This window comes from Rutilus rutilus, assembly GCF_951802725.1.
Source record: "Rutilus rutilus genome assembly, chromosome: 20".
NCBI classification, from domain to species: Eukaryota; Metazoa; Chordata; class Actinopteri; order Cypriniformes; family Leuciscidae; genus Rutilus; species Rutilus rutilus.
In genome coordinates, this window is record NC_140225.1 from 14,737,746 (window position 1) to 14,800,495 (window position 62,750).

A 62,750-nucleotide genomic window follows, 5' to 3' on the forward strand; every position below is an offset into this window, starting at 1 on the left:
ACAAAATATCAAGCCGCATATTAGAATGATTTCAGGATCATGTGACACTGACGACTGGTGTAATGGCTCTATTGTCTTTCATAAACATAAACAAAATTCTTACCAACCCCATGCCTTTATCTAGTCTATATTATATATTTTCAACAGCCATGTTGCTTTTGAAGGGTAAAGACCATTTAATTGTTGTGAAGGGAAAACAGCATCAACAACAACAACATAGCTGTATTTATAATTGATTTATAGTTCAACATTTATATTAAACCAATTCTGGGTCTGGCCCTCTCAATGAACCAAGTCATATTGTAAATCCCTTATAAGTCTGCTTTAAGGTGATCCATAAGCCAATAAAATTAAATAATATAAAAGAAAAGTAAATGGAGAATATGCCAAGTTTGTCTTCTCTTTTCAAATGGGACACCGCAGTTTTCCAGGCATAAACCTCATGCAAGGAGGTCTTTTAAAAGTAACCCACATTTAATGTCTATTTAGAGAGGAATTCTGCCACATAAATGTCCAAACTCTCTTTTTCTTTTTTTTTTCCTCTCAGTTTCCTAAAATCTCTTGATCTTTAATCTCTGTGCCAGTGCCTGTAATACAGATTATGGCAGCTAGCTACTGACAAGTCAGTTAAATCGTAGCTGGCTGACAACACTGGCAACAGAATTATTTGAATATAATTCTCAAAAGGGAAAATGTTTTAATAACAGGCAGCCAGCGTGAACGCAACCGCATTGGAGGGTCAGATTTGGCGGCCACTGACTCGCATTAAACTGAACAAACAAAGCCCAGAGTGTACAGAAATCCTCGCCCAAGTTGTGTGCATTTGAAGGGTGTATATTAACTGTCTGCGATGATAGTGCTGGTAGGGGTCGTGGATGTTTAATGACATGTGATCTGTTGTTCAAAGCCACATGACAGCTCCACAGAATGTACTAATATCTTCAAGTAATCTACATAATCTCAAATCAAATTGGCTGCAAAGAACCACATATTGTCTGCTAAGTCACCAGTTACCCACTATACCTGTCTTAAGCGTTGTAACAGTGCCCAAGTACCACTCCCAGCAGTCTCACTCGACTGGGCTGAGTTGAAGTCAAAGGAAGAGAGAACAGATACACAAAGAGTGAACACGCTGCACTCTCTGCCGCTCTACTGGCTGTTCAGACTGCTTTACGCACACTGCAGGCTGGCTAATTATCATGGGGTTCTATGCTATCCCCCTTGCCCCCCTGCAATCGAGCTCAGCACACCCCCACATCCCCTGCGGGCATGGGACGTACTGACAGTAATCTCCCTGTGACAGCACTTGGACGTGCCATCATTAAGCCGTCCGTGTTATTGAGATGATAGCCCTGAGAATGTGGCCATCGTGCCAAAAAGAGTGAGCGATGAGCAGCGCTTCCTCTCCGGGTTAAAGACAATAAAAAAGAAAGGGAGGACAGACAGTTTTCCTTTTTCCCAAAAGCCGCACCAGTTTAATCCGTGCTTTTAACATGCTCTTGCCAAGGAATATTTTACAGTCTGCATGTTGACTTAATTAAATATACAATTGACTTAAAAACATCTACTCTACAAGAAAAATGCAAAACAAATCTGATTTAGGTATATGCCGACAGGGCTCAAACACTGAGCAAAAGGTTACACAAGGAATAGTTTACACGTAACTTAACCTTAGGTTGTTCTAAACTAGAATGATCTCTCCCTCTCGCATTTCTCTCTCCCGGTAAATACAAAATTATATATTTTGTAGATTATCACGGCTGCTCTTTTTCATACAAATGGAAGTGAAATTGAAATTTTTGGGTGAAACAGGCAGGAATCATAGACAGAAACAGTGGTGTTTGCTTAGCAATTCTCCGGTGATGACACAGTTAACTGTTCATCACCTGAAATTGCCACCCTGAAAGGCATAAGTAGTCCAATTACCCAATAACTCAAAATTCATTATTGAAAATTTGTTGGTGTTCGGCTACATTTTGGTCCCTTTGTATGAGGGACAGACTGAATTTCAAGTTCATATTTATTTATTATAATGTTCCTCTCAAATCTCATTTGTGTGATTTAAATATGCGCATTTAAAAAATTGGAACATCACGATCAGTTGCGAGATACTTAGGAAGCAATGACATTTGGCATCATCTACATCTTGACGACATCTTGACACATCTTTATGTGCCCAATTTGAATATAATACGTGAATGAGATTTGAAAGCAGTTGCGAAGGGGAGTTTCGGCAGTAGTGAATATTTTCCTCAGACAAAGCTGTCATGTGGCATAAAATATTTTAATAATAATATAACACATGCACAGTATGGATTACTTTTAATATGCTTTTTTGTAATTTTTGGAGCCTGACTGGTCACCATTCACTCTCATTGCATTGAAAAGAGCAGCATGCACATTCAGTTTAACTTTCCTTTTGACGAGGATGAGTAAACAATCGCAAAAATTTTATATTTAGGTGAATTATCCATTTAGGATGTCAAACCATTTGATAAATTGCAAAGCTACATCATCTTAAAGAAAGAACAGAAAGATCAGATGAGTGAGTGAGTGAGTGAGTAGATTGAGGACAGTGAGGAGAGTGAATGAGTAGAGAGAGGGAGAGAGAGAGGAAAGAAGAAAACTTTCCTATCCCCCTCCTCTCTTCTCAGAGTCTCAGAGTGCCCTGACAGGGAAACAGATGGCAATTTAAGCAGAGAATTTATGAGCGCCACAATCTTAATGTTGCATAAAGAAAAGAAAAAGACTCGCATCAAGCCCACTGACAAATGTACTCGCTAATATTAATGCACTCCTCATTCATCCAATATGCTTCCTAATTGCTTTTCTGTACACAGTAATATGGCACCTGCTGCTCAGCCCTTGCTCCGGCGTTCAGGAACCAGGCAAGGCATGGGCCGCCACTGGCCCTCGCTCTGTGATGGATGCATGGCCGTGCATCATGCACTGAGCCTGTCAGGCAGCATAATTAAAATTTTAGACTTACAGCAGAGAGAGAGGGGGGGGGGGGGAGAGGGGGGGGGAGAGGGGGGGGGGGGGGGGGGGGGAAGAAGAGTGGTAAACAATCAGACAGAAAACACGGCCACTGCTCAAAGGCATCTTAACAGTCAGTTCACAGTCTGAACACCTTTAGAATAGTGACTGACACTATCACACACACACACGCACTCAACTCACTTACTCACACAGACAGAGAGAGAGAGAGAGAGAGAGAGAGAGAGTTCATACAAAACAAGATGCAACACATGAACAACCACAATAATCTATCTAGATATGAAATAGCATACAGACTAGTCAATTTGATGACCAAACAATACTATTAAAGGATGTCAGCTCAAATGCAATTTCAAGCATCAAAAGGGATATATTATTACTGTTGATAATCATCATCAGTTGTGAACTTCACGAAACCTGTCAAGAACATGTATTGGTCATACAACATTTCACCCTTAAATCAAAAGAAAGAAATTTAAAATAATATTTTGCAAAATAAATAAATCATAATGGTCCAAGAAGTAGGCCTGTGATATTCCAATGACAATTAAGTATATATTTTTGTTCATTAAATTGTATAATATATTGCACTAGCTTAAATTGTATATGATAGTATTTGTTGTGCTGCCTTTCATTTATGTTGATACAAATAAAAAAGAATTACAGCATTTACAATAAAAACTCTAATATTACAATAATGACAATGAAAGATCATCATTAAGATAAATGGGGGGAATCAAATCAATCAGTCTACCTTTTCTTGGGACAGGTATAATGTGACCTGGGCACATTTTTGTGAGATTATATCAGACCCTGTTAGCTGCTGTAGTAATTGTGTCCTACAGATGTTTTAAATGTTTTTTGAATCAAGTATATATCCATTCTTGGAATCAGTTTACATAAGTTAATTGTTATTCAAGTAAAGAAATCCATGATTTCTCCCTCACTCTCTATTTTAAAATGTACACTCACTTTAAACCTCATTCATGTGGTCCCTATATGCTGAATGAATGTCTGAGTGTGGAATTACACCTTGCACAGAGTCATTTGGGATAATGTAGATCCTCCCTATAGCTCTTGTCATTAACTCTATAACAGCTGCTGTTAAATGCACTAAATTGTACTATAATGAGCAAGTGAATTGCAAGCAATTACAGAGTTAAATTGAATAAATCCTTAGAGCAATAAATTGTCCTTTCTCTTTATTTCAGATTTAATTGATGCATATTCATATGGAGACCCACACATATAATTCTCAGGGAAACAATGCTGTCTTCCATTCAGACAGATTCAGTAACACTTTGAAGATCTAGTATTAACACCAAATAGATAAAGGTGTATTAAAACAAATATATACACAGCACTAACTAATTTGTCATTGATATTTGAAACAAATAGGGCTTCAACACACATTCTTAAAGTATGTAATAAAATGTGTTTATTGGATTTATTTATATAAAATTAAAATAGTTTAGAAGTTAATTCATTTTTATTTATAAAAACATTTTATTTTCATGTGACTATTTTACATATGACAAATGTGCTTTGTTTCTAACTAAACTGCTAGTGTGAAAGCCATCACAATTAAATTGGAGGTTTTTTTGGCGCTTACCTTATATGACTGTGCAGGCCAAGTTTCTCAACACCAAATGTCTGTTGTTGTCCAATACTTTCAGAATAAGTAGTTTTGGTGTACAACCAACAATTCTTGCGCATTTCAAACTCTTCTTCACAATTCATCACTCCAATATGTTTACCACTCTCACACATGCGCACACACAGGGCTCTAACTGTGTTCCCTGGCTCTGGTTCCGTGTCAGGGACTAACTCTGTTATGTGTGTAATGGGGAGTGTTGTGCACCTGAAGGCACTTGTCAACACAGGATCCCAGGAGCTGGCAGCAGCCGGGGGCCCCGGCGCCACACATCTGCTGTACCCACTTCCAGTGGGCGCACATATCAAACACACAATTCGTTCAGACACAAAACAAGTGCACAAATAACCTCTCGTTTTGCATGAAAGGTAACAAGAACTGCAGGTGAATTTACTCAACAAAAAAACTAATAATAATAATGGTAACACTTTAGAATACTGTTCCTTCATTAATGAATAACTACACAGGAACAAATGAGTAACGCACTATTAACATTCTAGTAACTACTATTAACTAACAAGAACTCTGATTAACAAATTAGTAAGTAATCGCGCGCAGTCGGATGTGGTAGTCTACTATTAGCTAATCAGTAACTAATATTTTTCATACATCACTGAAGACAACTAAATACTACTATATATAGGTTCTAATGGTAACCCATTAGTAATGAATCAAGTGTTAGTACATCCTTCTAAAGGAACTAATAATAATTTGGATCAGTATTCTAAAGTGAAAAGCTTGATAACTACCTAATATTGACTGAAGTCATTGTAAGCTTTTGAGGTTTTTGTAAGGTTTTGGAAAGTAATGACTCAAGTGTTACTACATCTTTCTAAAGGAACTACTCATTATTTGGATCGGTATTCTAAAGTGAAGATCATGGGAACACACTAGTAATGACTAAAGTGTTACCAAATCCATCGGAAGGAATTCAAAATCTTACAAAATCTATATTTTTGTAATAGTAGTTTCTGATTAGCTATTAGTGAACTACCACATTCGACTGAGCGTAATTTGTTAATCAGAGTTTCTTGTTAGGTAATAGTAGTTACTAGAATGTTGATAGTGCGTTACTCATTTGTTCTTGTGTATTTATTCATTAATGAAGGAACAGTATTCTAAAGTGTTTAGTGTATAATTACTACACTAAAATATATATTAATATCTAAAAAAAAAATTTTTTAACAAAACGAAAGGTCACAAAATGATGTACAAAAAAAAACACACACACACAAATATCACTTTATCCATAAAGTAGCAGGGTTGCTGAATAACGATTTGCATCTCATAAGGCTTTTTGTTTTTGTTTTCCTTGTTGAGTGTGTAACAAGGACGTAGCTCTTTCCTCAGTCCATATAAAACTACTCGTGTACAGACCACCGCACACGCAGCATTTAACACAGCATGGGCACGAGTTTGCACATCTCAACACCTTACATTACCGCTCTCATCTGCAGCTGCAAGTTCCAGCCCACTTCTGCTCGTGCACATCCCAGATAACTCTCTCTCCTTCAATGTCACCACAATTACACAACACAGGCGCGGGCCCAGGTCCGGTTTTTGCTGGCGTGAGGTAATAATTGGGTTGTATTTTATGGTTTGTGTATTTTAAGATTGTGAGAAATAGCTCCGCTGAATAAATCATTCATACATTTGGAGTGATTACCGGAGCGAGAAGAGGGGGGAAGCTGGATCGCCCAAGATAGATTACCCATAATGCATTTCAAGAAGGCAACTAATTAGCAGAAGAAAGGTCAAGTAAAACCAGAAAGTGATTAGAGAGAGGAGACAGAAAAAGAGAGAACGAGAGAGAGAGATGTTCGCATCTCACATACGTTTAGTCACTTTTGGAATGTGGCCAAATTTTTTTCCCCTCCGCCTCAATAACTGAAAGCAGTCGCTTCAATATTTAATGAAATGCTTATGTTGTGGCACCTGGACACATCCGCATCCACAGCGACCCGCTGCCTCCCAAGTGGGTCATTACTGTAGCCATTTGCAAAGGGCACGGGCCTCTCTCCGCTAGCAATGATGCCAGTCTTCGGGAATCTGCTGCAAAACAGCAGGGGACGTGGGGGGCGGTGCCGTACCCATCTACCGGGAGGACGGAGTACCGCTGCAGAGAAAAAAAAAAAAGCAACAACAACAGTCCAACGTTGCACCCAGAGCAAAGCTACTCCCACTGAGCCTTGCAACGCTACAGCCCGCAGCCAGGCTTCTGCTGCCTTCCACGCCCAGAGATTACAGCGCTCTGCCAGCGCAGACACGGCGCACGCATTTCTTCTGGTGCATCTCTCCTGTCAACAGCGAAAACATAGCTTTGCGCTGGTACCATCCGCTAAGCGCCCCCCCTCCCCCTTAATGATCCAATGCATCAATACCTTCAGCCATCAACGGGGAGCAGATGTCCTCCGTTACCGTATCCTTGGCCGGGATTGCGAGCGCTGCTTTAAAAAGCATTAGTCTCTGGGTCCAGGATGGCTGTCTCACCGTGGCCCGCCACCCGCTTCCAGTGGCAGGTGATCCCGGGGCCTAATGGAATTTAATTACTTCAGCCACATTAATCATGGCTACAGTGGAGCAGCCACTATTTCATCTACACTCTTAGGGGTTATTAGTACAAATACACTGTCAAACTGCATTGTGGAAGTGGCATTTTAGGTGTCATCGCCTGTACATTTATTAAAATCTATATCAATATCTTTCAGCGGACACTGCTCTCCCCCCCTCCCCCTCCCCGGTCGTCTCCAGTGCACATTAGGGTTTCAGACAAACTTTCTTGGCATGAAGTGACACCGGGTCTGAAAACTTTTCCTTCATTAATTCTTTCCTGCCACTCCTGCCCGTCGTTCGGCGATTGATTGGAAGTGGCTGGCAAGGACAGTGGAGCAGCACTTCAAGACAACACTCTGAAATAGAGACTTCATGGCTTGACTCAATGGAGGTGTTAAAAACATTACTCAATTCATTATATTATTAATGGTCCGATAGACAGAAGTGTTTCTTTTTTTCCTCACAGCAGTATGGTTAATGTTTTATAGATGACACCTGGTGATGTACTCGATACCTGGTTAAAAAGTTCATTTTTCATCTATGTTTTTAACATTTGAAATAGTATGTCTAAAAACAAAAGATTATATAAGTATGCATATATATATACATGTGTGTGTGTGTGTGTGTGTGTGTGTGTGTGTGTATATACACACATACATATATATACACATATACATACATACATATATATATATATATATATATATATACATACATACATATATATACATACATATATACATATACACACACATACATACATACATACAGACTTCAGATGCAAAAGCCTCTAAGTGCCATCTGAAATTTCCTTCTAGAACGATCATTTTTATCAAGCTTGTACGTTTATGTTCACTTATTTCACTGAATGGCAATGAAAATGACCTATTAATTGTCATTAAAGTGAAATTACTGAAATTAAATATACAAGCTTGATAAAAATACTCATTTTAGAAGAGAATTTCAGATGGCACTTAGAGGATTTTGCATCTGAAGTCTTCATATATATATATATATATATATATATATATATATATATATATATATATATATATATATATATATAAATGTTAGCCATTCCTAAAGAATCATCTACTTTTGATTTTTTGCTTCATTAAAGAATGAAACTCAATTAAATTCAGTGTTTTACTACAGCTCTAAATACTGCATAGTAGCATCAACTTTACCACCTTACCACTGGTTTCAATGTAACCAGCACATATTTCTTCACAACTAAAATAGCACTTTAAACATACATTTATTTCTAAAACCACTCAACCAAGGACCAGGTGCCGGTTTGTTCAGTCTTTAATTATTATTTCTAGCCTTGAAATAAAAATCAATAAGTAGATTCAGAGCCCTCATTACCCTGTTTCATGCATTTCATAGTAAAATAAAAAGCCACAATAGTAATATGTGCAATTTGAGCCCTGTTGCTCTGAGAGCTCGAAGGTCAGGGAAATTCATTTTACTGACTGTGGAGGTAAAAAAAAAAAAAAAAAAGAGTTGAAACCACAATAAAAACTCCTGCTATACAAAATGTTTCAACTGCAGGTAATTCAGCATTCGCTGTTCCATACGTTTCAACATCTTCCTAATGCAAGCCTCGCATGAGGATTCCAACACGCAGTGACAGCTGAATTCAATGAGAGACCCGCAATGAAAACTTCACTTCCTTAAAACAAAACGTGGAATTTGGTGGACAACGTTTTTTTTTTTTTTTTATGTTACAAACTCCTTTAAAGACATACCATCTCTACTCCTGAAGGATTTTAAACTGTCTATTTTGTAGACATGCTCCAAATAATAAATATATCAATAGATATCACAGCGAAAAGTCCACTCAAGAGGCAATTAAAATCAGGCTTGAATCAGGCAATGCATTAGTTCTAAACCATGCGCGCATTCAAAGCCAATGACGAGAAACTGCCTAAAGCTCTACTTTGATGAGGATGCACCTATCAATAAAAACATAATATGATCTGGATCAGAGCGCTTGTTAGCCCGCTCGCAACCAGTCTAGAAGCCTATAGCACTATAGCAAAAGAAAGGCTGTGCTTTTAACAAAGGCATTTGAACAGTGAGCTCTGGGCTATATAGATTACTATACGATTACTAGAGACTATGCATGCGCATGCGTTGTTGTGTTCATGAGGCTCAGGTAGCCAGAGAGGCAGCTGGGCCGCAACAGAGGATTCTGGGTGTGAGAATGCGAGCGGTGGAACCCTCTGGATCCCTGCCACTCATCTGGCCACCTTCCTAAGCAGGGCAGAAAATCAAACAAGTAGGAAAGAATTAAATAAAAGCAAGAAGAAAAATGATTTCTTATAAATAGCAGGCTTCGCCAGAAGGCATAGGAAATGAGAGCAGCGAGGCGCAGGAGAGGAGCTTGAGCTTGACACGGGTCTTAAAATTGAGAGGGGGCGGAATCAGGGACCTATAGCGCAAAATGGCTCCAACCAAAGCAAGGATTAGTGTTCCTGCCTCCACAGCCAAGATTCTCCAGAACAACTAATCACCTTCAAGTTCTCTTCTCTTTTTTTCCCTTTTCCTTCTCACTGTCTCTCGCTCTCCTTCTCGCTCCCTCTCTATCCTCTTTAAAGTATCATTTCACCCCTCACAGCCATTATGGCTAAAATTAAGCAGAGAGTGTTCTGCCAGCGCCGATTAGACACATCCCTGGATCCGTGCTGAGGAGAAGGTGTCATGTCAGTTACAGCGAAGAGAAGAAATGTGCTTCTCCGCGACGGTCTACACGGGTAGACTGAGAAAAGCCACGTACGTTTGTGGCACACAGCGAACGGGCTCGTGGCAAGAATAGCTTCGATTCAGTTCAGAGGGCTAAAATATCAGCCGGCAATTAGAAACGAGGAGGAAAGGCGTACAAAAAAGCTTGTGGAACGTTTTGTGCGAATGTGCTAATAGACTTCAGCGTGTTTTGAGTGTTATACAACTCAAAAATAAAGACAGATAATCTACTTTCAAGTGAGCTTAATTAAAGTTATCCTGCAAAGATAAAAAAAAAAAATGTGCATGTGTTTACAGTCGTATGAATATTCTAACAGCTAGATTTCACTTGAATTAATTTACTACAAAACAACGGTTTGCATATCAGTCAAAAGCATGCAGCGATCAATTAGCTTAATGCAAAGAGACAAACACGCACTTCTTTGTTGTTGCTTTAAAAATACTAAATGCCGACATCAGCAAATCTCACATTCACACTTTAACCCAGTTACAACCCCCCCCCCCCCCAAAAAACGAAGAAATAACTAAAGTTTCATAATTAGTTATCACAGGGATGCACGCAGGAACATGTGTTTACTCATTTTATAAGCAGACAGAGTGTTTGTAAACCTGTTTAATGTGACATTCTGCGAGAGATCTGCATCTCACAAGCACGGCTGCACCCGCAAAGGGCAGCGATGATATTGATAAAACAGTCGTTTCATAATCACAGTGATCTGGAGAACTGCACTGCCACAGGAAGTTTAAATGAGGCTCAGATAGGTCACCTTCAACTTTAAGAGTTTTGTCTGACCTTTAGTTCTTTAATGTCGAGCCGCTGGTTTCAGGTTTGAAGGGAAAAGGATAGCAGTATGATTTCTCTCCAGTCCTATTCAGAGACAGATGAAATGGGCCCTGCATACTTGCAAATGAGTGGGAAATATGCAAGTAATTTACCGTTAAATTCCATAACAGGAAAACCTAATTGTACAGCATGTCCAGCCTAATTGAATTGTTCTACAAGTGCATTACTGTTATGGAAATAATACTGACAGGAGCGATAAGAGATTGAACGCGAGACACTGAATGGAGAATAAAACTATTAGACTAAAATAGTTAAGAAAAACAAATGACACAAAGTGATTTTGTAAAATGTAAAAACATTTTTTAATGAATAAATTATTAGAAATTAATAATAGTAGTAGTAATAATGATAATAATAATAATCTTGATTATGCTTATGTATGCATTAAAAAAAATGTATAATAATAAATGCATCTAAATTAGAAGCATTAAATATTACAATACAACTCATCTTATCTGATGTATATTTTTTGTTTTAACTAATGTTTTTATAAGCTACATATATATATTTTTTAAATACTATGTTTTTAATGTAAATAAATTACATGCTCATTTGTCTAAAACCAAAAAATGGTTTCATACACCCACAAAAATGACCTCTTGCTTGCCCAGACTGGAAAGGCCGCCCTCTGCTGGTCAGAGACTGAAGTGCAATTGACCCTTCTACAGTTTCCCTGCAGTGGACTGTCAACTCACATAAGCAGCAGCCTGTGTTAAAACAGGCTGTCAATTTCTTGAAAACATTTTTTTATAATTATGTGTTTGCATATGAGATGCAGGTTGCTTTGAGCAACCACATATAAAGAAAATTTGCATACATGCACCAAACACATTCAGCCCATATACACATGCTGCAGTGTCTTTTTCACAAACAGAAAAGTACACACAGATACATGCATATGTGTACATGTGTGCATTTATACACTTACAATGCAAAAGTAAGTATTTGCTGTATTCTGTCAAAATACTCTTAGTTGGAAGCAAGAAGCAGAACAATCTTGCCATAATAATTCTGCCGTGAATATTAGCCTTCGTTTGATTGATGCAAAGCACATGTGCAGTTATATTGAAAAAGCTCATGAGTGATAATGGCGAATCTGGAATGTAATATCACCAGCGTTTCCAAGATCTGCTAAATCTACATTAATGTTACGCTGACTTAAAAAAAAAAAAAAAAAACTCATTAAATCGCATCACTCTTAAACACCGGAACAGCCTAAATATAATGGACCTGATGATCACAGGCTACACTATCTCTTGACAGCAGGTTGTTTCAGCAATGATAGGTTAATGTCATTTCTCTTTTGTTTTCATTCAGTCATCACAGAGGAGATGTCCTTCCGTGATGACACGCTGATGGTGAGCAACTTCATTTCAGCCCCGGAATATCTCACACATGTGACAACACCTTCCTTTGTCGCCAAGAGTGTTGAACTGCTTTGAACTGCCGACTGACAGAATAGGGAAGCCATTCCAAATGCAAATGTAAATTATTGTTACTTACACGTTTAACCCTCTAGACGCTGTTCTGTCCTAGTATGTGGAGGAATTCTGAAATCATGTTGCCCTCTTTTGGCTGGCATGTGCGACTGCAGATTCTTTCCTGACATAATTACAACTGCTTGTGAAGGATGAAGCTTCGATATCATGATACAACGCTGACAAATGTCAAATATCAATGTGAAATATTAGAAATTTCACTCAAATATGACAATGTTGCAAATATATAGGTTATGACCTTGCGTTTTCCCTGCGTAGTATAGTACAAATCATAACTGGATTTGAGTGGCAGATTAGATTCAAATGCAATGACCTGTAAAGAAACCCTGTGAATGAAAACCTGTAAAAATCAAGCAACCCTTCAAAAAAAGCATCATGGGTAAAATAGCGACCCAAGACACACTAGGCCAAACTTCCCTGTAAAGGTCTATTAATCAATATTTCCTTCTCATCCTAACTCTATTCCCAACACATTTCCTTCTGTGCTTTCATTGCCACCGTCTCATATCATACTCACTCGCTTTCTCCACCTTTTCTCTCCCTCACTCCTCCTCAGACCTGCGGGTCACTCCAGCAGGAACAGGAAGTATCCGTCCTCCTTTCCAAAGCTCACCCCTCCGTCAGTTTCCCCAGCGTTCTCCCAGCATTCCAGTCTTTGATTTCCCACTCGTCTGCAAAGATAAGAAACAAACCCCAGCAATGGGAACTTTCAGTGAATATATTTTTCAGCCTCCACACCTACTATCTGTTTTGCTTTCTTTTCTTTTTTTTTCCCTCCCTCGTTCATCGCTGAGCTCGGGGAAAGCGAAGAGGTGGGTAGTTTATTCAGTAATATTCAGAATGGTTGATCTAAATAAAGATGCTTTTCAAATTCTATTGTATGTCTAATGGTCTATAAAAGAGGGAGGATTACTGATCTGATTTAAACAGCTAAACAATGCTGAGTGGAAAGGAGGAGCGGCAAAAAGGACTTTTGTAGTGACAGATGCACTATCGAGAATTCCGGTGGCTCATATTTCAAGCTGGTGAAATAGACTCGTTTAAATGGCCTGTACTGCCCAATATATAGCGGTAAATAAACGATAAGAGCTTGCCGATAAGCAACCAGCCCCACGCTCCCTCCTCACAGCTGAATCGATACAGCCTGTGCAGCATATCATTCATCTCATAAGTATAATGAGTACTTGTGTTATTAATCTCATCTTTATACTGAGGTAATATGATAGTTAATTCAGCTCAGTTGAAATGAATGGAAATAAGATAATCACAAACGCATCGCTTAGTAAAATCAATCCGGGCGAGGTATTCTAATAACAATACGTATAGGCAACAAGCGCTAATTCCATCATGCGTAGAAACCAATATTTCACTCCGTTCATCTGACTAATGCATAAATGGAATATTTCACACTCTTTTCTTCAGTGAAAACAATATAGATTTTGATTTGCTTGCGAACAATTTTAATAAAAAGTTATTGATGGGATATTGATTGGTTAGCTCATGGCACAGCTCGTGGGCCCAGTGTGCAACAATCATTATGCGCCAAGCTTTTGGGTTCATTTCAACTCATATGGTCAATAAAGACTCCATATGCTCTCGGCCCTTTGAACATGTCGGGATGCTTTTTCTACAGCATCCTCTAAATCAGAATCAAATTTAGTTTCAACATCTGACTGACCATGAATCAAGAACAAAAACATGATTTGAAAAAATCATGATACTTTATATCAATCTAATATAATACAGGAACAAAAGAGTCATTATGTATTGGCGGTACACTATGATATCCACAATCACTGAAACTTTAGTAGTATACAAGTAAATAAAATATAAAACTGGCCAGTGTTAAGTCTTTTTTTTTAGCTTAAATTTTCCAGGAATCACTTTTATGCGGTAGTTTCACAATTTGTGGCATCCCTCAAGGCTCCCTGAGTGCTCCCTCCAGTCTGTACCTTCCTTTAAGAATGTGATCTCTGAACTCCAAGATCTTATTTATCCCCGTGTCACTTTGTAAAATCTTTATTCGTGTGAACATATCTTTTAAATGTGAGAGGCACTGGAGTAACGGCAATAAAAGGCTGGAGAGGGATCAATGCTGAACGCATTACGCCTCGGCGCAGAGACTTGGCTTTAATAATCAAAAAATTGATCCATTAAGCTCAACCTAATTCTTTGCCAAAACGGTAGAGGTGCTCAGTTTTTAACACATGGTTATGTGAAGAATTGCAATTTTTCACAGAGACTCTGGTCTAATGACACAATATTGAAGATGAAATGGGCTCATCACAAATATATATATATATATATATATATATTAGTTTCGTCAATCGATTAAAATAAATTGCAATCAATCGCACATTTTTCTAAAATTAATAATAATAATAAATAAATAAATATAATAGCCTATAATTAATCACACCTAACATACATATATATATATTAGTTTATCTTTAGTTATAAAGTTATTATTTCCTAACATGCAGATAAAATGCCCATATATAGGGGCTAGCATGCTGCTTAAAGGGGTCCTATTATGCCCTTTTACGATGTTTTCATGCTTGATTGTTCAAAAAACACATTATTTGTCACATATTTCACATTATTACAGCTCCTCTCTCCCCAGTCTGGTTTGAACACACAGCTTTCGATGAAGCCCTTCCTTCCGAAATACGAAATGTGCTGTGATTGGTTAGCTGGCCCAGTGTGTTGTGATTAGCAACACTTAGCGCATGTTTGGAAAATGTCCCGCCCCTCCATGACTGCGAGTTCTTCTCTAGTGTAAATATGAATAAGGATGACGTCAATTTCAAACCAATTCGAGACGAATTCAGACCCTGACAATGTTAACGAACAAGAGGATTGTGCAGAACGGATTTCAAGCACAGACTTTGGAAGCACGGATTTCACAGGACGTTTCAGAGTAGTATGTTTTTTTGTAATTTTCTCATACATTATAGATACAATGTTATCCAACATTTAATCACGATATTTGTCGGAAAACTAAGGTAATCGATCTCAAAACCATGGTTAATTTTGCGCTGAACAGCCTTACAAAAGCAATAGAAAACAAGCTGTTCTCCATAAAGTGTGCAGCGTACATAAACGTTGAGTTTATAATGTTCAGGAACAGTGTTTAAAAAAACGTTTTAACCACTCTAAGTTTGTCAGCCTTCAGAAGGTCAAACAAATGAGTTGTGGAAATGTTGTGGAAAAAACAGTGTCTCTTTGACAGTGACAACGCCGTCTTTTCTAATGCAGCTCAACCAGGCCTCGTCCCCTTTTTTGCGTATTCCGTGGGCAGGGATTATTTAAATGAGTACCATTGTGACTTCATAAGATCCGGAAAAAAGGCGAATCTCCAAACGAGCTGTTCGTTGTAGTTCTTGAAAAGGGGATTCTGTTAAATAAAATATCTCCCTTTGGAGTGAACTTTGAGCTTTGTAACCTTGCAGATCTTTTTTATGCTCAAACAGCAACATTACACACTAACTAAAGTGGAAAAAGTGGAAAAGCATAATAGGACCCCTTTAAATGTTTTAAACTTGCATAAAGGTCACAAATCCAGGGTATAAAATAACTAGCCTAAATAATAACAACAATTATGAAAATTGCTCCTTTAAAGGAAATTCATAATAACAAAAAAACTGACTAAAAACATCATACAGCTGATGGATAATGTAAATTAATTTTGTTTATTGACCTTGAAGGAGATATACTGTAAAGTTACAACTGAACTGCAACTACTGAGAGCCATCATTCATGTAAAGAGCAAAGATTGTTGTACTTGTAACTTTTTTTTTTTTCCTGAAGTGATCTAACATTTACAGAGCCCTTCTCGCATGTCTGTGATTGTTCTCCACACACACTTCAAAGGTTACCGGATGTGCCAGATTCAAAGCTGTAAGTGAGAGTTCCACTTTTGACACTAGGATTTACCAAGAGATGAAACATTATCCATGCCACTCTGATGAGCTGCAGCATGTGTGTCTTTTCCACTGCGTAGGAGCAAACAGCAAAGTTTAAGAGAGCAGAGGATGGGGGAAGAGAGAGTGGATGAAAAAGAGCACAAACAAGGTAAACAACCAAAACCCTCTGAAACAAGACCCGTGGCAAAAGTCGTTTGGACCTTGGTGGATGTGCAGGTCGAGCATCACAGCGCAGAGACTCTTCCTCTGCGCCGTGTCCATGGGCCGCTGCTGCAACTCAACACCAGTGATATCGATCGGCTTTCTAAGCCTCCGCCAACCTGGTCAAACCCGAGTCCTTTCTGATATTTACCCACCAAAGTATTCCCTTCTGCTAGCGCTGCCAACCCACAAGACATGGAGGGAGAAAAAAAGTCAATTATATACAACGTGCTTGGTTTCCCCTCAAGGATGGAATCCACCCTTTCTAATCCGATCAATTCATGTCAGACAGGAGACTGGATTCAGCGCTATCTCTGAAGTCCTGTAATCCAGGCTAAGTCTTCACACTGCCTGCCTCACCTCCACAAGAAAAGGGTTTGGTCCAGAGCGTGATACAGCAAATTAGTCATAGTGTAGGCTACATTCAGACACACTGCAGTGGATGGGTGCCTGTGTGCTAACAGCTAAGCGTTACTATATGCAATTCAACTCATTTCTATTATAGTTTGCACAAACAATACAGGGGGGACTAAGGCTACTTGTCACACCTTTTATGAATATTTTACTATTTGTTGTATTAAATCATTTTAGAAGCCTTTAAATCATTTTTGAAAGTATTTTTGAAAACCATTTTTTATATAGCAGGCATATTGAAATACATGAAAAATAAAAATATGCTGTTTCATATTTTCATAAAACAGTACCACATAATAAATATATACCAGAAATACAATCATTGGTTTAGCCACAAATACTGTAATTAATAAATTGTATAAACGTACAACTTGCCTCAATTTTCCCTTAAAAATGTTCCTTTACTATATACTTGACTCTTGTCTGAATGAGGTTTTTTTTTTTTTTTTGGTTAAGAGGCTTTTGAAATGTGCGACAACTAGCCCCTGTCTGCCCTTTTGTACAGTAGATATTCTGCGAGGTATAACCTTTAAAGAAAAAAAAAAAAAACTTTGACTTGTATCCACTGGTGAACTATATCCAAGCAGTATATAACTTTGAAGTATTTGGCTGATGGTGAGACATGGGAAGGTGTCCCATTACAGACATGCAAAGGCTAACGGCCAGTGCACACGGTAAATGAGCAGGAACGAGGAGAGAGTGCTGGGACACTTTAATTTCCACTGACATATTGTGCTTCATGTACAGTCTGAATGGCTCCATAAAGAAAGTGTAATGATGGTCCAGGACCCTGGCCAAATAGCTGACATGCACAGCTTCCCTGGTCAGCTCAGCTCCGGGTTTGATCCGTCTCATTACACCAGTCATTCAAATAATGGGCAGCTATGGGAGCTCTGGTAAAGCTGCAACTAATACACATGCCAAAGTCTACATCATAGTGGTTCACTCTCTCTGTCTGCTTAGTATGCACAGGTGTTCAAGGCTGAGAAAATAAACATATAAATCTTTTTTTTATAACATACTATGATAAAATAGATATTAAAACTATTTCTAAATTATAATATATATAATATATAATAATATTTATAATTTACTTCTTTTTTTTTTTTACTATTTTTCTCTAATATAGATTATCTAAAAAGTAAATTAATGTTATATATAATACTAATAAATACTACTACTATACTAACACCAACGAATAAAACAATTAATTATATCATATTCTAAATATAAAATTGTAAAAAAAATTACAAATGCTAAATAAAACAAATTCACAAACACATTAAGCATGTTCTAATATGTTTTAGATCATATATGAGATAAAGCGACACCTATAATAGGATCGCACAATCTACATTTGAAATGACAATATATTTTCAAACCGGTTCGTAAAAACGGCATTAAAGCTTGTCTACCGAGATCGGAACAGAACAATAGCTCCTTATTCTCTTTCAGATGAATGCATGGCAAGGAGAGAGAGGCGCGATAAATCGGCCACCCCTGCTCTTGTCTCGCTTCAAAAGAATCTGTTAGAGAGAGAGAGGGAGAGGGAGAAAAAAAGCAGGGAGCAAGACCCACACGATGTAGTTCCAGCCAATTGCATTCCAGAGAAGTGACCATGGCTGGAGATAAACAATGCACAATAGATCACGCTCCTCAAAAGGTATAAAAGAAAGGCAGATGCCGCAGCAATAAGGCAGTAGCAGGGGGAAAGAAATAATCCGCGTTTCTCCAGCAATTCCGAAAAGCATAATTGTTTAAATCCTTTTTTTCAGGATTGCTATTAACCCTGCGCAGTGTATGCTGTAACAATCTGCATGTGACGGGAAAGAGGAACACCTCTCTCTCTCTCCCTATGTGAGGTTGCCAGGCTCACCCTCTTCCAAACCACAGCCAGAGCCAAAATCGCTTTAAATTGTTCCTCACTGTCGCAAACAAAAAAAGCATTTAACACTCACCCATTGTGCGGGGACTGATCTCTCAACCACTCTAGCACCCCGTCAACACAAGCCCAGATATCCTTCCACAGATATGTAAACAGCCCACTAAGATTTCTTTGTTTGGATTTTGAAGCTGGGTAGGTTTGCCTTTGCTGCGCTTGCTTTTACAGCTTAGAAGCAGGTGGATGACAAAACATCAATCTCTCCAGGCACAATGTGTAGCACGTACGCTTGACACTCTACACAAGCAATATACAATCACACACTCCAATACAGGGCTCTCAGCTGTAATGATATGTGTTTGCTTAAAGGCAGCTTTACTGAATATTTGAGCATTTTTGGACAAAGAAAACACTGTGCATTATACTGAAAGGTTTAATGAAAGTGGAATCTGCATCCGCAATATCAGAGTATGGCAGAAAGTGACAAGGGCAGGGGAAAGTTATATTTCACATTCTATATATATATATTCGCACTATATTAATGAAAGGTATGTGCTATAGTCTGTTTGAGGGGGAAAAAATGTTTAGGAGGAATGAGTGTTACCACAAAGGAAACCTGTCAGAGAACAACTGAAATGCGGGGGATTGAGGCTAGGTGCCACACCATTTACTCCAGTGAATGTTTCTCAGAATCAGTTTCCGTATAACACCATAATCCTGGCTACAAGCTGGTGCTAAACTCTGCAGGACAGTGGCCCTCCAGGACCGAGTTTGGACACCCCTGCCTTAGGGTTTCACATGGATGACTTTAATGTAGTTAAATTAATGATCTAACATATCTGTTTTATATATATATATATATATATATATATATATATATATATATATATATATATATATATATATAAAAGATATATATGGAATGGACTCATTTTTCATTTTCAGGAGGAGTGTCTGAAAAATGATTAAATATATATCACTATAATCACAAAATGAATCGCGATTATTTTAATAAACAAACATTCGCAGTTTTTTTTTTTTTAGAAAGAAAGAAAGAAAACATGCATGCGTCATAATTACATAAGAAAGACATGAAATTTCTTGGGCCTGAATGAATGAGTCCATCAAATCAAAAAGGTTAAAAACCACTGCCTTAACCGCGGCGATATACTTTCTTGTAACAGCAAAATCAGTAATTCAGTAATCAGTAAATTAAGCAAGTAAATTAGCAAGTGTAAAAATGTGAAATACAAAACTATTCATGAATCAGCGAAATGTAAAAGGTAACATACAAAAACATTGAACGATTTGCACAAATATAGTAATTACTACAGTACTATATGATTTTATAGCATTTAAAAAATGTGACAACTTGCCCCTACCTGAAAATATCATTGTCCTGAATAAAAGCTATCAGTTAAAAAATGCCTTCATTAGTTCACTCTCGATTAATGTATGCCAATGGGGGTTAATTGTGTTCACTTGTTCATCCAACAGATGGGCTACAACAAAATAACGATACTGAAATTGTAGTTGAGAAAACAGAAGTCATAAAAACAAAGTGTTTTAATGCGACAAAATTGGGCAATGACGATGCGTCAGGCAAGTGTAGAAAAGAGGGGCGGTTTTGACCTAACTTACCTTGTTACGCTTTTAGTGAGTGTTCAAAACTATCTTCTTGCCTTAGCTCGACTCAAAACGGTAAGCTTTTTAATTCCAGTGGTACTGGTGGATTTCAGCGGGAAATTCGACCGTGTGTTTGCGTCATTACGTCACATCTGTACACAAGTAGAAGAATGTTCGACATCGGCTGCGGCTAGATGTAACCGATCGGCGAGAGTAGCTGTGTGCAGGCGGGGAGGAGCTGCAAATGGAGACGTGAAGTCGGACACTTTCTGGTTCCCGTAGTGAGCGCTCACGTGGTGTTTGCATACTTTACCACAGCTGAAGTAAAATAAATACAATATTTGCCAAATAATACACAGATGTTTCAGAGACATTTTTATTAAATACTTTATGTACTGCTTCATACAGCATCTGTTTGAACATGAATAAAGTTCAGCATAAGCTACTATCAATGAAGTGGTTTACGTTTTTTAATCAGTTTTAATTTGATAAAAATGTGACAACTTGCCCCTACCTGAAAATATCATTGTCCTGAATAAAAAATGCCTTCATTAGTTCACTCTCGATTAATGTATGCCAATGGGGGTTAATTGTGTTCACTTGTTCATCCAACAGATGGGCTACAACAAAATAACGATACTGGAATTGTAGTTGAGAAAACAGAAGTCATAAAAACAAAGTGTTTTAATGCGACAAAATTGGGCAATGACGATGCGTCAGGCAAGTGTACAAAAGAGGGGCGGTTTTGACCTAACTTACCTTGTTACGCTTTTAGTGAGTGTTCAAAAGTTGATAATTCCGCAAATAACTGCAATTGCAGATTTCGAACAGAGATGGCGACAAAGAGGAAAAACTATGGAATCCAGCTTTAAAGCCGCTCTTTTAATAGGCCTATTTCACAAAAATGGCCACCGAGACCGGAAGTAGGGTAAACTCTTTTCCGGTGAAAGCGCTAGCAGTAGCAGTCGGAGGACAAATGTGGAGACTAAAAGCGGCCAGTCCTGTCGCGTACCTTTTTATGTTTGCACTCATAGAAGCAGGGGCGTAATTTGTGGGGGGGTTGGGGGGGACATAACCCCCCCAATATTTAAATCTATGCATTACAACCCCCCCAATATTTATACCATGATCACATGAAAAGGAGGCATACCCAAACTTCAACCCCCCCAATGTTCAAACCAAATCTACGCCCTTGCATAGAAGAAACAACCCTATTTATAATTGCACAGCTTTCCTTGTGAAGATGTACAATTCTTAGTTTCATTCATGGTGGTAACATGAAAAATGAGCCATAATCTAGTCACTAGTCACTAGTGGAAGATTGCTGCAATCTCCGGGACAAACTAACACTTAATAACATGACATTTTAACAAAAGCCACTAGATTTCAAACATAGCCTACAATCAGACATCATTTCAATTTATTTATTAATTTTGTTTAGCTATAGTAAGTCATCAAGTGCCATGCCATTTAAATGAATGGAACTTTTTTTTTTTTTTATGAAAGCAAACGGCTCCCTGAAAACTATCAACAAAACGGACAACATCTGCTATTCTTACTTTTGTCAGATATATTAATGACAGAGAAAACAAGCTGTGCACAGTCCATTTTGAGAATGAATGGCAATCGTAGCGGGCGGCGGCGCGACCGAAAGTATCGCTGCCCTACTTCCGGTCTCGGTCGCCATTTTGTGAAATAGGCCTATCGAAGGAAGCTTATTTAAACATCCATTAAGTGATTAAAGCTGCAGTCCATAGCTTTTTTGGGGGTTACAAATTATTCAAAATAAATGTTTGAGCAAGTACATAACCAGCCAGTGTTCAAAACTATCTGCTTGCCTTAGCTCGATTCAAAATGGTAAGCTTGTAATAATGTTTTTATGGTAGTCAATGCCTGGCGAGAGACAACTTATCTTTTTATTCCATCTGAACTGTGCCCTGAATTACACATATGATGTGTGTCAATTTAAAAGATAATTATGAAAGTCAAGAAAGTCGCAGTTTGTCATAAAACAGAAGAGTAACATTTAGTTTTATGTGAAAATTGCTCAATGAACTACATCTCTCGTCTCGCACTATGTACGTCACAAGATCCGTTGCTCGTATGTGTGCAGTCTGGTACAAAACACTCAGGCATGACGGCGTAACGTTACGATTATAACGTAAGACTATAGAAACAGACAGAGGTTAGCTTCAGTAAAGTTAGCTTCATTCATTGAGAGAAAAGGTATGACGTCACACGTGCGCCTTTTGGTTATAGTAGTTACGTATTTTCACAGTCTTATACCTCAACAGTTTTACATCAAACTGCGACTTTCTTGACTTTAAAATGTATCTTTTAAATTGACAAACATCATATGTGTAATTCAGGGCACAATTCAAACGAGATCAAAATATTTTGTTGTCTTGTGCCATTGACTACCATAGCCTACAATATTTTTCCGAAGTAAGGTCAAAGAGTAAGGTCTCATGGTGGTCAACCGGAAGGGGAGGGACTTAGGCTCTCTATTGGACAATACAACTTTTACTTTGTAGATGTTGAGAGATTCTGTAACTTACGTGTACATAGCAGACAATGTAACACTGATTTGTTCATTCAAATCCTAACTGTTCAAACAAGCCTTATGGTTAAATTCGTTTGCAAATGTGTTCAAATAAAGTTTGGTCATTCAAACTTTTATGACGTCAGTGACGCTCGAGTCTTTTCGCGGGAAGTTACTTTCGCTTTGCCTGCAGTGCATAACAACAACAACAGTGGAAGAAGCTCCTGATAGCAGCGATTGACTGTTATCTGCACAAAAAGCTTCTGTCTGTGTTTATATGATTAAGTTTACTATCGAGACATCTAAGTGTTTACCTAGCGGTTTATAGTCATCCTGTGCTTTGACGTATTTATTATTCATCATGAGCTGTTTGCTGATGAAAGAAAGCCCTCTGATCATTGCGCTTAATAAGGAGAAGACAGTCTATGACGGGTTCATCACAGTGCTGGTAAGGAATGTTTCACATCTCAAAGCTTCACAGTCTTTAACTAGGTGTGAATATACGTGTACAGTGTGAATATGTTATGCCATGTGATGTGATGAGTCGCATAACAGTAGTTGAACCGATTGTCACAAGTGTCACATTTTTCTTATTATTTAATCTTTGACAGGAAAAAGACTTCAGGATAAGAATATCTTTACCCCCTGATCATCAGATGAAACAGGCAAAGTATGATTGTAATAATATGGTTTATTTGATGAGTGTATTATTTATTTATTAAAAAATCCATGAATACCAACACAATGTAATATAACAAATGTAAACATATAACAAATGTAAAGAACATTGGACCAGATACAAGACATGGTCATATGTTTTATGTAAAAAAAAAAATATATATATATATATAGTTTTTTCTCTTCAGTTTTACATTTTTAACAAGGGCTTTTTCACTCCATTTAAGTGTGTGTTATTTTGTGTATGTAATATTGAGCCAGTACAATTATTAAATGATATATAAACACTAACTTTGCATGAATTATTTTGTTAATATACATGATTTCAAAGGTTTAAGTATTATTATTATTATTATAATTTTCTTTGGCTTGTCTTTGGTTGTTTTGCAGATTACATTGTTGCTGGCAAATGAAACGGCTACTTCATGGTTATCAACATATTGTGAAGCAGGTACAATAAATCAAAGGCAAATAGTTTGCAGCTATTTCTCATCATTCAAGAAATACGTCTTAATTAACACATAATGTTTGTCGAGGGGAGAAAAAAAAATCATTTTCCATGTGCCTCAAGGGTGAAAAGATTAGATTTATGATTTGCCCTGCCTAGATTTATGCGATACCCTAACTAGTTAAAGTTCATTATTTTCTTATGAATTAAAAATTATTAAAAATTAACTCTAATGGTCACTCTCATTAGTCAAATGACAGGTGCTGGGTTTGCTATTCTGTATGTAGTAGTTTAATCAAAACATTTGAATTGGAATTTTTTTTTTTTTTTTTTTTTTACAGAGATTACAGCATTCAACTAATTTGATGGCTTTTATCCTGGAACTCAGAACAGTATTGGTAAGTATTGCTAAAATATTGCATGTTTTATCCCTGGAGTTGAACATTACCATATTCATGTTGACAAATGTTATACATGATGTAATGTTTAGCATCATATTACCATAATAAGCACATGAGTCCCGCAGATTGAATAAATGATTCTCATTATGAACTTGTCTATTATCAGGAAGTGGCGTTGAAGAGCCAACCAGGATGTCAGTCCTTCTCACCACCTCAGTATTATTCCCAGCTGATAACCGAGATGGAGATCTTAGGATGGGATAAGTATGATGTTTCTAGTGGCCTAGTGCTTTTCTCGACTTGCATTTCATTGTGTTCTCTGATAATTGCATATAGGATAAATCCTTTACATTACTGTAAGGACATAAATGGCACGTACTGTCGACAACTTTTCATGAAAACATCGTGTCACATTTCTCGCTTTGTAACAGAGGAGGCTAATGTGGTGTCTGTCAGCCATGTATCAAGCTGTGATTTCACTAGGCTTCTCATTTTCCACTTTCTATTAATGTCCAAAGATATAATTATGATATTAGCAAATGCAAATTGGTCTAATTGGAGACCCACTCTCAAGTTTAATGGAGAAATGTAGGCTGAAAAGTTAGGCTGGAAATAAGGTGCACATTTCAGACCTGAATTGCGGTCAGAAGTATTATACACAAGCGCTATCTGTAAATGCACTTGAGATTAATTAAGATCCTTAATTCGTGTCTCTGTTAATAGCCTCAAGTCCGGCACAGTTGCGGACCCTGATTGGTTTAGGAAGGGGGAAGTGCCGCAGAACCTGGTCATTTTAATGAGTTTTAGTTGCCTTGAAGAAGCCACATTTACTGTTAATTACTGTATAGATGGGGTCAGGTCTGTTCTCCCCTCTTATCCCCAGAATAGTTCAAAAGAGTCAGATATTTAGGAAATTACAAAACATCAGTCTCCGGCTGCTTTATAGTGCGTTCTAAGTGTGCTATTTGAAGTATCGCAGCAAAGCGTTAGGTCATAAGAAAATGAAAGTTGAATATTTTGAATTTGATCCCAGTTTGCTCCCATTTTTCTGTGAGATATTGCATTTGGTCTGACATCGTCATCTGAAACTGTTCAGATTTTTTTTAGACAATTGGTGCATAGGTGCCATGGTGAGAGGTTGTCACACGTTGCACATGTATGAGAGAGAAGCGCTGGGCTTCTCGCTGTGGTCTTTTAACACCCCGCCAAGATAATGACACCTGAGCAGGTTTCCTATTGGCTGGTCTTCTCACCGTCTCACGCCAGCCAGCAGTTATATCTTAAAACTCATGATCCCTGGTGGCACCTGTGAGAATGGAATAACTGTACTATTTTCAGCAGCTGGCTTTTTGCATATCTGGAAAGTTGTGATGAGAAGGCTTCGCAAAAAGTGGCCTTGGCGGTATTACAGTTTATGTTTTCCCCCTTACTATTCCGATTTCTTTGTTTTGTTGTTTTTGTACGGCTTTATGCTTTCATCTATGGCCTGTTTGTATGCAAACATGCCAAATGTTCCTTTCGCCATTTATGAGGGGAGCTGATTTTCTAGTTGCAAATGTAATGCTCTCATCAATCCTCCCAGCAAGACATCGAGCCGTCAAGCTGTTTCAATCAACTGAGGTGAACGCCAGCAAGGCCTGATACTGTGGCGGGAGATCCCTGTAGAATGCAGAGTGGCTGAATGAGGTTCCATCTCTGAAAAGAGATCTCAATTTCGAGGAAATGAATGATTGGTGTGATTTTGTGCCAAAAGCTCATGTAATTGAATGTGATGCAAAAGATTCGTCCCATTGCTTCATGGGTTGTGAAAGAAACAGACTGAGCATTAAGATCACTTTGAACAGTAGAACAGAGAAATCAAGCGCGTTTGCAGGTAGATCTGTAAGAACTGCATACAGTATTTACAAATGTAAAGGCATTTATTTACTTAATTTAAAAGTTGATAGATCATGCACATCACTACTTTTCACTTTAATTTCTAATTAAATTGGGGGGAAATCCCCCTCAGAATTTAATAAAAGTTGAGAAATAATTGTGGGCCGTGCACACATGTTTGAGTACATGAGTTAGTAAAAAATATGTTGTGTTAAAGGGTTAGTTTACCCAAAAGTGAAAATTCTGTCGTTAATTACTCACCCTCATGTCGTTCCAAACCCGTAAGACCTCTGTTCATCTTCGGGACACAAATTAAGATATTCGGATTTCATCAAAAATATCTTAATTCTTGTTCCGATGATGACTGAAGGTCTTACAGGTTTGGAACGACATGAGGGTGAGTAATTAACGACAGAATTTTCATTTAATGTACAGTGAGTATATTCTGCTGTAATAGCAGAAGAGAGTGTGAGCCAACGAAATGTTTCAAAGTTCTTCCAGAGTTTTTATGTGGATTTAAGTGCTAAGGGACAGAATGTGGATATGTGATCCTGCAGTTTCTGCTGATGGGAACACTCAAGAGTAAAGTGTGCATGTATAAACTAACCACGATATGCTGTGTTACACGACTCGTAAATAAGCTGCTGAAATACGAGTGTGTCGTGAAGTGCTGGGATTTTAGCAATAAATCTGTGGTCGCTGTAGTTGATTTTCAGCACTGTTTGCTGGGAGAGAGGATTGTATACACATCTGTGGAGCATGAATGACAAAAATATCCCTGTTATGTTTTTACTTGCAACAAATATTCACTGTTGATCTGTCTGATGTGTGTTGTATGTGGTCTTATGTGTGATGCTATTGATCTGTCTTGGCAGGCTGCTCTTCATCGATGCAGAGTTCCGCACACTCAAGATGAAGGCAGAGGACTCTGCAGGTCGTCAGCACGCTATTACAATCAAGCTCAAGTCTAAGGTGAAGCCAAGGGTCAAGCCCTGTTTTATTTCTTATTTTGGTAAATATTTATAAATGTTTATTTCACTGTGTCTTTGTTACACGTTACATGTACTCAGTGCTTGACATTAACACCCGCCAGTATGAGTGGATTTCAGCAATAGTGTGTAATGCAGTCATTCCTACTAGCCACTTTAGCGGGTTGAATTTTTTATATATATATATACACAATTTTCAATTGTAGTCTTTTAAAAAGGCATCTGAAATAATAAAGTGAAATGTAGTGTTGTCAGAAATATACATAGAAAAGATACATATCGATAGGCCTACTAAAATATCAGAAAATCTTCCAGTACTCATTTTCCACAGAATAGAGACACAATACCAGCTGTACTTTCTCGCTCTCTCATCTCTCCGACAGAGAGTTGACAAACAAACCTGCCTCCCCTCACTCACTCATTTCATTTGCTCCGGATGAATATTGTTGGTGTTACAGGCTTGAATTCCGGCATGGGATTGCATGCATTGCGTCTAATTTTACTCATTCCCGCAGATTTTGTTTGCTCACACCCAAAGTTCGCACACATAAGCCGCCTCTCAGTACTAAATCGAGTTGTTTTTCGCTGCTTATTGCACTTAAACAGTCGAATACACACAAAATAATGTCAAAATGCCGGTTTTGGCGAGTATAGAGGCCTCAGGTTTTATTTTACTATGCAAAAAAAAAAAAAAAATTATAGAAAAACAAAAAGCTCACAGGAAAAATCAGTTATTAATATTGTATTGACTCTCTCTTGATTCTCTCTGGTGTTCATAATTTCTTTGTATGACAGCCTGGCCAAAAATGATGTCTGCACAATTTGGCATGTTTCATTGCATTATCACAAATAAAACAACTGACTCCAAGGACAACTACAAAATATGCTTACAAAGTCTTTAACAAATGTTTAATAATATTTGGATAAAGGATATTTGGAAAATATATTATTACAATTTAAACTGTTAAAATCAAACTGTTATAATACATTTTAAACTGTAATTTATTTGAGGGCAAAGCTGAATTTTCAGCAGCCATTACTCCAGTCTTCAGTGTCACATGATCCTTCAGCATTTTAAAATGCTGAATTGCTGCTCAAGAATAATTTCTTATTATTTTGAAAACAGTTGTGCTGCTTAATATTTTTTGTGAAAACCAATACGTTTTTCATTCATTTGATGAATAGACATTTCAAAGGAAAAACATTTATTTGAAATGAATATCTGACCCCAAACTTTTGAACTGTAGTTGCAAAATCCTTGTCCTTGTGAAGAAATGTTTTGGTCCCCATGAAGAAATCAGCTTATATATACCAAGTGATTTTTTAAAATAAAGATGCAGAAAGTTTTTTTGTTTGGGGTAGGTTAGGGGTTAGAATATGCAGTTTGTACAGTATAAAAATAATTATGTCTATGGAAACTCAATGTGCGTGTCTGTGTGCGACTGTGCGCATGTGTGTTTGTGTTTGTAAATATGACGTAACTGAGACACATTTTTTATTTAAAAAAAGTTCCCCCTTTTTATTAAATGAGTTCGACATTAAGGTCTACAAAAAAGATAAAATAATTTTGTCATTTTGCAGATCTATCATTTTTGTGGGTCATAGATGCAAATGTACCAGGATAAGTTCACACAGCTTTCGGTATCTAGATCCTCAGTCTCTGCTGGACTGCAAAAGGAGCAGAACTTTGGTTTTAGTATCTAACTTTAAGCAGGTGGCACTAATGTGCTGTGACTATAAGATTATGTTGAGAGATGGAGCCGTGAGATTGTGGCAGGGCCTGAAGGAGAGGCGAGAGAGTGTGCAGGGATGCGGTGGCATAGATAAGACCATGAGTGATCCTTATAAGGTGATTACAGGGGCCACAGAAGAAGCAGAAAATTGTGGCGTGTGAGTAGTTTAGTCTGAGGGTCGGGCTGTGTGAGTGAGCTCTGTTTGGCATTGGAAGTGGAGACGTGGTATAGATGCCAGTGGCTCCTTGCGGACACTGCACGGGGTCCTGATGAGATTCAGCAGGGCGTGAGAAGCCCCCTGTGCCCACCTGCCCACCATCCTGCTGGGTGCTAAAAATAGCTGTGATCTACCCACCTCACATCTGCTCATCCTCCCAGAGCCGGGCACCTCTCACAAGGCCCTGCGTCACCCGGCACCGGCTTACTCAACAGGAGCCAGCAAAGGCATCTCTGCTGCTGGTGTAAATGTGGGTTGTGGGGTCATACTCATAGTTGTTTTATTGGTTGTAGTGTGGAAATATATGTAAGAGAATTTTAAGCTTAAAGAGGATGAATAAGTAAGGCCTTCAGGAGTGGAAAGCTCACCTAGTCTTTCAGCATGGAGAGTGGATATGGTGTGTTGAAATATAAAATAAGTATATTAATTTAAAAATGTATAAATGATTAATAATTAAAATAATTGCATATCAGTTATTCATATTATTTTAATTACAATTTGATTAATTTATTATATAATTTTATATTAATAGTGTATATAATCTACTCTATTGTTTTGGTTTTTTTTAATTATATTTTTTTGTTTTTGTTGAAAGAAGTATTTTATGCTCACCAAGGCTGCATTTATTTGATTAAAATAAAGGTTTATATATATATATATATATATATATATATATATATATATATATATATATATATATATATATATATATATATATTAAAATGTGTTTTACTCCTGTGATGGCGAAGCTGAATTTTCAGCAGCCATTACCAGTCTTCAGTCATATTAGTCTTCATTCTAATATGCTGATTTAGTGCTCAAGAAACATTTCTTATTATCAATGTTAAAAACAGTTGTGCTGCAGCTGAAATTTTTTGTGGAAGCTGTGATATATATATATATTTTTAAGTCTTTGACGAATAGAAAGATCGAAAGAACAGCATTTATTTGAAATACATAATCTAAGCATGTTTTCTATACTGTATTTCACTGAATAAGCACAATGAAGGATATTTAATAATTATATATAAATTTAACACAAAACAGTAATATATAAATATAAAACCATTAATGCATACCTAAATCTTAACTTTTATACTTAAATATTTAAAAAAATACCATACCAGACTTCCATTAACATTTTGAGTGTTACTCTTTTCAGTATCCAGCTGAGGCCCCGGAGTTTTCTGCCGATCTTCCTGTTCCATTGGTCATCACATGGACCTCTCAGGTACATAGACCAAAGTTACTTAAAAACTTTTTGAACAGAAATATTGTTACTGAAAAGTTGATTTGGCTTTTTATCACATTACCAAAATTGGCCTTTTTTAAATAGCAATTAAAGTACAATGTTTTTAATTAACCAAGTTTTTTGGCATTTAAAGGTGTGTTTTTGTTGATGAAAGGTGTTCCGTTCCGCTGCCGCTTTGATGTTGCTTCCATAAAAAACAATAACTCCTCTCACAAAGGCTCAAACAGAGCCAAATAAACCGACAGGACAGCGATCTGGAAAGCTACATATGTTAGCGGCCTCTAATGAGCCTCGACGAGTTTCCTCTTACGTATAACAATTAAAAGCGAGAACGGAGACCCATTTTTCACTGTCGTTTTCTTTTTATCATCGTCCTCTGTTTTCGCCTCCTCCCCTGAAAAACAGGCTCCTCTTCAGTCATACGTTTGCTCCAATTACTTTGAGGTGGATGAAAGCAAGTTGGCATATTGCACAGCAGTGGTGTGAGTTAGGGAGGGTTGTGCGTTGTGCTGGGTGAGGGATGGCAGTGGAACATGGCTCTCTGACAGAGAAGACCAGCTCAGCACACAGCAGCCTTCTGTCGGCCGAAGCCCTGCTGCGCTGCTGATGTCTTGATGCATCTCCTCTGTTCAGGGAAGAGAAAGGCCTGTCTGCCTGCCTCTCACGTACATATGAATGAGTGATGATTACCTGCGCTGAACTGACTGTGTGTGTTTGTGGGAGAGTCGGTGAGTTTGTGAGTAATGTATAATATGGATTAGGAGATTTGGCGGGGTGTTCTCTTTGTTCTGTGGCGTACACAACGGTGCAAGTGTGTCTCAGTGGGATTTCCACTCAACCAGCCGCCCGGACCCTACTCCTGGAGTGCACAAAGAGAAACAATGCTCTCTTCATGAATTTTAACCCCTCAACCTATTTCAAAAAAGTAAATACAATGTCGTTCAAAAGTTTGGGGTCGGTAAAGTCTTCTAATGCTTTTGGAAAAGCCTTATATGCTTTGCATTTATCTAATCAAAAATAAATTATGTATAAAATGTAATAGTGAAATATTCTTTTATTTTAATTGCATTTACAGTCACTTTTGATATTACACTGCATGCACTTTTTATTTTATCAAGCTATTTATAAGATATTGTATTCATAAGAGCTAACAATATTGACATTCTGCTCATTTAATAAGTAATATTATTATAATTATTAGTTTTTTACTACAAAATGCTGGAAATTAAAAATGTAAATTATTGCCATTTAATTACTGAATGTATTGATAGTGCTAGTTTTATTTTATCGCTAAAGACATTTATCAGCTATACTGAGATACCAGAAGCAATCATGTACAGTTATGTTTATATTGTATTCCAAGGTACTGTACCTTACCGAATGTTAGTACTCACACTGTCCCACTAATGTATTATGTAAATAGTTTAGCCCAGCATTGCTTCTTTATGTAGTGGTTCCTTAACAATCACAATTATAGACCACGGGCATTAATGAATACATACTTCTTTGTGTGCAATTATTGATTTATTTACTTAACACTTGTTCACTAAATGACTGAAAATGCTCCATTGAACATTATGAGGATGGACCTAATTGGGAGAGTTAACAGAACAGTAAGCATGCTGTCACCTCACTGGGGAGGAATCCATTGTGCCATTCCACATTTCGGGCACATTTCCAAGAGAAATTCAATTATGAGGACATCTCGCCTGCACCATATATTTAAATAAAAGCATAACTATAATCACACAACCGGCATTAATTGGGAAATAATTGCTGCGTCTTTGCACCTGTGCAATGCTAAATTGTTCGTGCTGTATTGGCACATCGACCCATCATATTTGTTTCATGCTCTCTCTCCTATATCAGAGCATCCGGTCCTGTGTGGCATCAGGGAAAGCTCATTCACATTAACATGTTCTTGCCTTAAAAAAGATATTCCCTTAACCAACCCAGATTACTATGCTGTTTTTCTGATTTGGCTGTCTGCACATCCCCTGCCCTAGTGCTACTGTCTAAAAACAGAAGTAATTTGATTTGTTTTGTTATGTTCAATTACCAGCTCTGGGTGTTTTATTCAGCTCTGCCTCTGTGCTCTCCAATTTAACATGTATGGAAATGTATCGGAGAATCAGGCACATAATCAACGTCAGCACACACACAAATTATGTGACAAAAGAAAAACATGTGAGATCTTATCCTCTAAAATGCCGCCAGTCCTGTCCCTCTTAAATCAGCTGAGATTGGCTGTATTATGTGGTTGAGGTATTACAATGGTTCAAAATTATTGTTGACAAATGCGATTTAACATCTCACAATCTAAAATCAATCCAGTTTTCTCTCGGATCACCACAAAAGTACACAGATGACTAATAATACACTGTCTGTTTACATATAGAATTGCTGTTTTTTTTTTTTGTAGATCTAATCTTTATTTTTCGGGGTGGAACAGGTTAATCAGCTTTTTTTGAATGTTTACATTATCTATATATTACGCTGCAGCTTTTTTGACTGATAACAGTAAGAGTTTTCAAACTTTCTGATGCCTATAACCCCCAAATATGATGAAGCCGTCTTTGTGAGGGACCCCCATCTGGAAATCTAAAAGATGAGAAAAAATACTTTGTTTAAATCAAATAAAATATATATATACAGTAAAGCAAAACATATATATATATATATATCCCAAGTGGCATCATTTGGGATGTTTGAAAGTTTTGATGACACAAATTTCAATTCACCTGCTGTCATCTCTTTCACACTAAATAAGCCTATTCATCTTAAACAGCAGTAAAAAATAATAAAGCACTGGTCGTGGCTTTGAGCAGAGAGGATCTGGTGTCCAGACTAAAGCTTTCTGAGATTAAAGACCTTGAGATGGCAGCTCGGTGGAAACCGAGGAGTGTGGGTCTGAGGTCAGAGCGGCGTGGGCGACCTGTACACCCTCACTCTGACAGCGTGGAGTGAAACGGGGCCAAACTCCATCAGCTGTCAATCATTAGCTGTGATTTATGAGCGGCCATACTTAAACCATTAGCTCTGCCTCACCACTGGACAGCTCCAAAGGAAACAGAGGCCTACTGTGTTTGTATATGTTAGAATTAGAGGAAGCCGTTATGCTGAATCGTAGATGGGTCGTCTGTGGTTCTCAGTGATCAAACGCTATCGCTGATTTTCTCTTGTTTGCTGATGTATGAGTTTTGGTCTTTTCCTGTTCAGTCACTTTTTATATTTGATTTGTTCTTGGTTGGTGCTTTAATCAATGGTTTGTTGACAGGTCGTTGATGAAGACTTGGCAAGACTTCAGTGGGAATGTTTCTTTTTTTCCTTTTCCTCCCCGAGTGTTGATGGCAGAGGGCTGAGGAGTTTGTATAAAGCAGTGATATGAAACCAGACATGTGGACAGTATCAACATCTTCCATATGCAGAAGTGTTCAGGAGTTATTAAAGACAGCTCAGCCAATGTCAGGGAAAAAAAAGCAATGTTGTTCCTGCATATCAAGAGTTGCATGAGAATTTAAAAGGATACTATTTCTAGCATCTAGGCACTTCTGAGAGTACAACCGCTGACTGAGAGGCACCATTTCCATTCAAACATGTTTGTGGATTTTAGTGGATTTTACTGTAAATACAACATGCACATGTCTAAATTTGGCCAATACAATCGGTTTACACCTACTTTAGATCATTTGCTTTAAGTTGGCATGACATTCATTATATATTGTCTAAATGCATGTTCTATCATCTATTTTCTAAATTCATGATATTGATCTTATTGTTAACAAATAATCCATGCCTGTTTATTTTTTTTTTATTCTATTTTCTAATCAAAACTCCATGAAATGACAGACTTCACTCTGGTGAAGTATGCTGGAGTTCTCCAATCATTTAGTCTGCTAAAACATTGATTGCAAGCTCACATTCAGATCCAACCAACAACCAATGGATAGAACTAAGTCCCTGGCCTACTTCTTTTTTTCTTCTTCTATAAGACGTTACACTTGGATGGATTTCGCAATACTAAAGAAAAGATGTCACTACCTCCGTTTCATTGCAACTTTAAACTGGAAATTCTGTTATCTACCCACCCTTATGTCGTTCTTTTTTCCCCCTGTTGAGCAAAACATCAGACCTGTTTTTTCCATACAATGAAAATGCATCATTGCCCGTCAAGTTCGGTTGCAATTTTGGTTTACACTGGTTAACAATTTGGTTAAGTCCGCCTAGGACCTCAGTGCCTGATCAAACAAAAACATTTAATAAGTATGAAAAGTGTAACGACGAATCACTTGAACATATCCATTTGGTACAGATTTAGCTAGCAGATTAATTGACTAAAGGTGTGGTCAAATTTACCATTGTTTGGCGAATTTTCGCAGCCGAACTTAAGTCATTTCAATTGAAAAATCCACATGATCTGGAGTTTCGCATGAAGGCGAAAGATTTCCATATTCTGCAACGGGTTCAAGTTGGTCACTCAAATTTACACGTTGACCAACGGAAAGCTGCTTGGTTTGAAAGTGATTTTTGTGCGAGCAACACTATTGACAATTTTGAATTTTCGCCAACATGCTAATGGGACCACAACTTAACGGTATCCTTGCAAAGCCTTTTCTAACTAAAAAAACAACTAATTTTTCAGTTTTGTTTGAACTGTCCCTTTAAATGAAGTCAAAAACCAACTCTCAAGCAGGAAAAATACATTTGAGACTAATTTATTGCCCTTTCTTCTACACCCAGAGCACCTTGGCCGTTGTCCACAGTCAGTTCCTGATAAACATTGAGGCTCTGTCCGAGTTCTGGTCGGTTCTGGATGAGATAGATGAGCAGACTTGGGTGTTGGAACCAGAAAAACCCACAAAAGTAGACTCCATGAGAAGGATCGCCATCGGTAACATTACATTCATATTACTACATTTGAATCTCATTATTTGCAGATCACCACATTTTCCTGCCATCCATCCAACTATGCCCATCAACAGTGATTTCCCGTGATATTAAGCTGCCATGTCGCTGTTCTTCCCCAGGAAACAATGTCTCAATAAAGGTACAAATTGACCCCAGACACCCCAAAATGCTGCCGGAGTGCTGTTTGCTCGGGGCTGAGCACGGTAGGCATTTTTCATATCTGCAAATCTCTCTGTTTATCTCCATACAGCTTTTATTACGGTTTCCTGCATGTGAGAGGCAGCTCGTGTGTGAGGAACTCGTGCCTCCCTCTCATGCTCTTGTTTTTCAATTACCTCCGTACATAAGTGCACATGCTGTAAATGCTTTACTGCATTTAGACAGGACCGCTACAGCTGGAGCGGCCGAGCTGACAGCCCGCAATATGTTTGCGGCGCAATGTGCTTTTAGATTTCGAGTGAGATGGTGCTGGAATGGAGGTCAGTTTGCACTATTTAAGCCGCCGTGATTGTTTCTTTAAATCCAAGGTCATGCTTGGCTGACAATGGCACACAGAACACATTGTCGGTTGCCTAGCAATGTTATTCATTGATATTAAATCCACACTTCAATAGTCAAGACGGTGGCAGTCGCGGACCCTCCGAGCGTGGGGTCAGACAGAAATATTGCTTTTTGCATTTACAAATGACAAACAGAGAGTGCGGCTATCACGTCCCTCCCAGATTGATCTCTCGGGTGGAACAGCCATGATGAGCGCGTTTTATTTGAATTATTTGAATATTTCCCTTTCTGTCAGACTGTTTGTCACAGTAGGAAATGTCCTGTTCTTTCGCCCGCGCTGCTGTGGCATTTCTACGAGAGAATAGAGATTAGAGGTAAGAAATGACGCGGCCGTGCATTGTCTGTCAGCGCTCTGCGATCAGGTGAGGAACGCTGAATGAGAGATGAGGTAGAGTTAATTGAAACTGCTCGGCTACATTAGGGGGGGTGAGCGCAGTTCTTGCCTTCATATACAACTCTCCCTCGGGCTTGTTTTTGCCATGCAGATTGATTGATATGATTTATGTTGATGGCATTTTTGTCCCCCAGTGCTTCGCAAACATTATGAAGTCCAGTGTGTATTGCTATTACAAAAACATAAATAAGTGTGTAGGTTTTGATAATGAATAATTGAAGATGTGACAGAACAGATAACAGCTTACAGTAGGGTCATCAACATACCAATACTGTAAAAAAAGAAATAAGTATAAGTATCAACTTTTATTTTACAGTATTAGTTTTTTTTACAGTATTTTTCTTTTCAGCGTTTCATACTTTCATTTAGCAAGGATCATTAAATTGATCAAAAGTTAGTAAAGACATTTATAGCGTGTAAAAAAAAAATCCTGTTCTTTTGAACTTTCTATTCAAAGAATCCTGAAAAAAAATGTATGATGGTTCTGAAGGATCGTGTGACACTGAAGATAAAATAAATGCAGTCTTTGTGAGCATAACATTTTAAAAGATCTAACCGACCCCAAACATTTGAACCGTTGTGCATATTTGTGGGAACTAATTTTTTTTTAAATCAACTTAATACTAAAGCACCTACACTTTTGGCATTTGTCACCACAAATCTGCTAATAATTTTAACTCTTGCTTGTGTCTTTCAGTTGTCACTCCTTTACGGAATAAATTGAATGCCAATATGCATTTATGGTGAGCAAACTTCTTTTCCAATTCATTTTTTTCCCAAGGAGGTTGAAAATGATTAATGAGAAATCAAAGTGGATGTTGCATATTTCAATGCAAATTTGCCATTTCATGTGCACGCCGCAGACAGTTTTCAGTTGATGTATGTATTACAGCACAAAATGAATCTGAAACACTGTGGTGAGAATGTTTTTGGGCAGTAATCACCGAACTGTATTCATTATACCATCATGACTTGACTGTATGTGTTTAATTAGTGCATGAAGGTCTGATTTCCTCCTCTCCTCATAGGAACCCTGACTGCAGTGTCCTACAGAATATGAAGGATGTGTTGGAGATAGAATTTCCATCGCCTACCACCCACGAAAAATCTGTACGTTGCATATTTTCATCTCATACACTGCCACTTACAATTAGTTCCACAGCACCATCACATTTGAAGCTTGCAGTGTTTTTTTCACCTCCTTTTCTCTTTGTTTTTATCATCGGGAGAGGTGGGTACGGATTTCCTTTAATTGGGTTGTTTACAGATAAGATCATTACAATAACAAAGGTGGCAGAATATTCGGCACTATCAAGAGCTGTTTAATCATAGCTCCGCCATTTATCTTTTTTCCTATGTGCTTTTTTTAAGCTTTCTCTCTTTCAGCTCGCAGGTTGAAAGGCCGCAGTGTTTATTCACAGTCTGTACCGCAGATTAATGCTTGACCATCATTAACATTCTGAAGCGAGAAAAGTTTACTTGACCAGATGTTGAAATTTTTATCTTCCGTCCTTTTAATGGATTGCTCAGAAAAAAAAGGGGGAAAAAAACAACTAATTATCTGAACAGCAATATGCAAACACGGACAGTGGAGGAGAAGAGAGCAGAAGCACAGTTATCGGGGGTGGGGGGGGCGTGTAAAGATTCTCTAGCCTGGCTGAGGTGTCTGAGGATTGTGTGAAGTGGGGGTCAAGCACATATAGGGTTGATGAGTCCACCCTGTGGGAACAAATATGAGCTGGCGTGCACCAGCAGGCAGAGTAAATCTCAAATACAGAATTTTAGATCAGACTCAGGGATACAAAATATGAGAAGTGGTGCTTTTCATTTGTTTTTTATAATTCCATAAGAGTCTTTCCTTTAATCATTAACTGAAAAAACCTGTATGACTTTCTGAGTTACTTCAGTGGAGCACAGCTGGAGACATTTTGATAAATGTACAGTGCTGGTCAGAGTGCTGGAATGGACAACAATTTTATTAATTAAATAATAAAAGAGTGGGTTCGTGCAATATGTTTTCTGAAGTCGGTAGCTTCATTATTTAGTGAAAGTTGGCACATTTATGAGAAAAGGCACATTTTTTATGAAAAAAAATATGTATTTGTTTTGGTTGATCCAATTCACAAAAATCATAAATCATAAATTCACAAGATCAGCTCAATGACTCTGTGAACCAGTCACAGTATCACGAGTCAGTGAGTTGACATGGGATGGATTTCATTTTTCAATCTAATGCTTCTTATTTATTTCTGCTTTACTTAAATTACCTACCTTTATTTAAATGTAGCTAACAAACACTGCTTACTGGAGGGGAAAGCATCTATCCTCATTCATTGCAATTGCATATAAGAATAACCAGTAGATTTGTAGCCTAGAAATCTCTTCTTTTTGTGCTCCAAGGAAAAATAAAAAAAATCCTTCAGGTTTAAAACAACACAAATGTGAGTAAATGATGGCAAAAATGTCTTTGCTGGGAGAACTAAGACTTCATTTTTTTTACTTAACTGACAGCTTGAGTTGTACTACATGTGAAAGCTCATCTAATTTTGTGGTTGTGTACTCAAGAGTTTCAGTGTTGAATGTGGCATCTGCTACTCTTATCGACTTGAGTCAGATATTCCAGATCAGGTCTGCAATGACCCGCGCTGTGGCCAGCCTTTCCATCAAGCGTGTCTTTATGAGGTAAGCGCTTTTAGATTTAGCAAACCAGTTTAACAGTATTTCAGACAGAACAATCACAAAACAATTTCCTAAAAATGTGTCATTTGTTAGTGTTTGTATGGTATTTAAATCTTTTATTGATTTTATTTGTCTTCACAGTGGCTGAGAGGTCTGCCCACCAGTCGCCAAAGTTTCAATATTGTGTTTGGAGAATGTCCTTACTGCAGCAAGGTAATATTCAACTCTATCACACAAATATAGCAAAGAAAATAACTTTATTTAAATCCACAATTCAATTTCAATTAAAATATTATTACATTTCTAGTGAATTTATTTATAAATTGATTTATAAATCCATACATATTCTTTCAGCCCATCACTGTGAAAATGGTCACAGGAAATGCTTAACAACAGTCTGTTCATTCAGAGTAGTGGTCATATGGCATTACGGCTCCAGTGAGAATAATACCAACAACCAACAACAGTCAATATCGTAACAAGAAGGAAGATCAACATTCTTTTTGACTTTCCAAAGCCATCTCTGTAATGGTACCGAGTCCATTCATCTTCCATTCCACAGACATCACTTCCCCAGTGGTCTCCATCATCATCATCAGTGTCCTCCCATTGGTTTTGATTCCGGCTGTGTTTCTTGGTGTTGTTCCTCCAGTAGTTGACTTCATTGCTGGGTACTGCATAGTCGTCGTTTAGTTTTCGAGTATGTTCTTGCTGGTTCTTATAGTTCTTTTGTTTCCCCCTCATGGTCAACCACGTCTTTCCCTTGTAAACATCCGCATTCTTCTTTTCCTGTGTTGTTGGAGCAAATTTGATCTTTTCACATTATAAGAACTATAAAGGAGAGGGCTGATATTAGATCTGTTAATACACGTTTGTATCAAACAATAAATATTGCAAAGAATTTTTGTATTTCCTATGACTTTTTGATGCTTTTAAACTTTGATCAATTTGAATCAGTGAATGATTGACTGTGGTCTATTTGTCATTTGGCCTGTGCTCTGCTGTTGGTTTTACTTGTTCGTGTTCCTGTCTGTGTCGTGCTCCTGCTCTTGTTCTAGGATGAACTCGTGGAGGGACGGGCTCATCTTCATCACTGAAGTCCTCATCACTTTCATTAGGCATAGACCTTTGCCTAGTACTTCTTTTAGCAGCCATGTCACCTTTGTTTGGTCTCTGTAAAGATGACACCAACAAATAATTTCAATGAGAGTGTATTAAACCACTGTCTGATAACACTATAAACCAAGGACTTCCAAATAAGATGATACCTTTGTGAGAGACCCTCTTCCTAATATATGGCAACTATACTATTGTTCAAAAGTTTGGGGTCAGTAAAAGTGACAGTAATGACACAAATTATTTTGAACTTTCTATTCATCAAAGAATAATGAAAAAAAGTATGCTGGTGTTTTAAAAATATTTTACAAAAAAATCTGTCATTTTCACACAATCTTCTAACAATGTATAAACAGAAAAATCTTCCAATTTGATTTCTTATGTTATTTTTGTAGTTTGATATTTTAGGTGTTTTAATTTATGTGATGTAGCTTTTAGACAGTAAAGTTGTCGTTTTTGTTTTTTTGTCAGAAATAATATTTAAAAGTAAAATACAATTTATAGTAAAAGAATATATTTTTCAGTGAAACAAAATTGACCAAACCTTTAAAAAATGCACCCCACATCATCTAGCCAACCAGAACCAATATTCCGTTGTTGTTTTTTGAATTATACCTGCTTGTGTGTCTCTCGTTTGGTCTTGCTCCAGACTTTGTTTGGTGTGGACCCACCCAACTCTTCCTCATCATCTTCCTCAACTGACACCACAGGCTTTGATCTGGCTGTTTTTTTGTCAGTAGTCATGGGTTGGCTTGCAGCCTGTGGGAGGTTAAGTTAAATTAGATGACAGGAATTTACTTGCTTTCGTCTCTGAGCATTCACGAGAGAGTGAAAGAGCAATAATGCTCCCTCCCTGACCTGGATCCTGAGAGAAGCGGACCTGCCCTGATTAATGACATCTACTTCTCTCCCTAAGGTGGCAACTGTCCAAACTAAATTTGGCCACAGATCACCAGCGAGGTCAGCTGTAGGCAAAATAAACTCCAGGAGTGTTGGAGTGACACGAGGAGCTACTGGCCTCACGCTGCCTGACGTGGTTTCAGGAGAGCTGAGACACGAGGGGGACATTGATGGTGTTGTTTTAGCTTTTATTCAAAGGAACTGAAGCTACATCGACTAGGAGATGAACAGAACCACAGAGAACAATCCAACTACAAAGAAAAGGGGATTCAAATCTTAATGCCCTTGCTGTTGACACTGATGCTTTCCATGTGTGCTAAAGGCAGGGTGGTCAAGGTCAGAGGAAAAAGACTCTGCACACTGCTTTGTAAGAACTCTCCATACATGTAAAACAGTAAAATACATTTATAGAGCAGCCATTTCCTGCGCATCAAAAAGGAACACTAATGTGCTCACTGAAGGAACGATCAATTCCTCTACACTTTGAACTGGCAGCCTCAATCTGGTTTTAGCAACATCAACACACATTGTCCTGTAGTCTTCCTCAACAGAACCATGACCTAATCCATCTCAGGGAAACACATTCTTAGTTAAACACTAGTCAAGTGCACCAGGGAAGCTCTTACATCCGAGTCAGGAAGTCACATATTCAAGTCGGAAACAAATAAATAGTCAAAAATGAATGACAAGATGTTGTGCAACACTAAAACTTTAATTGGAGAATTTTTTTTATTTAAGGAAACATGGTTAAGATAAATTGATAATCATAATTTCTATAATTGCAAAAAGCATAACTTTTTAGTAGAGATAAACAAAAGACTTTAAATGATGGTTTGACAAAAGATGAAAAAAAAATATCTTAAAAGTCTTAAATTGTGAAGGTTTTATGGGCCTTGAAAAAAAAGATATATCCTATTACATTTATATATTTCACTATAATTGGTTAGCTTTCATTTTATGGACGAGGGTGGAACAACACTCAATTTCCCACAATGTCACTATTTGCCATTATTACTTGTACACAAGTAAAGGTGCGTTCACATTTACCATTGTTCGCCAAATTTTCATGGGCAAAATCCAATGATTTCAATAGGAATGCAGGTGATCCGGAAAAGGCAATTTTCCCTTGATCAAAGGAAAGCCGCTTGGTTTGAAAGTAACTTCTGTCTGCGCTGTACTTCAAACATTTTTACACTATTGGCTATGGACAACTACTGACTGAAATTTTATTGCAGTTCATTAATGTGCACATATCTTACATTATTTAAATCATAATTTCTATGATTCATGCTTTATTTATAAAACACTTGAAAATGCTAAGGTCAATCTAAACCTGTAGAACTGAGATGTTTTCTGCAGGGGATCCACTGTATGCAGAGTGGTTTCAATATCAGGGACACAAGGAGAGTAACTGACACCCTAAGCACTGAGGGTATTTACCAACCCTTCTCCGAATCACACTGAGCCTTCTCTATTGAACCACAGATCAAATTGCTGGACAGCTCCACATAAAAATGAGAGGCAATTCTAACTGCCGATCTTTTGGCCTCTGTAAAATGTGTGTATTCAACAGCCCCAAATTGGGTTGCTCTGGTGTTCGTAAAGTTCAGCGGTTCAAGTTGGCAGTGATCAACTGTGAAGTGATTCCAGAGGAATTAAGGTCTCTCCACTCCAGACCTCTTGAGAACCAATAAGCCTTTTGGCAAGGTCACCAAAGGTTAACCTACGACACCACGGTCAAGATTCACCAGCTCATTCCATTTAAAGAGGAAAAGTGCCCTTCTTGTCTCTCGCCAGCGTAATAGAGTGCAGGAATTCAGTGTGGTGTATTTTACGCAGTTTGATTCTGAATGTGCATATAGACGTTAAAATATAAGTGTCCATGTGATTGCAATAAATAAGAGCGCTTTAATTAAATAGCTCTCTTGTATGGTTTTGACACTGCATTGAGCTGTGGCCCCAGGCTAAGAACCTTCGGTAACTCTGAGTCTGTCACCACTGAGTAAATCTCTTTTTTTTTCTCGTCCACATCACTTTGGTCCAACTCCAACGCCGCCAATAGGCCAGTCAGGCGGCTCTGAGCAGGAGTGGGAGTCAGTGTAGCTGGGAAAGGGTCAGAAGAGGGTTCCCAAACCTGAGCATCTCCTTCTCTCTCCCAGACAGATAAATCTGCCGCAGCCCACAGGCTGCTCTGAATGCTCCAGCCCCAGCTCATATGGTCTCTATTAAGACTACCGGGCTGCTGTGCCAAAGCATCTCACACTCACCCTTTGTGTGGTTGGCCTGGCCATCTCTAACGCTCTTGGCCTGGAGAGGTCCAATGGGCCCAGCGGGCCGGCCGCTGACAGAATCATTCTGAAGGCCTGGTAGTCTGGCTTTTCATTGTAGCCAAGGTTTTTCACGCTGGACAGGAACCTGGCTATTTCTGCAAGGGGTCAGAAAGAAAGACATCTGAATATGCTAAACTTAAAAGGAATAGTTCACCGAAAAAAACTGAAATTCTGAAGAACATTTCAGTTGTCATTGTTCAAACAGTGAAAGTTAATGGGGTCCAAAACTTTCAAGTATCATGAAATTAATCCATACAACTCATTTGGTATACTGTAATTCTTCCAATGCAACACGAACACTTTGTATGATGATACCGATCACAATTTAAGCCTTTATTCACTTTCAAATCATATCAAAACATTGATACACAAACACAAACATCAAATAAAGTCAAACCTCATTGATTCTCGTACGTCACGTGACCAAACGTCATGACGATTGACTTGGACAATACCATTTGTATGAATTAATTCCACACCATCTTAATGTTTTTGACTTTCACAATATGGACAAAACCAGCTGAAACATTCTTCAAAATATCCTCTTTTGTATTCCACAGAAGAAAGAAACATGTACATTACAAGTTTGGAACGACATAAGGGTGAGGAAATGATGACAGAATGTTCATTCTTGGGTGGACTATCCCTTTGATACACAGAAACAATTCTGAAAATCAGATGTTAAGCAGGAATCTTTTTTCGAAACCCCTCATCATGAGGATGTGTTGATTATTAATGTTTTTATTGATATTAATTTATTGATGCACTAACTGTCTGGCACTTTTAAATTTCGTTGTACAGGTTACAATGACAATAAAGGACTATACTATACTATCATGTAGAGCAGAGGTCCTCACTGTCTGTTCCATGAGACATAATTACAACAGTGGCACCATTTAACTGTTTCTACAGTTTAAAGTGAGCAACGCGTCAAAACAACACAGCGGTACACACCGCAAGCGCTCAAGGTCATTTATCGTAAGGGTCTTTGGGCACTATCTTTAACATTTGTATCTAGAACCAAACGCCGTTCCGTGCGCATTGCTTCCCTCCCTGCTGAGGACTCTAATTCGCCACATTTAGAGCTGCAGATGACTTGGTTAGTACAACACAGTAGCAAAAACAGTGAACAGCAAAATAGATTCATTCTTTAGCTAAAACACTGCAGAAAATGAGAATGCAGGAAAAACTATTATTTTTATCTGTCATACATATTTGACTCTGACCATTCAAATAAAAAAGTTTTTTGACAAGCTGGGTTTTTTTTTCCTCCATCTATATTTAGCATTATTTATTAGCATATTAAGAGCATTTCATAATAAACAATGTTTATACTGTAATTGGGAAAATAATTTGTAGATGGCAAGGAAAGACAACAAAAACTTATTTTTGTTTTCTGCTAGTGATGACAGGGCGTTTTGTTTGTTTGTTTGTTTTTAGTAGATACTTATTTTAAGCAAAATGTAAAAATTGTGCAGACTTCAAGAGGAAAACCCTGAACCCCCATACAGTATATTTTCTGCCACATGGCCATACATGGGTATATAAATGTAAAAAAGAATAATAGCCTGAAAGAAAATCTGATCATCATATCCATTTGGGCTCAACTGATGAATTTGTTTTTCTGTGAAAAATTCTCAGACACCACTGTTATGGCTCTGAGGTCCCAATATACTCATCTTTGATGACTATTTAGGATTTTTTGATGTTTTATAAAGTACTTCTGCCGCCCAGATGGAAATTTATAACCATTCCAAATAAATATTGTCCGGTGGGAAGGAAATCTAGAGACCGGACCTCTTGGAACTTTAATTGAATACCCTTGATGTAGAGCATCCCAAATGTGTCCTTTTTTGGAAACTACACAAGTGAGGGCTACAGTGGAGTTTGACCGTGGTTGAGTATTTGCATAATTTGCAGATAAACACCAACTGAGCTGGTCTGCATGTTTTATGTTGATGCATCCTGCTGTTGACCTAGATGCTTACTGAACACACTCGCAAATGTCCGGCCAAGTGACAACCTGCGTCTGCAGACTTCATTTTCATTCCTAAGGAAACAAAAACCACATCTTCCTAACAAATGGACAGTGGCAGGAGCACAATGTAGAGGGGCCTCTCAGTTCATACGAGAACACAAATGTGTGTCTAATATGGGCACCTTCCATTCTTCACTGTAATAAATATGCTGGATGCAGTGCTACGCCAGTGCGCGTTCTCTTTGTGGCAGCCTGGCTGAATGTATACCACATGCGCAGCCTTGATGCATGTTAGAGGTCTTATCTTTCTGGTCCAGCTGTAGCCAGCCTCTCAAGGTTGGGAGAATAAGGCCTCATCATAATCATAGATCACAAAGCCCCCTTTCAGAAGACGCACGTGCCCTCGCTCCCTGTGGAGGGGGAAAAGATACTGCAGGGACACTAGAATCCGTTGATGAAGGAGAGGCAAGGAGATTGTGCTTGTGGGGATGGCGAGGAATCTAAGTCCCTGCCCCATACCTTGTTGATCAAAGCAAATGGTCTGCACACTCACGTGCACCTACCCGTGCTGGAGCCGGACATGGACATGTTCAGGACAGAATCTGGCAGGTTGGACATCAGCCTGTGGTCCAGAGATGATAAAGGTGAAGGTTAAACAGACGTCCTGTTGCAAAAATGCATCTGAAAACACCTCTTTGCTTTCGACTCATGGAATCACACAACATACGTTTAAAATTTCACTATAAAGAACTTGTCGTTCTCTCTTCTAATGATCCACAGATCCTTTTAAAGCTGTGTACTCCACTGCTTAAATTTCCAGACAAGAAAGAAAATATGTGTCCTTTTACACCTTTTTAGTTTTAATAAAACAGTTGAGTGAATAATTCAGGCTGAATAAGCACAGAAAGCCTCTGATCAGCAGCCACTGTACACAATTAGACCTATGGTGAAAAGGGGAACGTACTTGGCCTTGGCCTCCTGGACCTCAGCTGGGTTCCTAAGAGATGAGAGCCAGGGAAGAGTTCCACACTGCCAGTGAAGCAAGCAGTAGCCCAACACCTCCAAGTCTCCTCGTCTGGATGCGGCTGTTGGAGAAAGCGAAGATAAGGAAAAGAAGTTAAGTGTTGGTTGAGAAGAGAGGTAAAACTCTTTTGATTGAATGACCCGTCCATTGGCTGCTGAAATATGCCCCTATAAAAAAGGCGAAGAAGGAGGGGGGGGGGTGATGGAGAGGAGTATTTTGTTTTCTCAGCTGGTGCCCTGGCCTGCCTCACAGGCTAACGGGGCTTTTCTTAGAGGGGCTGAGAGTTGAAAGAGTAGGTCAGTTTCCTCCCACCAGCGCTCCTCACATCTCTCTCACACTCCCTCCTCCTTCGTCTGGTCTGGCGACTCGTCCAGGAACCTGATCCTGACGGCCTCTGACATGATCCAGACAGCCTGTGGCCCAGCCCGACACTCTCTCCGACGGAGAGCCAAGCAGTAAAACAAAGAAATAAATGTCTGGGCCCAAATAGTTTCCACATGTTTCTGGATTCCGTGGGGTCTCTGCTGGCCTTAAGAGAAGAGCCTGAGAGTGTTTGTATGTGCTCCTTAGACCGCCTCCATCTCCACCTCGGCCGTAACACATTACACAACTGCCATCTAGTGTAAATGTCTTTTGCATACTAAAAACTTCTTACAAGGCCACTTCGTCTTTTATTATTCTTACATTTGTTTAATATACCAATAAAGACTCTATCTCTACCTTGGGCTAGGAAACGATACAATTTCCCAAATCAGTTTGATTCTGTTTCACAAGCTCTTTATTTGAATCAAATTTTTGATTTGATTAAATTCGATTCCAATATTAAAAAGTGCAGTTCTAATGTTATTTTTTTGTAAATATTCATACATATCTAATTCTGTACATTATACTGGGCATTGTTCAAATCAGTAACTCATCTTCTTGAAGAACTATCCATTACAAGAACCGGACTCAAAACACCAACAATGGAAATTGTAGCTTTCAAAGGGATAGCGGGCTACACTACACTAAACCGGTTAAGAGTCAATCGCTTCAGAAATCATACTTCATTTCAGAAATTGGGCTGCATAATGTGTTCTGTATCTTTTTGATTCACTAAAAAGAACGGGCTCATAAGAGTCACTGGTTGCAGGAATCAGGCTACACTTGTCACGCTGTATGTTTTTGATTCACTAAAATGAAGCAGCTCACAAAAGTCAGATTACACTGGTCACACTGCATGTTTGTTTTGCGTGCAGCCCATGAGAACAAAACAATAAAAGATGTTTAAAAAAAATATTAAAAAACTCTATGCAACTGTTTTTAACCTTGGAAGCAGAAGAGATTAATACTTTTGGAATAAGTACAAGGGGTTTCAGTCTTCAAATAAGCCCAAGAGAGTTCTTTCACACTTCCATAAGCTCAATGGGAATATATCCCAGTCTAGTTTTTACAACACCACATCTGCTTATGAGCCCTGAGTGTGAAACGGCCTCACTTCAACCAACTGATTAGTCTTATGCCAACCAGACAGACAGCAGTCACATTTAGTCATGAAATATTAGTTTTGGATCCCAGCTATTAAACCAATTACGAGTTGACTTTAAACTAAGGACCCTCAATGAATTACGTTTGCCTACATTTAAATCTGAATGGGATGGTTTTGTCAGTTTTACTCGTATACGGGAGTTAACCTCCTGTTAAGCCTGTCCATTCATGAAAAGCTCCAACTTCATCAATAAGGGTAAATTAAGGCACATCATTTGTTCGTGCCTAGAGAGTGTATTAACTCAATACTGTAACTGCAGTCCATCTCCTGAGAAATTACTTATTGACTGCATTCATCAAAAGGGAAAATCTCTGCCTAAATCCATGACCATCATTGATCCTGCCATGCCTATTACAGAGTCAGCCTCCCAGCCCGCTAGCCAGCAACACCATTAGGCCACGTATATAGGTTTTCTTTATTTTTCTTCAACCTTGACCAAAGTAATTTAGCAAACACAATTTAATAGAAAGGATTTTAACATCCCTCACAGGTGACCTTGGAAAAATGCCTCTTAAGTGCCATGTAAAAAGGGTACTATGATTAAGGACCAAAGTGCACAAAATAAGACCATCTCTGTAAACATTTAGTACGACTCTGTAATATGGAGCCGAAAGGGGTGGGCTGCCTGGCCTAGTCCTGACACCGATTCACTTATAAAAAGGCCGATCCACAAGAACGATGCATTCTAGGCTGAGCACAACACCTTCCATCAGATAGAAGCTGTTGTTCATAATGATGGCCTATTGTTATTGTGATTATCCAAAGCGCCATGTCAAACTCTTGAACCTCTCCTCCTGAATTTCAGCCAGCTCAATTCAACCCTACAGGTGATAATTAGGCCTTTAGCAAAGGCTTCAGTGGGACACGAAGTGCCGTCTCTGCACTCCTCACCATGGTTACAAATCAACATCTACACGGGGTGCCAGGGGCCAAAAGAAAAGAAACACTCTGTAATCTGCATTCATCTACAGGGCAGTCAGTGCTAATGACCTACACAACAGCTGTCAGTGTCCTCCGTCAAGACGTCTAGTGCGGTGATGTCGGCTCGGCTGCGGATTGTTTAATAGAGGCGCAAACAAGGTTTGTCAAATTTACGGCCTCGCTGCTTTGAGTTTAGCTTTGGGAGTGGATCGGGACATTGAACTCCCAAGTTGGTGCGTCAGTGGTTAGGTGTTTTTATAAACTCTCAAGTGTTATATCACTTGCCATATGCAGTGTGATTTACAAAGTACAACTGGCCATACATTTACAGAGCAGAAAGACGGAATCAGGAACATATGTAGAATCCTGTACATGAAATGTTAACAAATTGTTTCAGGTAAGAACATGGTCTAAAAGCAGCCAGACCTTGGTCTGAACCTGAGCATGATTTACTTTCTGATGTATCAGACAATATGTTTTACTGGGTCCACGTTATGAGCTACAGAGATTCATGCACTTTTTTCCCCTTTTATATCTAAATAGGAATACACACATGCATTCCCACATATTCATCCTCCACATATAAAACCCATCCTAATGACATGAAAACACCATACTGTTAAAGAAAAATATGGGGGGAGAAGGTTTCAATCCACATACAGTAAAAACCTCTGGTTTGTCATGCCAGGAGTTTTCAAACTTTTTTATGCCATAGACCCCCAAATATGAGAATCCCCTTAAAAGTCATTAAAAAAAAAAAAAAAAAGATAAATGCAGCTTTATATTTTGATGTATGCAGCCCTATTTATATAAAGTGAGAAAAATAGGTATGATTGTTATAAAAAAACATGTTATTTCCAAACCTAAAATATAATATTTATCAAGTATATATTTTCTGAAAATAAGGTTGCTAGATCTAAATTTTAGATACCAGTGAAACAGCAGAATACTAACTAATGTAAGTTAAAAAAGGTCCTCAAAATTATTGAAAATAAGTAAACAGTCAGTAATGCATTAAAAACAAAAAAAAGCTAATTACAAACTATAGGCCAAAGACAATATAAAAAATATACAAATTATTAAAGCTACAAATGTCATTCAGTTTAGAACAGTTAGTGATTTTTCTCTTTGTCTTTTGTTCTCTGATTAACATTAATGACACAGACAGCAGCAGATTTATTAGGCCGCTGTCACTTTAAGACCTAATGCACGGATCCAATATACTGATAAACATTTTATTTTTCACAACTAAGACATAACAAACTGGGTTTTAGGCGAATACTCGCCAAGCCTGGGATTTTGACATACTTTTGCATGTATTTGACTGTTTAGGTGCACACCCAAAGCTCTAAGTTCACTTTGTTTGTCCGTGTTCCGCTCAGTTTCAGAACGTTCGCACAGAAAGCCACCTGAGGGACAGCGGGAGTTCGCTTTCGTGCTTTTAGTAACTCTTTTTAATATCAAGCATGTCCCATTTTACGAAAGTCAAGTTCCATGATTTTACTGAAAGGAACAGAATGAGGCACAATAATCGCTTTATCTCGATGATCTTATTTTCATAATTGTTGGAAGCCAAATGAAAGTCGAAACTCGATTTCAATTAATCGCATAGCCCTAACTCAAACTCTAATAGCATACAATTAAATAAATGTATACATTTAAAATATAATCGTGTTAAACATATTTAAAAAATAAATAAACATTAAACTTGCAAAATAAACTTTATAATTTATTTTTCTGCTGACTGGGCATCTTGTCTTTTCTCCATGTGCTTTCAAAATTAACAGCAACAGAAACATGGCTATTAGCAAGCTTTACCACCGTGTATTCAGTATTGAACTCCTGTAATATCCTATGGCCAACACAGGCAGAGATATTGGCTTTGAGTCCCAGTTCAACAAAACATCAAAGCTTTAATTAATAGTAAATGCATACAAAATGCAGGTTATGACTTTGACTAATTATGGATTTCTTGAATTAAGTCTGCCCAAGTAAGCATGGATAGAACAATCAATATCCAATAAAAAGGACTGTACACAATTTACGAGTTAATGTGTTTCCAATAGTGTGACCCAAAGTTAAGGACATGATACAGACAAGTCCCAGCCACATAAACAGACCCCATTATAAGGTGAGTAATCTGGATAGTGAATTCATACTTTTTGGTGAACCTCTTGTTTTAACGTTAACATGAAATGAAAACTATCCCTATTCACTTCCTTAATGAATGTTCCTGGTCTAATTGCGGCTAATACATTGATTCATGTTATTCCAAAGAAAAATAAAGGGTTGTCTCTGAATTCTTCAATCAAAACTCCGATATCACATTTCTTTTCCCTTTTTCAATTCCCTACTTATTTTTCTCACTGAATATTCAGTTTCACTTGCAAATACTTCAAATTATGAAAGTAAAATGGGTTGCAAATGGCAATTTATGCTGACTTTAACTGGGAAACAGAGGACATTTATGCATAATGGAATATGTTTCTATCTCGGTGATACCTCAGCGTGGTTTAAAAGGATAAGATAAATGACAGATTTCACATTACCTACTCCTTTGTGAGCGTCAATGCTTGTATACTCAATGGTGCCATTGTGTCCTTTCTTGGGGTTCTCTTTGTACTCTTTATGCTCTCCATTAGGACAGTATCTGTATGACAGTCCATAGTCAGCCAAGTACACCTGCAAAAGATAAAGTCAGCATAAATCATCCCAAAGACATTTTCTTTCAAACTGAATCTTTCCTACTGTATATGGTATTTTAGTGCAAACCACAAGGAAATGGGGTCAAGTAATGACAGCAGACTGAGACTTTAATTGATTATACTCCATTATACTTAAGTTCTAAATGTCATCAATGCTGGCTGGCCGTCTTAGTAGACGATCAATGAAAATAATACAAACATTCTTATTCAAGCATGTGCCACGTTTGAGTACACAAAATGAAGTCCCACTTTATATTAGGTGTCTTTAACTACTATGTACTAACAATCATTTGATACAATGCACATATTGCGTACATACTAGGGCTATATAATGCAGATAAATGACTGAAGAACGTGAAATTGCGCCATTAACGTCATGCAGTTACATGATCTTAGAAGTCCAGGCTTATTGCATCAGAGATGTCAGAGAGAACAGTCTGTTCTCAGTCTGTCTGTTTAGCTTTAAAACACAAGCTCTGTCATATTCTGTGATTGTTTCTGAAGAGTGCGAGCCCTCACACATCGCACTGTGTGAAATACAGACTGAACAGAACGTCAAAACATACCACCGTTGTATGGCTAGATGATACACAAACTACGTTTCTCGGCTGGATAAAGCTAATCAGCTTCTCGCTAGTAAAGTTTCGATGGATGAGGATTGTAATCAAGGTAAAGACAATTGCAGTGATGTACAGGAGTCGTACAGTAGCACGTGCGAGTCCGTTATACTGATGCGGAAACAAACCGTGTATGCGTACGCTCGATACACTCATCTCCCATTGTATTAATGCATAGACACATTTCAGTACATTCAAGTTGTTTCCACACACATTCAGGATGTTTTTATCTGTCATGCGTTTGTTTCTGTGTTTAGTAATTCAGAATATATCCATGTACAGAAGTAGGCATATAATGCAGTCAGGTCAAGGCAGTTGGTTTAGGTTTTTTTTATTTTTGGCATCTCCATGTGGTCCTGTTCAGTATTGCAACTTGACATCTAAAACTAAACAAGCTCTAAAAAGTTTTAAACAAGCTCTTTGATGTTGCACGGTACACATGTACACTGAATTCTGAAAAGTTTTGTTCCGTAATGGCTTTTTTTCATGGGTGCTTTGGTGTGAATAATTTTATGAATTATATGGACTCCTTATATCATGTGGTTATTTGGTGTCCTGTTGAATTCTCCAAGTGTCCTTTTTTGGAAAGACACCTATATTTACCTTGAAAAAAAGTGATTGATAGCATTTTTAAATCTCTTGACAGCCCTAGTACAAACGTTTTTACGTTGTACTTGTATTTAAAAAAAGTAATTACAACTGAAATTAATTTCTGTAGTTACATCTGTAGTAGTACCCGTATAGTATACTATAATAATTACACTGTTTACCCTTCCTTTACCCCTTAACCCAACTTTAAACCTGTCCATACCACCAAACCTGTCCCTAACCTTGCCCGTATCCCACCTTAATAGCAGCAAAAGTGTTTTGCTATACATCATGAACACAGTTAGTACATTAACTACTATGTACTTAAATAAAAAAATTATAAAAGACACCTAATATAAAGTGTGACCCAAAAAGATGTCACATCATTTAAGATGTCCCTTATTGTTTGTGGTAATACGCATAGAAACTCACCTTGCTTGGATCTCTGTGTCCCAATAAGAGATTGGCAGCCTTAATGTCAGCATGGACGTACTCATTGTCATGAATATATTCCAGCACATCCAGCTGTTAAGGGCAAAGTGACAGAGGGGAAGGTTAACATGAATAATTTAGTAACCTCATAATGACCTACAGGCAGATGAGCTGGATGCAAGGCAGCCGGACAGAAAATGCAACAAAAGCTTACTCAAAAATCCACTTTATTATGTAATACTGTAAATAATGTTGCCTTGTCACACTTACCATGTTCAATCAAACCCTAACTGAGGTTGCATATTCAAGGGTCACGATTATAGTAGGTTTATAAATTGTAGAAATGCAGTTATCGCTTTTGTTAATTGAAATAAAGCTGAAATAAAATAAATATTGAATGAAAAACATTTTAAAAAACTTAGGCAAATTCAAAATATGAATGAATACTATAATAGTACATAAATATTACTAAAATAACACTGGCAAAACAGCTCTAACTAAATGTTGAACGAAGTTCAGCAGCGTCTCACCATGAGGACACCCAACTGTAGCACGGCGGGCTTCCTCAGCTGTCCACCATTCTCCATTAACACCTTTTGCAGGTCTGTGCCCAGCCGATCCATCACCATAAACCTGTACCTATACAACCAGACAACAATATATATATATATATATATATATATATATATATATATATACACCACTACAGTGATATGCATTACTCATATCACGGTGGTCATATACGGCCCACCCTAGTCAAACTGAAGTTCCATACCTTGTCCCGTTATTTTCAGCCAGTCCAGACCCCCAGTAAGTTGGGATCCCCAAAAACTCCTTGTGTTTAGACTTCTTCCATTTGTTCACTGTGATATTAGAGTTTAAAAATGTTTTAGCCATTTTATACATTTGCACATGATTTATAAACATATAAAGTTATATGTATACGCATCTCTCAAACACTGATAAAGAAGCACTTCCTCCAGCCTAGCTGGAAGGGAAATCTGTCTTGACTGGCTGTGCACCAGATTGACAGGTGGTCAGGGGCCCTTTGGAGAAACCAGCATCATTATCAGCAATTTGGTCACTCTCTCTGAATTAGAGCTCAAACAAGCTGGGATTGCACTAACGACCACAGAGGTGCATGTTTGCTTTGGTTTATTAATTCGCCCAGCCAGGCTGATTTACATCTATAGCCACTTCATCAGTGACATGCACTTCATGTTTGAAAACTCTCAGATGAAGATGAGGGGTCTTCAGTATTTCCATTCAACACTACTCCAAACATGCACATGTTTCTCTACATCCTTTGGCAATATTAAAATCAGTGTTTACAGATGTACAGTGTTACAGATTAAGTTTTTTCTTAACAATAGAATTACATTACATAATATGGAGAGAATTTAGGTGGGAAAAAGGAAAAGAAAAGAAAAAGAATCTTACTAGTATCTTGCTTTGCTGCTCGTTGATAAAATTTCAATTCTGAGAATAAAGGTCCATTTTCATGATATTCCTGAAAATGTATATAGAAATTGTAGACACTTAGCCCATGTATTGGGTGATATCTCATCAAACTGTTTCAATATATTTCTTACCACTTTGATCACAAAATCAGTGTCATCTCGAACAGGGACATTCACATCCAGAGAGGCTGTAAAATGTAAACAAAACAAAAAAAAAAGTGAAACGTTTCATCATTTCATGTGAATAAAGTTGCGTGTTCATTATTAAAAAAAAAAAAAAAAAAAAAACTACTGTAAACTTGTATTGAGAAAAAAAAATCATTAAAATGTCAAATAAAATATCATTTTAAAATTCAAGGTGCACTAGCAATATAAATGTTCAGGTCTTTGAACTCTTGTGCCACCATGTCTAATGCCATAGATGAAACTGAAACGATGAAGGCGTTTCACATTTAACACAGAATATAAAGTCATTACCCAAGTAGATCAGTCCAAAACCACCTTTTCCAATGATTTTGCCGATGCGCCAATTTTTCTTTTCTGAATCTGTTAAAATGCATCCGTCTGGAAGTGGACGGGCTGCTGTGTATTTCTTTGGAGCCATGATGTTAAATTGTCATGTAGAAAGTTTCAGAACGAATAATCCTAATGACTGAAGAGATGTAAAGTTCCTGTCAAGTCATTCCTGGTTATATGGTTCCTTATTTAACCACTGTTTCACAAACAAACTAACAACAACGCCTTCTTATAAAAGCATGTCAACAATCAATAAGAAGTATAATGTTATACACAGGAAGGATGTTTATAATCACAGTTTCAGTTCTTCCAGTCAGTGCAGGCTGCTTTCACCGCCACAGATTGCAACTTCCTGAAAGTGATTGACACTCCCCTGACATCGGTTCCAAATCTTTACCAACCAATCAAAAACAGAGATGTGTGTGCCCTTCATATTCAACTACCAATAAAATACTTAGAGAGCCGGAACAACACCGTAGCAAGTTTTATCACAGGGCAGCGCCGATGTCATTCAAAATAGGATGAGAAGATCCACTCGTTTTCGCGAATCGATTCATTCGAACAGTTTGCTGCAAAGAACTGAATCAAAAGCGGTCAGTTTGTTGATTCCAACTCATAAACAAAGTAATTTATAACCTACAGTGTATTTATAATTTGCATACACTACTAAAATTGATTTACATATTTTGGGTTGTGTGGTTTTTACACATTTAACATCAAATACTGTTAAAACTAACCTGTATTTAATGCGGTTATGTCATAAACATAGTTATTTATTTTTAGTATGTTTTATTTGTGAACAATCTTGCTGTACAGCTATTAAAGTGACTTGCTTTTCCCTCCGCTGGTTCACTAAATCTATTAGCACTAAATCTGTGGCTGCATCTGAAAAGGCAGACTTGTTTGCTTTGTTGACTTGTTGTCCTATCAATGACTAACTTTATTAGTCCTTTATTAGTCATTTTATGAAAAAAAGGTTGAACAAATTGCAACAGAAGCAAACTCAACTGATTTTGTATCTGTCATGAGTAGCCTAAGGGGAAAAAAGCCCCGAAGAATCCCATTAGGGGAAAGTTTCGAAAAATACCCAAATATTGCCTTTTCATCAAGCGGCAACCTCCCTGGCCGTTTCTCAATATGCGTTCTTGTCTGTACTTGTGTTCTTGTGAACTTGTGAAACGTCATCATTCGCTGCCCAAGTACTGTCCCAATACACAACTTTGCATTTTGGCAGGAACGGTTAAAAATCCCGGAAGTGTTCTTGACACGCCCATTTTACAGAGGATGCAGCGGTTGGTAACTTGTGTGAACTTGACGGCAGAAATATCCCAGCATTCATTTCGGCATTCAAGGAAGGAGTTATGTTTGGGTTATTTAAACCCGTTATTTAACCCGTTATTTAAATCGCGTTATGTTTGGATACTGCAGACGGCGTCTGTGTGGGGGTATTATTGCACAATACCAGCATCGTCTCAAACTGTCAGCAGCGTTCTGTGTGCTCGTCACCTTGTGAGTTCATTCTTCCAAGAACAACTAGCAAGAGCGTTCTCCCCAAGAACACAAGTCCGTTCTTTGCATTCTTGGTTTTGAGAAACAGCCCTCTCTCTTGAAACCAACACGGAAGTGAATTCAGCGGCAATTCATCGACTGGCCGCTTGAGGCTGGGTGCAGAAGTGAGTCAAATCTATATCTCCCCCATGTTAAAATACCCAACTTTACTGCAGAAAAAAACACGTTTACAGCCTGGTGCAAAAAGTGGCTTTGGTCTATACAGCTTATTTTTCCCTTCATGACAACTGTGAGGGGGGTGAATTTTTTTATAACTCTTCCGTTTACATTATATTAAGCCTTAAAGTTCTGCATAATTAAGGGTGTCCACTTTTGAGTGACAGGTGGATTCCTGCTGCTGTGGTCATTAGGCATCATTAGCCGTTTGTCTGCTGTCTGTTAGCCGTCACGTTACGTCTGACTGTAAAAATAAATAAATTCGGGAGTGACACGCTGCCAAGATGGCGACGGTCGGCTACGCCCACTTTAGGCTTCAAAACGGTCTTCAGACACCTACGGGTGACGTCACGGACACTACGTCCATATTTTTTTACAGTCTATGTATGCTTTTCATACGCCTATTCATTCTTTTTCTCACGTGAATTCCCAGGAGACAATGGGAAGGAGAATGCAGAAGACAAAAGGTAGGTGAAATAAAAAGTGAACCCCCAGAAACAGTCCCACACGGACCCATCCCCAAACCCCATCTCTGCAATAATAATTAATAAAGGCTGGTTTCTAAAGTACTTCTTCCTGCCTCTATGTATTAATGCTCATGGGTAGCCTAAATGGGTTCCATTCAGACCTTAACATTAAGTATTTTACTGTTATATGTCAACAAGATTCAACAAGACATTTTCACCTGGCTATACCCAATGATTAGATCTGTTTCTTTATGCAAATTAGCACATATGTAATTAGATTATGTTCCATTTGTTCATGTTAACAAACAATTTTAAAAAACTTGAAATACATTTTTTTTCTGTCTTGATGTAAGTTATTAACTCAGTAATTTTCATGGTGATATCTAAAGGTTAAAATTTGTACCCTATTCACGTGAGAAAAATAATGAATAGGCGTATGAATACCGGTCTGGGTCTTTTTCAAAACTTTCCCCTAAGGGGATTCTTCGGGGCTTTTTTTTCCTTACTCAGGTCATATTGAGGATACAAAATCAGTTGAGTTTGCTTCTGCTGCAACCTTACGAAACTGATTTCCGACAGACTTCAGTGGCAGATTAGCGGTTTAATGGTCTACTATAGCAAAATAGAGAGTTTTGGTGATAACTAAGCGAATATTTAATTAGTACAATAGTAATTTCTTGCAAGAAAATAACATAAAAAGTGGAAAACGTTGGTCAAAAAACATTTTTATTTTATTTATTTTTTTAGTCCAAAATGTGGAAACACGTTAGCATTTTAGCAGTGGTCTTTACTTCTTTGAAATGGGTTTTTGGTTAAATGGCTCAAATAAGGTCTATGGTTTTGTTCTATGACATAAAATACATCAGTATTACCCCACTCATGATTTTTTAAGGTGTTACGTGTCTTGAAAAAGGATGGTTGCTAACAAGTGCCTAAATGGGAAGTACAAATAGTGGACCTAGTTTGGATGTCGAATAGATGTCCAGAATTGGTCATGGACCGACGGACCCAATATAGACATGATCTGCACGTCTATCCGACGTCCAATGTTTAGTGGGATGGTGACATTGAAGTCGTGGGACCGTGGTGTAGTTCGTTTATAGCCTACCTTTAGCTTTTTACTTCTGGCGACTGCATTTAGGCTTCAAAATTCATAAAATTTGTGTTGATATGTGAAAATTATCTTGATGGACAAAAAGTCTAAATATCATAAACTTTTGTTGATCACGGAGCTTGTTTTTAGTGATAATCCAATATGGAAAAATGTTATTAAATAAAAACATACCTGTACCACTCTATTGTCACAGAATGGAAAGCATAGGATAGTGGGATATCAAAGGCAGCGAAGGATAGATGCTGCCTTCAAAAATTGATTATATGAAGGTATCTCAGGAGACAGATTCGGACGTGCCTTGATGCCTTCCGTGGAATACATCCTCCAAGATACATCCTCCGCATTTTTCAGTTTTCGGACGCAGTTTTCAGGCACGGACACACCAACACGGACACCAGCACTGGCAAGGACACCGGTACGGACACTGGCACGGACACACCAACATGGACACACTGGCACGGGCACCGAAATGGACACTGGCATGGACACCGATGGACACCGGCACAGACACAGGCACACGGACACTGGAACAGACACCGAAATGGACACCGGCACGGAACGAACTCTGGCATGGACACAGGCACCGGCATGGACACGGGCACCGGTATGGACACGGGCACTGACACAGAACGGACACCGGAACGGACACACCAACATGGACACACCAGCACGGACACCGAAATGGACACGGAACGGACACACCGGCATGGAAACCGGAATGTACACTGGCACCGACATGGACACACCAGCACGGACACCGAAATGGACACGGAACAGACACACCGGCATGGAAACCGGAATGGACACTGGCACCGACATGGACACACCAGCACGGACACCGAAATGGACACGGAACAGACACACCGGCATGGAAACTGGAACGGACACCGGCACCGGCATGGACACACCAACATGGACACACCGGCACGGACACCAAAATGGACACCGGCACGGAACGGACACTGGCACAGGCACAGGCACGGACACAGTGAAGTCAAAAAACTTGAATTTGACTTGGTTACATGACACTCACCAACAGCAGTTAAACAAACAAAACTAGACAAGACACAATGGAAACATGAGGGCATACTTATAGTCTTGCAAAAAGTGCTCTGTGTTCACAGAGCTTTTTTTATTTTTTTTGTACTTTGCATTTTAAAATAAACTTCTAAATGTCTGTTCAGTAGTCGCTGTAACTAACAGAAGACACAATTTTAAAATTGCTTCTAATTAAGTGATAAAAAGCAGTTGCAAATGTTGTGCACAATACACATACCCTACTCATATTTGCACCAATAAAATGTGCACTTTTTGTTTTTAATTTAACTTACAGTGAAATGTTTTCCTCGACATCTCGCGATTTCGGAAGTGGGGAACGGAAACTAAAACAAACATACAATTTATTTGTTTACATTCCCATTCATCCTGAATGAGTTGTTCAATTTAATTTGTGAATAAATCATTCAGTGTAATTCGTGAGTGAATAGTTTAGACAAGTTTTTTTATTGAAAATATCCAACTCAAAAGAACAATTTGTTTACAAATCTTACAAAGATATGCTTTTCAGTCAGCTAAAACTGATGATAGATGAAGTGCTTTTAAACAGGCATGCAACTTTAGATCTATTGAAAAAATTCCCTGTCACATTTAGCTTAGAATCACTGGGATATGAGCACATTTGGGCTCTGAGTGGGCTGCAGGGCATATCTCCTTGGCTCTCTTGTAGTCCAGAGTGCAATGACACCAATCTTGAGGGGCCGTGGCACCATTTTCCATAAATGCCCCTTGTAATGAAGATGGCATAATTGTTGCAATTAGAGAGAGCAGCTTAGGATGGCCTTGCAGTGACCGACCTCAGCCCAGGTCCATATGGTCTGAAATAGATAATGAGTCTCTTAATGTGTTATGTATACTCAATATGGACTGTAAACGGACAGGCTGTAATTTTCACCAAGGCCATCAAGAAGTGACAGATAAGCCCCTTGTGAAACTGTCCTGACAATTTTAGTAAGCCACACTTCTCTTTCTCTCACATTCTGTCTGTCACTTTCTCAACTGCAGGCACACATGCTCAAAATAAGGTGACAAACGTGTCTTGACCTTTAAATCATGAGACAGATTAAAATATGAAATGAACCCTGTATAAAAGCTATAATTTTCCAAATATTTGAATTAATAATAAATGGTTTGAGTAATGTTTTGCACATAAAAAAATAAGATTAGAATAGTCCTCTTCATCTTGAATACGTGATATTGACTGTTCTGTTCTGTTTGTTTTGTTTTTTTACTAATTTTACCCCAGATTAAGCATTAATGCAAAGACTAAAACTAGAAAAATGCAAAACACCAGACATAATGCAAAACACAATTAATTAGATTAAATGAAAAATGAAAAATATTAAAATGAACAATGTTAACACTGTATAAACAAAATATGCAAAGTTGTGGAAAAGTCCTTCCAAGGTCAAAGTTTAGAGGAGGACTTAAGATGTTGTACATGGGTGAGTTTGCTACCATATTGAAATGTTGTTTGTCTAATTTACACGTCACATTGTTTAGATTTTTGAAAAATATTTGTTAAGAACATTTTGAAAAAGAAAACTTTGTCACAATTCTAACAAGTTAAGGATTATACTTTTATACTTTTTTTGCTAGTGCAGATCCGTGTGACTGAGTTATGTTTTTTGTAAGATTGTGTTGTGTTGGTTTTGATCTTTTTGGGTCATGTAGCAGTAATACTCTGAAAAGGGAAACATCAGCATCAAATAAGAATGTGTGGAACGGATGAGGAAAATGCATTTTAAAATGTCACAACATAACACTGTGACACAATAAAAAAGTGGTGTATATCTGGATGCATGTATAGATGCAAATGTAAAAGAGCATAATGACCTGACCTATTACAGATCATTACACTGACATACGTGGTTGGCAAGAAGCAGAGATGTCAAGCCGTATCATGTTGGCTGCGTTGGTGCTTTCAGCACATGTTTAGTATTCTTCATGTGTGCAGTTCTTTATTAGCTTGTAAAGAAAATAAATGGCGAGGATGCTGAAATTCTCTCTCTTATTCCCAGTATGGGTCTTATTGCATCGGTTCCATTATCAAGTGTTCATTCTGCACACTAAAAGAAGCTGTTTAATATTGTCTGCATTACATGTCGACTTATCATATTGTAACCCCGAGGCATTGCTTGCAAAATGATATGTTCCTCTGAGTCAAAGTATGCCTTAAATGCAAGATTATTTCAGTCTGCATTTTTGTACTGATTGTACAAGTTATTATACAAGAGAAGCACATTAGCAGTCCATACAAGCAAACAGCCTCTACACTATGTTCCAATTACAAACTGTTTTGCTCCGAGTATTTTCTTTCTCTTTAGTGCATTATTGAGGCCTTTAAAACTAGTTATGGTTGCAAGATGTATTACTATTTCAAATACAAGTAATATGAATCTAATGACCAGTAATGAGAGACTGGTTTGCTATTACACAAAGGGGCCAGAGACTTGCTAATAAAGCATGCGGACTGCTTCAGGGAACATGCACTGACCAAGATGTACATTAGGGCCGTAATATCTCTAAGGCCTGAGGCTAAATTGAAATGTAAAACCCCAAACCAAACATCATTTAGGGCTATATATCTCTTCACGATGTGCCACTATTTGTGCAGATTGGTGGTGGTTATGATGTAATTTTTTCTCTTTTAGAGCTGTGCATTCTACAGTGGTCTTTATTATGTTTTCGTCCTAGATAAACAAATAATATAAAAAGAGTGGGACAAAAATCTGAGAATATTGCATAGCAACAATCCAGCCGGAGTCCAACTCATTTAAATCAATATATAGCGCAAGACCTTTGTGGATATTATGATTTCTTTCTGTAACGTTGAATTGATGGATTCTGTCTGAGTGCTCGCGATGGCATCTTCACTGGAATATATGCCTTTAATAAGTTATTCTCGTTTCCTAAAGATGAGCCCTTGGATGTCAACCATTTACATGCCTTCATAATATCTCCATCGCTTTTCAAGTGGCCAGTAGTCCTTCAGAGGAGCAGCAGTTTAAACCAGAATCAAGAAAGATTTAATTGATATTATTGACTGTGTATGATAATACTAATAATACTTTATTTGAGCCGTAAAACTGCTCTGTGGCAATCGTCTATACATGTGTGCAGCTATGGAGCTGTACAGTAATATGATGAACATACACAACCGTTTAGAAGTTTGGGGTCAGTAATTATTATTTATTTTTTTTTGAAAGAAATTAATACTTTTATTCAGCGAGGACACATTCAATTCACCAA

At 38.0% G+C, this 62,750-nt stretch overlaps 3 protein-coding genes across 4 annotated transcripts; 2 read left to right on the plus strand and 1 right to left on the minus strand.

The window, feature by feature from the left end:
* Positions 1 to 22,826: 22,826 nt before the first annotated feature.
* On the plus strand, positions 22,827 to 39,496 carry fancl (FA complementation group L). Its single transcript, XM_084392086.1, has 14 exons — positions 22,827 to 23,334; positions 23,498 to 23,556; positions 23,955 to 24,015; positions 24,354 to 24,410; positions 24,580 to 24,677; positions 27,164 to 27,260; positions 30,390 to 30,458; positions 35,220 to 35,370; positions 35,507 to 35,590; positions 37,040 to 37,085; positions 37,371 to 37,452; positions 38,908 to 39,024; positions 39,163 to 39,234; positions 39,376 to 39,496. Exons 1-14 carry the CDS (start codon positions 23,248 to 23,250, stop codon positions 39,409 to 39,411), a joined length of 1,116 nt encoding a protein of 371 aa, XP_084248212.1. The 5' UTR covers positions 22,827 to 23,247; the 3' UTR covers positions 39,412 to 39,496.
* Positions 39,262 to 55,517, minus strand: vrk2 (VRK serine/threonine kinase 2). Of its 2 annotated transcripts, none has more exons than XM_084392084.1 (14): positions 55,433 to 55,517; positions 55,098 to 55,272; positions 54,753 to 54,808; positions 54,601 to 54,670; positions 53,936 to 54,023; positions 53,691 to 53,799; positions 53,161 to 53,253; positions 51,368 to 51,500; positions 46,310 to 46,430; positions 45,909 to 45,967; positions 43,305 to 43,462; positions 40,753 to 40,896; positions 40,036 to 40,194; positions 39,262 to 39,810 (listed from the first exon to the last, which is right to left on the minus strand). In XM_084392084.1, the coding sequence occupies exons 2-14, from the start codon at positions 55,222 to 55,224 to the stop codon at positions 39,439 to 39,441; spliced, it is 1,689 nt and encodes a 562-aa protein (XP_084248210.1). In that variant the 5' UTR covers positions 55,225 to 55,272; positions 55,433 to 55,517; the 3' UTR covers positions 39,262 to 39,438. The 2 variants fall into 2 exon arrangements, with proteins under 2 accessions (XP_084248210.1, XP_084248211.1); XM_084392085.1 differs by having other exon boundaries at positions 55,410 to 55,496.
* A 964-nt stretch (positions 55,518 to 56,481) lies between these two features.
* On the plus strand, positions 56,482 to 59,619 carry LOC311280024 (uncharacterized protein). The gene is made up of 2 exons (XM_084391908.1): positions 56,482 to 56,809; positions 58,636 to 59,619. Exon 2 carries the CDS (start codon positions 58,744 to 58,746, stop codon positions 59,500 to 59,502), a length of 759 nt encoding a protein of 252 aa, XP_084248034.1. The 5' UTR covers positions 56,482 to 56,809; positions 58,636 to 58,743; the 3' UTR covers positions 59,503 to 59,619.
* Positions 59,620 to 62,750: the final 3,131 nt, after the last annotated feature.

What these genes read in the sequence shown, in the direction of transcription:
- fancl (XM_084392086.1), top strand. Translation starts at nt 23,248, where the DNA reads ATGAGCTGTTTGCTGATGAAAGAAAGCCCTCTGATCATTGCGCTTAAT. An exon ending in TGGAACTCAGAACAGTATTG is followed by an intron (nt 24,411 to 24,579) that starts GTAAGTATTGCT and finishes GTCTATTATCAG; the next exon opens with GAAGTGGCGTTGAAGAGCCA. An exon ending in AATGTCCTTACTGCAGCAAG is followed by an intron (nt 39,235 to 39,375) that starts GTAATATTCAAC and finishes ATATTCTTTCAG; the next exon opens with CCCATCACTGTGAAAATGGT.
- vrk2 (XM_084392084.1), bottom strand. Translation starts at nt 55,224, where the DNA reads ATGGCTCCAAAGAAATACACAGCAGCCCGTCCACTTCCAGACGGATGC. An exon ending in GCTGAAAATAACGGGACAAG is followed by an intron (nt 53,800 to 53,935) that starts GTATGGAACTTC and finishes CTGGTTGTATAG; the next exon opens with GTACAGGTTTATGGTGATGG. An exon ending in CCAGGCCAACCACACAAAGG is followed by an intron (nt 40,897 to 43,304) that starts GTGAGTGTGAGA and finishes AACCTCCCACAG; the next exon opens with GCTGCAAGCCAACCCATGAC.
- LOC311280024 (XM_084391908.1), top strand. Translation starts at nt 58,744, where the DNA reads ATGCCTTCCGTGGAATACATCCTCCAAGATACATCCTCCGCATTTTTC.